Genomic DNA, 72,089 nt, shown 5'->3' with positions numbered 1-72,089 from the left:
TTCGTATGCCCGAGAGACATATTAAATTAATGTGGCTAATATGTTTTGATCCAAGTCGGGTCATACCCAATAACAAGCTTACCAACACTTTATATGTATTTATTTTAACGGTTGGATTGTTAAATAAATACGCGACACTTGAACTTTAGAAAATCGGTTTTCTAAATTACAATCACTTGAGATAAATTATTTGGATAATTTATATATGATGTGGATTTAATTATTTATAGGTTTAAATAATTATGTTATGTTATATTTTATAAAATGGTTTATAAAATTATTGCAAGTAACAAATACATATTAGTTTTATACAAGTTTTTTTTATAAAATTTGTTACAAGTTTTATAAAAACACTCTTGTTATAAAATAATAGAAAGTGGGCAGATTTTGTAGCTCCAAGAAAGTCTATCCCATGCTCATTTTGTTGCTTTCCATAACACACCTCCATATAGACATGTCCCTTGACTAGTAGCAAGTAACACATGCAATTAAATCAAGTAAACCAAGAAAAAAAACTGCATTCTGCAGCTGCATTCAGCCGTGGGCTGTTTGGGACCAAAAGGGGTTCTCAAGTTCATCTTTGAAAGCTTGATTTCAAGTGTCAAAAATCCTAACCAATGTACTAAGTGTTGGTGTCAAGTTTGGGGTATAATCTCTTGAGGTTTCATGCTTTTGGAACTCCATTCATCATCATCTTTCTTGGTACCTGCTGTCCAGAATTTTGAGTACATAAAAGTGGGTTTCAAGCTAGATTAACAAGAGTGTTGAGGTTACAAAGTCTAGCCAAGGTTGAGGGTGATATTGGAGAAGCATAAGCTTGGTGTTTTCATCTTCAAATTCATCATTCTTGGAAGTAAATAACCTCCTAACTTGGAGAAGGTATAACTCTAAACTAGCTCTCTTACTTTGTAAGCATATTATCTTGACTTGATCTATTTTGGGATTCATGTTTAAGTGGTTAAACTTGGTAAAGATTAAAATCAAAATGCTTCCGCTTTCTATGTTAACTAAATTGATTTTAGACATAAACATATATGGATATGGAAACTTGGTAATCTTTTGAATCCTTACAGTTATGAACATCATTACTACCTTAAGTTCCTTGGATAAACCTACTGGAAAAGAGAAAAATGGATCTAGCTTCAACGGATCCTTGGATGGCTCGAAGTTCTTGAAGCAGAATCATGACACGAAAACAAGTTCAAGTAAGATCATCACTTGAAATAAGATTGTTATAGTTATAGAAATTGAACCAAAGTTTGAATATGATTATTATCTTGTATTAGAATGATAACCTACTGTAAGAAACAAAGATTTCTTGAGGTTGGATGATCACCTTACAAGATTGGAAGTGAGCTAGCAAACTTGAAAGTATTCTTGATTTTATGTAACTAGAACTTGTAGAATATATGAAGAACACTTAGAACTTGAAGATAGAACTTGAGAGAGATCAATTAGATGAAGAAAATTGAAGAATGAAAGTGTTTGTAGGTGTTTTTGGTCATTGGTGTATGGATTAGATATAATGGATATGTAATTTTGTTTTCATGTAAATAAGTCATGAATGATTACTCATATTTTTGTAATTTTATGAGATATTTCATGCTAGTTGCCAAATGATGGTTCCCACATGTGTTAGGTGAATCACATGGGCTGCTAAGAGCTTATCATTGGAGTGTATATACCAATAGTACATACATCTAAAAGCTGTGTATTGTACGAGTACGAATACGGGTGCATACGAGTAGAATTGTTGATGAAACTGAACGAGGATGTAATTATAAGCATTTTTGTTAAGTAGAAGTATTTTGATAAGTGTATTGAAGTCTTTCAAAAGTATATAAATACATATTAAAACACTACATGTATATACATTTTAACTGAGTCGTTAAGTCATCGTTAGTCGTTACATGTAAGTGTTGTTTTGAAACCTTTAGGTTAACGATCTTGTTAAATGTTGTTAACCCAATGTTTATAATATCAAATGAGATTTTAAATTATTATATTATCATGATATTATCATGTATGAATATCTCTTAATATGATATATATATATACATTAAATATCTTTACAACGATAATCGTTACATATATGTCTCGTTTAAAAATAATTAAGTTAGTAGTCTTGTTTTTACATATGTAGTTCATTGTTAATATACTTAATGATATGTTTACTTATCATAATATCATGTTAACTATATATATATCCATATATATATCATCATATAGTTTTTACAAGTTTTAACGTTCGTGAATCACCGGTCAACTTGGGTGGTCAATTGTCTATATGAAACATATTTCAATTAATCAAGTCTTAACAAGTTTGATTGCTTAACATGTTGGAAACATTTAATCATGTAAATATCAATCTCAATTAATATATATAAACATGGAAAAGTTCGGGTCACTACAGTACCTACCCGTTAAATAAATTTTGTCTCGAAATTTTAAGCTGTTGAAGGTGTTGACGAATCTTCTGGAAATAGATGCGGCTATTTCTTCTTCATCTGATCTTCACGCTCCCAGGTGAACTCGGGTCCTCTACGAGCATTCCATCGAACCTTAACAATTGGTATCTTGTTTTTCTTAAGTCTTTTAACCTCACGATCCATTATTTCGACGGGTTCTTCGATGAATTGAAGTTTTTCATTGATTTGGATTTCATCTAACGGAATAGTGAGTTCTTCTTTAGCAAAACATTTATTCAAATTCGAGACATGGAAAGTGTTATGTACAGCCGCGAGTTGTTGAGGTAACTCAAGTCGGTAAGCTACTGGTCCGACACGATCAATAATCTTGAATGGTCCAATATACCTTGGATTTAATTTCCCTCGTTTACCAAATCGAACAACGCCTTTCCAAGGTGCAACTTTAAGCATGACCATCTCTCCAATTTCAAATTCTATATCTTTTCTTTTAATGTCAGCGTAGCTCTTTTGTCGACTTTGGGCGGTTTTCAATCGTTGTTGAATTTGGATGATCTTCTCGGTAGTTTCTTGTATAATCTCCGAACCCGTAATCTGTCTATCCCCCACTTCACTCCAACAAATCGGAGACCTGCACTTTCTACCATAAAGTGCTTCTAACGGCGCCATCTCAATGCTTGAATGGTAGCTGTTGTTGTAGGAAAATTCTGCTAACGGTAGATGTCGATCCCAACTGTTTCCGAAATCAATAACACATGCTCGTAGCATGTCTTCAAGCATTTGTATCGTCCTTTCGCTCTGCCCATCAGTTTGTGGATGATAGGCAGTACTCATGTCTAGACGAGTTCCTAATGCTTGCTGTAATGTCTGCCAGAATCTTGAAATAAATCTGCCATCCCTATCAGAGATAATAGAGATTGGTATTCCATGTCTGGAGACGACTTCCTTCAAATACAGTCATGTTAACTTCTCCATCTTGTCATCTTCTCTTATTGGCAGAAAGTGTGCTGATTTGGTGAGACGATCAACTATTACCCAAATAGTATCAAAACCACTTGCAGTCCTTGGCAATTTAGTAATGAAATCCATGGTAATGTTTTCCCATTTCCATTCCGGGATTTCGGGTTGTTGAAGTAGACCTGATGGTTTCTGATGCTCAGCTTTGACCTTAGAACACGTCAAACATTCTCCTACGTATTTAGCAACATCGGCTTTCATACCCGGCCACCAAAAATGTTTCTTGAGATCCTAGTACATCTTCCCCGTTCCAGGATGTATTGAGTATCTGGTTTTATGAGCTTCTCTAAGTACCATTTCTCTCATATCTCCAAATTTTGGTACCCAAATCCTTTCAGCCCTATACCGGGTTCCGTCTTCCCGAATATTAAGATGCTCTTCCGATCCTTTGGGTATTTCATCCTTTAAATTTCCCTCTTTTAAAACTCCTTGTTGCGCCTCCTTTATTTGAGTAGTAAGGTTATTATGAATCATTATATTCATAGATTTTACTCGAATGGGTTCTCTGTCCTTCCTGCTCAAGGCATCGGCTACCACATTTGCCTTCCCCGGGTGGTAACGAATCTCAAAGTCATAATCATTCAACAATTCAATACACCTACGCTGCCTCATATTCAGTTGTTTCTGATTATATATGTGTTGAAGACTTTTGTGGTCGGAATATATAATACTTTTGACCCCATATAAGTAGTGCCTCCAAGTCTTTAATGCAAAAACAACCGCGCCTAATTCCAAATCATGCATCGTATAATTTTGTTCGTGAATCTTCAATAGTCTAGACGCATAAGCAATCACCTTCGTTCGTTGCATTAATACACAACCGAGACCTTGCTTTGATGCGTCACAATAAATCACAAAATCATCATTCCCTTCAGGCAATGACAATATAGGTGCCGTAGTTAGCTTTTTCTTCAATAACTGAAACGCTTTCTCTTGTTCATCATTCCATTCAAATTTCTTCCCTTTATGCGTTAATGCAGTCAAGGGTTTTGCTATTCTGGAAAAGTCTTGGATGAACCTTATGTAGTAACCGGCTAGTCCTAAAAACTGGCGTATGTGTTTCGGAGTTTTCGGGATTTCCCACTTTTCAACAGTTTCTATCTTTGCTGGATCCACCTTAATACCTTCTTTGTTCACTATGTGACCGAGGAATTGAACTTCTTCCAACCAAAATGCACACTTTGAAAACTTAGCGTACAATTCTTCCTTCCTCAATACTTCTAACACCTTTCTCAAATGTTCACCGTGTTCTTGGTCATTCTTTGAGTAAATAAGTATGTCATCGATGAAAACAATGACAAACTTGTCAAGGTATGGTCCACACACTCGGTTCATAAGGTCCATGAACACAGCTGGTGCATTAGTTAAACCAAACGACATGACCATAAACTCGTAATGACCGTAACGTGTTCTGAAAGCAGTCTTTGGAATATCATCTTCTTTCACCCGCATTTGATGATACCCGGAACGTAAGTCAATCTTTGAATAAACAGACGAGCCTTGTAGTTGATCAAATAAGTCGTCGATTCTCGGTAGTGGGTAGCGGTTCTTGATGGTAAGTTTGTTCAACTCTCGGTAGACGATACACAACCTGAATGTACCATCTTTCTTCTTGACAAACAAAACAGGAGCTCCCCACGGTGATGTGGTTGGTCGAATGAAACCACGCTCTAAAAGTTCTTGTAATTGGCTTTGCAGTTCCTTCATCTTGCTGGGTGCGAGTCTGTAAGGAGCACGAGCTATTGGTGCAGCTCCTGGTACAAGATCTATTTGAAATTCAACGGATCGATGTGGGGGTAATCCCGGTAATTCTTTCGAAAATACATCGGGAAATTCTTTTGCAATGGGAACATCATTGATGCTCTTTTCTTCAGTTTGTACTTTCTCGATGTGTGCTAGAACAGCATAGCAACCTTTTCTTATTAGTTTTTGTGCCTTCAAATTACTAATAAGATGTAGCTTCGTGTTGCCCTTTTCTCCGTACACCATTAAGGGTTTTCCTTTTTCTCGTATAATGCGAATTGCATTTTTGTAACAAACGATCTCTGCTTTCACTTCTTTCAACCAGTCCATACCGATTATCACATCAAAACTCCCTAACTCTACTGGTATCAAATCAATCTTAAATGTTTCGCTAACCAGTTTAATTTCTCGATTTCGACATATATTATCTGCTGAAATTAATTTACCATTTGCTAATTCGAGTAAAAATTTACTATCCAAAGGAGTCAATGGACAACTTAATTTAGCACAAAAATCTCTACTCATATAGCTTCTATCCGCACCTGAATCAAATAAAACGTAAGCAGATTTATTGTTAATAAGAAACGTACCCGTAACAAGCTCCGGGTCTTCCTGTGCCTCTGCCGCATTAATATTGAAAACTCTTCCGCGGCCTTGTCCATTCGTGTTCTCCTGGTTCGGGTAATTTCTAATAATGTGGCCCAGTTTTCCACATTTATAACAAACTACATTGGCATAACTTGCTCCGACACTACTTGCTCCGCCATTACTCGTTCCGACACCATTTGTTCCTTTCGTTCTATTAACCCCTGGTCCGTAGACCTCACACTTGTTGCAAAATTTGGTGCAGAACCCCGAGTGATACTTTTCACACCTTTGGCATAGCTGCTTCTGATTGTTGTTGTTGTTGCGGTTATTATTGTTGTTGGGATGATTGTTGTAGTTGCTGTTGTTGTTGTTGTTGTTGGGCCGTTTGTTGTAGTTGCGATTAATGTTGCGATTGTTGGGATAATTGTTGCGATTATTGTTGTAATTGCTGTTGTTGTTGTATTGGTGATTCTTATCACCGTTTTCCTCCCACTTTCTTTTGACTTGCTTCACATTGGCCTCTTCAGCAGTCTGTTCTTTAATTCTTTCTTCAATCTGGTTCACTAGTTTGTGAGCCATTCTAAATGCCTGTTGTATGGAGGCGGGCTCGTGTGAACTTATATCTTCTTGGATTCTTTCCGGTAATCCTTTCACAAACACGTCGATCTTCTCTTCCTCATCTTCGAATGCTCCCGGACACAATAGGCACAATTCTGTGAATCGTCTTTCGTACGTGGTAATATCAAATCCTTGGGTTCGTAACCCTCTTAGTTCTGTCTTGAGCTTATTGACCTCGGTTCTGGGACGGTACTTCTCGTTCATCAAGTGCTTGAATGCTGACCACGGTAGTGCGTACGCATCGTCTTGTCCCACTTGCTCTAGATAGGTATTCCACCATGTTAACGCAGAACCTGTGAAGGTATGCGTAGTGTACTTTACTTTGTCCTCTTCAGTACACTTACTTATGACAAACACCGATTCGACCTTCTCGGTCCACCGTTTCAATCCGATCGGTCCTTCGATTCCATCAAATTCCAAAGGTTTGCAGGCAGTGAATTCTTTGTAGGTGCATCCTACACGATTTCCTGTACTGCTAGATCCAAGGTTATTGTTGGTATGTAGCGCAGCCTGTACTGCGGCTATGTTTGAAGCTAGAAAAGTACGGAATTCCTCTTCATTCATATTCACGGTGTGTCGAGTAGTCGGTGCCATTTCCTTCAAAATAGTCAAATGGAATAAGTTAATCATACAGAATATTAAGAGTAGTTAATAGTATTTCGTAGCATAATATGAACTCATTTATAAAAGCTTTTTCTTCATATTAGCGTTTTATAAGTTTAAATTCGGGTAGTACCTACCCGTTAAGTTCATACTTAGTAGCTAATATACAATTCAACTACTACAATTCTATATGAAAAACTGATTATAATAATATTTCGCGTTCAAACTTTTACACAATATTTTACAAACTTACAATACCGCTTATTTTACATATAGCATGAAATATAGCACACAATAAATTTGATACAAGATGGTTGTGAAGATAATTCTAGCTAGTACACAAGTCGTTCAGCAAAGGCAATAAAGACACGTAATTCATACGTCCAGAAACAAGTCATGCATTCTGGTTTACTAGGATTACTTCCCATCCTTGGTCTTGTGGAACATAACCGTTATGGCCGTTGATAAGACAGCGTGTTGTAACGTCGTCAAAGGGACGAGGGTTACGTAATGTCCAACAGTCCCGTAACAATCTAAAAACCTCATTTCTTACCCCAATTACCGACTCCGTCACTTGTGGGAACGTTTTGTTTAATAGTTGTAGCCCAATGTTCTTGTTCTCACTTTGGTGAGAAGCGAACATTACTAATCCGTAAGCATAACATGCTTCTTTATGTTGCATGTTAGCCGCTTTTTCTAAATCACGAAGTCCAATATTCGGATATATTGAGTCAAAATAATTTCTTAACCCATTGCATAAAATAGCATTTGGGTTCCTCGCAATATATGCGTCAAAGTAAACACATCGTAACTTATGGATTTCCCAATGTGATATCCCCCATCTTTCGAACGAAAGCCTTTTATAAACTAAGGCATTCTTGGAACGTTCTTCGAATATCTTACAAACTAATCTCGCCTTAAATAGTTGTGCCGAAGAATTCTGACCGACTCTAGACAAGATTTCATCAATCATGTCTCCGGGTAGGTTTCTTAAAATATTGGGTTGTCTATCCATTTTGTGTTTTTATACTGTAAAATAGACAAGAGTTAGATTCATAAAAAAAATACTTATTAATACAAGCAATTTTTACATATATCATAAAGCATAAGCACGCTATATTACATATATTACACCACACGAATACAACTATCTTATTCCGACTCGCTTGCTTCTTCTTCTTCTTCGGTTTTGGTTCGTTTTGCCAAGTTTCTAGGGATATATGATGTTCCCCTAATACGAGCCGTCGTTTTCCACATTGGTTTAGAAAAACCTGGTGGTTTAGAGGTTCCCGGGTCATTGTTACAACTTAAGGACTTCGGGGGTTGACGATATATATAAAGTTCATCGGGGTTGGAATTAGATTTCTCTATTTTTATGCCCTTTCCCTTATTATTTTCTTTTGCCTTTTTAAATTCAGTTGGGGTAATTTCTATAACATCATCGGAATTCTCGTCGGAATCCGATTCATCGGAGAATTGGTAATCCTCCCAATATTTTGCTTCCTTGGCGGAAACACCATTGACCATAATTAACCTTGGTCGGTTGGTTTAGGATTTTCTTTTACTTAACCGTTTTATTATTTCCCCCACCGGTTCTATTTCTTCATCCGGTTCCGATTCTTCTTCCGGTTCCGATTCTTCTTACGGTTTCGATTCTTCTTCCGGTTCTGACTCTTCTTCCGGTTCTGACTCTTCTTCCGGTTCCTCTTCGGGAACTTGTGAATCAGTCCACGAATCATTCCAATTTACATTTGACTCTTCATTATTATTAGGTAAGTCAATGGGACTTGTTCTAGAGGTAGACATCTATCACATAATATCAAACGCGTTAAGAGATTAATATATCACATAATATTCACATGTTAAAAAAATATAGTTTCCAACAAAATTTGTTAAGCAATCATTTTTCAAGTAAACACGGTCGAAGTCCAGACTCACTAATGCATCCTAACAAACTCGATAAGACACACTAATGCAAAATTCTGGTTCTCTAAGACCAACGCTCGGATACCAACTGAAATGTCCCGTTCTTATTGATTAAAAACGTTCCATATTAATTGATTTCGTTGCGAGGTTTTGACCTCTATATGAGACGTTTTTCAAAGACTGCATTCATTTTAAAACAAACCATAACCTTTATTTCATCAATAAAGGTTTAAAAAGCTTTACGTAGATTATCAAATAATGATAATCTAAAATATCCTGTTTACACACGACCATTACATAATGGTTTACAATACAAAAATGTTACAACAAAATAAGTTTCTTGAATGCAGTTTTTACACAATATCATACAAGCATGGACTCCAAATCTCGTCCCTATTTAAGTATGCGACAGCGGAAGCTCTTAATAATCACCTGAGAATAAACATGCTTAAAACGTCAACAAAAATGTTGGTGAGTTATAGGTTTAACCTATATATATATATATATCAAATCATAATAATAGACCACAAGATTTCATATTTCAATACACATCCCATACATAGAGATAAAAATCATTCATATGGTGAACACCTGGTAACCGACATTAACAAGATGCATATATAAGAATATCCCCATCATTCCGGGACACCCTTCGGATATGATATAAATTTCGAAGTACTAAAGCATCCGGTACTTTGGATGGGGTTTGTTAGGCCCAATAGATCTATCTTTAGGATTCGCGTCAATTAGGGTGTATGTTCCCTAATTCTTAGATTACCAGACTTAATAAAAAGGGGCATATTCGATTTCGATAATTCAACCATAGAATGTAGTTTCACGTACTTATGTCTATTTTCTAAATCATTTATAAAACCTGCATGTATTCTCATCTCAAAAATATTAGATTTTAAAAGTGGGACTATAACTCACTTTCACAGATTTTTTACTTCGTCGGGAAGTAAGACTTGGCCACTGGTTGATTCACGAACCTATAACAATATATACATATATATCAAAGTATGTTCAAAATATATTTACAACACTTTTAATATATTTTGATGTTTTAAGTTTATTAAGTCAGCTGTCCTCGTTAGTAACCTACAACTATTTGTCCACAGTTAGATGTACAGAAATAAATCGATAAATATTATCTTGAATCAATCCACGACCCAGTGTATACGTATCTCAGTATTGATCACAACTCAAACTATATATATTTTGGAATCAACCTCAACCCTGTATTGCTAACTCCAACATTCACATATAGAGTGTCTATGGTTGTTCCGAAATATATATAGATGTGTCGACATGATAGGTCGAAACATTGTATACGTGTGTATGGTATCTCAAGATTACATAATATACAATACAAGTTGATTAAGTTATGGTTGGAATAGATTTGTTACCAATTTTCACGTAGCTAAAATGAGAAAAATTATCCAATCTTGTTTTACCCATAACTTCTTCATTTTAAATCCGTTTTGAGTGAATCAAATTGCTATGGTTTCATATTGAACTCTATTTTATGAATCTAAACAGAAAAAGTATAGGTTTATCGTCGGAAAAATAAGTTACAAGTCATTTTTGTAAAGGTAGTCATTTCAGTCGAAAGAACGACGTCTAGATGACCATTTTAGAAAACATACTTCCACTTTGAGTTTAACCATAATTTTTGGATATAGTTTCATGTTCATAATAAAAATCATTTTCTCAGAATAACAACTTTTAAATCAAAGTTTATCATAGTTTTTAATTAACTAACCCAAAACAGCCCGCGGTGTTACTACGACGGCGTAAATCCGGTTTTATGGTATTTTTCGTGTTTTCAGGGTTTAAATCATTAAGTTAGCATATCACATAGATATAGAACATGTGTTTAGTTGATTTTAAAAGTCAAGTTAGAAGGATTAACTTTTGTTTGCGAACAAGTTTAGAATTAACTAAACTTTGTTCTAGTGATTACAAGTTTAAACCTTCGAATAAGATAGCTTTATATGTATGAATCGAATGATGTTATGAACATCATTACTACCTTAAGTTCCTTGGATAAACCTACTGGAAAAGAGAAAAATGGATCTAGCTTCAACGGATCCTTGGATGGCTCGAAGTTCTTGAAGCAGAATCATGACACGAAAACAAGTTCAAGTATGATCATCACTTGAAATAAGATTGTTATAGTTATAGAAATTGAACCAAAGTTTGAATATGATTATTACCTTGTATTAGAATGATAACCTACTGTAAGAAACAAAGATTTCTTGAGGTTGGATGATCACCTTACAAGATTGGAAGTGAGCTAGCAAACTTGAAAGTATTCTTGATTTTATGTAACTAGAACTTGTAGAATATATGAAGAACACTTAGAACTTGAAGATAGAACTTGAGAGAGATCAATTAGATGAAGAAAATTGAAGAATGAAAGTGTTTGTAGGTGTTTTTGGTCGTTGGTGTATGGATTAGATATAAAGGATATGTAATTTTGTTTTCATGTAAATAAGTCATGAATGATTACTCATATTTTTGTAATTTTATGAGATATTTCATGCTAGTTGCCAAATGATGGTTCCCACATGTGTTAGGTGACTCACATGGGCTGCTAAGAGCTGATCATTGGAGTGTATATACCAATAGTACATACATCTAAAAGCTGTGTATTGTACGAGTACGAATACGGGTGCATACGAGTAGAATTGTTGATGAAACTGAACGAGGATGTAATTGTAAGCATTTTTATTAAGTAGAAGTATTTTGATAAGTGTATTGAAGTCTTTCAAAAGTATATAAATACATATTAAAACACTACATGTATATACATTTTAACTGAGTCGTTAAGTCATCGTTAGTCGTTACATGTAAGTGTTGTTTTGAAACCTTTAGGTTAACGATCTTGTTAAATGTTGTTAACCCAATGTTTATAATATCAAATGAGATTTTAAATTATTATATTATCATGATATTATCATGTATGAATATCTCTTAATATGATATATATATATACATTAAATGTCTTTACAACGATAATCGTTACATATATGTCTCGTTTAAAAATCATTAAGTTAGTAGTCTTGTTTTTACATATGTAGTTCATTGTTAATATACTTAATGATATGTTTACTTATCATAATATCATGTTAACTATATATATATATATCCATATATATTATTATATCATCATATAGTTTTTACAAGTTTTAACGTTCGTGAATCACCGGTCAACTTGGGTGGTCAATTGTCTATATGAAACATATTTCAATTAATCAAGTCTTAACAAGTTTGATTGCTTAACATGTTGGAAACATTTAATCATGTAAATATCAATCTCAATTAATATATATAAACATGGAAAAGTTCGGGTCACTACATAAACCCTAAACCCTAAACCCCTAAACCCTAAACCCCAAACCCCAAACCCCAAACCCTAAACCCCAAACCCTAAAACCCCAAAACCCTAAAACCCTAAACCCTAAACCCTAACCCCTAAACCCTAACCCCTAGACCCTAGACCCTAGACCCTAGACCCTAAACCCTACACCCTAAACCCTAAACCCTAGACCCTAACCCCTAACCCCTAACTCCTAAACCCTAAACCCTAAACCCTAACCCCTAACCCCTAAACCCTAACCCCTAACCCCTAACCCCTAACCCCTAAACCCGAAACCCGAAACCCGAACCCCGAACCCCGAAACCCGAAACCCGAAACCCGAAACCCGAACCCCGAAACCCTAACCCTTAACCCCTAACCCTAAACACTAACCCCTAAACCCTAACCCCTAACCCCTAAACCCTAACCCCTAACCCCTAAACCCTAAACCTTAAACCCTAAAACCCTAAAACCCTAAACTCTAAACCCTAAAACCTAAACACTAAACCCTACACCCTAAAACCCTAACCCCTAAAACCCTTAAACCTAAACCCTAAACCCTAAACTCTAAACCCTAAATCCTAAACCTTAAACCCTAAACCCAAAACCCAAAACCCCAAACCCCAAACCTCAAACCCCAAACACTAAACCTAACCCCCAAACCCCCTAACCCCAAACCTCAAACCTAACCCCCTAACTCCAAACCCTAAACCCTAAACCCTAAACCCCTAAACCCCTAAACCCTAAACCTCTAAACCCCTAAACCCTAAACCCTAAAACCTTAAAACCCTAAACCCCTAAACCCCTAAACCCTATACCCCCAACCCCCAAACACCAAACCCTAAAACCCTAAACCCTAAACCCCCAACCCCCAAACACCAAACCCCAAACCCTAAACCCCCAACCCCCAACCCCCAACCCTAAACCCTAAACCTTAAACCCCTAACGCAAAACCCCCAACCCTAAACCCTAAACCCTAAACCCAAAACCCCAAAACCCCAAAACCCTAAACACTAAAACCTAAACCCTAAACCCTAAACCCTAAAACCCTAAGCCCCTAAACCCCTAAACCCCAAACACCAAACCCCAAACCCCTAAACCCAAACCCCCAGACCCCAAACCCCAAACCCCAAACCCCTAAACCCTCAGACCCCAACCCCTAACCCCAAACCCCAAACCCTAAACCCTAAACCCTAAACCCCAAACCCTAAACTCCAAATTCCTAAACCCTAAACCCAAAACCCTAAACCCTAAACCCAAAACCCAAAACCCCAAACTCTAAACCCCAAACCCCAAACCCCTAACCCTAAACCCCTAACCCCTAAATCCTAAACCCGAAAACCCTAAAACCCTAAAACCTAAACCCTAAACCCTAAAACCCTAAACCATAAACCCTAAACCCTAAACCCTAAACCCTAAACACTAAACCCCTAAAACCCTAAAACCCTAAAACCCTAAACCCCTAAAACCCCTAAACCCTAAACCCCTAACCCTAAACCCCTAACCCTAAACCCTAACCATAAACCCCAAACCCCTAAACCCTAACCCCTAAACCATAAAACCCTAAAATCCTAAAACCCTAAAACCCTAACCCCTAAACCGTAAACCCTAAACCCTAAACCCTAAACCCTAAAAACCCTAAACCCTAAACCTTAAACCCCTAAAACCCTAAAACCCTAAAACCCTAAACCCTAAACTCTAAACTAACGACCCGTCCTAATTCATCAGGACGAATACCTTACATTTGGTTACATCGCGAGGTACTTGACCTCTATATAATACAATTTTACAAACATTGCATTCGTTTTTAAAAGACAAACTTTCATTACATCGAAGGTTGACGATATGCATACCATTTCATAATTTATCCAACTATAATTGACTTAATAATATTCTTAATGAACTCAACGACTCGAATGCAACGTCTTTTGAAATATGTCATGAATGACTCCAAGGAATATGAAATGTCCCGTTCTTATTGATTAAAAACGTTCCATATTAATTGATTTCGTTACGAGGTTTTGACCTCTATATGAGACGTTTTTCAAAGACCGCATTCCTTTTTAAAACAAACCATAACCTTTATTTCATAAATAAAGGTTTAAAAAGCTTTACGTAGATTATCAAATAATGATAATCTAAAATATCCTGTTTACACACGACCATTACATAATGGTTTACAATACAAATATGTTACATCGAAATCAGTTTCTTGAATGCAGTTTTTACACAATATCATACAAACATGGACTCCAAATCTTGTCCTTATTTTAGTATGCAACAGCGGAAGCTCTTAATATTCACCTGAGAATAAACATGCTTTAAACGTCAACAAAAATGTTGGTGAGTTATAGGTTTAACCTATATATATCAAATCGTAAAAATAGACCACAAGATTACATATTTCAATACACATCCCATACATAGAGATAAAAATCATTCATATGGTGAACACCTGGTAACCGACAATAACAAGATGCATATATAAGAATATCCCCATCATTCCGGGACACCCTTCGGATATGATATAAATTTCGAAGTACTAAAGCATCCGGTACTTTGGATGGGGTTTGTTAGGCCCAATAGATCTATCTTTAGGATTCGCGTCAATTAGGGTGTCTGTTCCCTAATTCTTAGATTACCAGACTTAATAAAAAGGGGCATATTCGATTTCGATAATTCAACCATAAAATGTAGTTTCACGTACTTGTGTCTATTTTGTAAATCATTTATAAAACCTGCATGTATTCTCATCCCAAAAACATTAGATTTTAAAAGTGGGACTATAACTCACTTTCACAGATTTTTACTTCGTCAGGAAGTAAGACTTGGCCACTGTTGATTCACGAACCTATAACAATATATACATATATATTAAAGTATGTTCAAAATATATTTACAACACTTTTAATATATTTTGATGTTTTAAGTTTATTAAGTCAGCTGTCCTCGTTAGTAACCTATAATTAGTTGTCCACAGTTAGATGTACAGAAATAAATCGATAAATATTATCTTGAATCAATCCACGACCCAGTGTATACGTATCTCAGTATTGATCACAACTCGAACTATATATATTTTGGAATCAACCTCAACCCTGTATAGCTAACTCCAACATTCACATATAGAGTGTCTATGGTTGTTCCGAAATATATATAGATGTGTCGACATGATAGGTCGAAACATTGTATACGTGTCTATGGTATCTCAAGATTACATAATATACAATACAAGTTGATTAAGTTATGGTTGGAATAGATTTGTTACCAATTTTCACGTAGCTAAAATGAGAAAAATTATCCAATCTTGTTTTACCCATAACTTCTTCATTTTAAATCCGTTTTGAGTGAATCAAATTGCTATGGTTTCATATTGAACTCTATTTTATGAATCTAAACAGAAAAAGTATAGGTTTATAGTCGGAAAAATAAGTTACAAGTCGTTTTTGTAAAGGTAGTCATTTCAGTCGAAAGAACGACGTCTAGATGACCATTTTAGAAAACATACTTCCACTTTGAGTTTAACCGTAATTTTTGGATATAGTTTCATGTTCATAATAAAAATCATTTTCTCAGAATAACAACTTTTAAATCAAAGTTTATCATAGTTTTTAATTAACTAACCCAAAACAGCCCGCGGTGTTACTACGACGGCGTAAATCCGGTTTTACGGTGTTTTTCGTGTTTCCAGGTTTTAAATCATTAAGTTAGCATATCATATAGATATAGAACATGTGTTTAGTTGATTTTAAAAGTCAAGTTAGAAGGATTAACTTTTGTTTGCGAACAAGTTTAGAATTAACTAAACTATGTTCTAGTGATTACAAGTTTAAACCTTCGAATAAGATAGCTTTATATGTATGAATCGAATGATGTTATGAACATCATTACTACCTTAATTTTCTTGGATAAACCTACTGGAAACGAGAAAAATGGATCTAGCTTCAATGGATCCTTGGATGGCTCGAAGTTCTTGAAGCAGAATCATGACACGAAAACAAGTTCAAGTAAGATCATCACTTGAAATAAGATTGTTATAGTTATAGAAATTGAACCAAAGTTTGAATATGATTATTACCTTGTATTAGAATGATAACCTACTGTAAGAAACAAAGATTTCTTGAGGTTGGATGATCACCTTACAAGATTGGAAGTGAGCTAGCAAACTTGAAAGTATTCTTGATTTTATGAAACTAGAACTTTTGGAATTTATGAAGAACACTTAGAACTTGAAGATAGAACTTGAGAGAGATCAATTAGATGAAGAAAATTGAAGAATGAAATTGTTTGTAGGTGTTTTTGGTCGTTGGTGTATGGATTAGATATAAAGGATATGTAATTTTGTTTTCATGTAAATAAGTCATGAATGATTACTCATATTTTTGTAATTTTATGAGATATTTCATGCTAGTTGCCAAATGATGGTTCCCATATGTGTTAGGTGACTCACATGGGCTGCTAAGAGCTGATCATTGGAGTGTATATACCAATAGTACATACATCTAAAAGCTGTGTATTGTACGAGTACGAATACGGGTGCATACGAGTAGAATTGTTGATGAAACTGAACGAGGATGTAATTGTAAGCATTTTTGTTAAGTAGAAGTATTTTGATAAGTGTATTGAAGTCTTTCAAAAGTGTATAAATACATATTAAAACACTACATGTATATACATTTTAACTGAGTCGTTAAGTCATCGTTAGTCGTTACATGTAAGTGTTGTTTTGAAACCTTTAGGTTAACGATCATGTTAAATGTTGTTAACCCAATGTTTATAATATCAAATGAGATTTTAAATTATTATATTATCATGATATTATCATGTATGAATATCTCTTAATATGATATATATACATTAAATGTCTTTACAACGATAATCGTTACATATATGTCTCGTTTAAAAATCATTAAGTTAGTAGTCTTGTTTTTACATATGTAGTTCATTGTTAATATACTTTATGATATGTTTTCTTATCATAGTATCATGTTAACTATATATATATATCCATATATATGTCATCATATAGTTTTTACAAGTTTTAACGTTCGTGAATCACCGATCAACTTGGGTGGTCAATTGTCTATATGAAACATATTTCAATTAATCAATTCTTAACAAGTTTGATTGGTTAACATGTTGGAAACATTTAATCATGTAAATATCAATCTCAATTAATATATATAAACATGGAAAAGTTCGGGTCACTACAGTACCTACCCGTTAAATAAATTTCGTCCCGAAATTTTAAGCTGTTGAAGGTGTTGACGAATCTTCTGGAAATAGATGCGGGTATTTCTTCTTCATCTGATCTTCACGCTCCCAGGTGAACTCGGGTCCTCTACGAGTATTCCATCGAACCTTAACAATTGGTATCTTATTTTGCTTAAGTCTTTTAACCTCACGATCCATTATTTCGACGGGTTCTTCGATGAATTGAAGTTTTTCGTTGATTTGGATTTCATCTAACGGAATAGTGAGATCTTCTTTAGAAAAACATTTCTTTAAATTCGAGACGTGGAAAGTGTTATGTACAGCCGCGAGTTGTTGAGGTAACTCTAGTCGGTAAGCTACTGGTCCGACACGATCAATAATCTTGAATGGTCCAATATACCTTGGATTTAATTTCCCTCGTTTACCAAATCGAACAACGCCTTTCCAAGGTGCAACTTTAAGCATGACCATCTCTCCAATTTCAAATTCTATATCTTTTCTTTTAATGTCAGCGTAGCTCTTTTGTCGACTTTGGGCGGTTTTCAACCGTTGTTGAATTTGGATGATCTTCTCGGTAGTTTCTTGTATAATCTCCGGACCCGTAATCTGTCTATCCCCCACTTCACTCCAACAAATCGGAGACCTGCACTTTCTACCATAAAGTGCTTCAAACGGCGCCATCTCAATGCTTGAATGGTAGCTGTTGTTGTAGGAAAATTCTGCTAACGGTAGATGTCGATCCCAACTGTTTCCGAAATCAATAACACATGCTCGTAGCATGTCTTCAAGCGTTTGTATCGTCCTTTCGCTCTGCCCATCTGTTTGTGGATGATAGGCAGTACTCATGTCTAGACGAGTTCCTAATGCTTGCTGTAATGTCTGCCAGAATCTTGAAATAAATCTGCCATCCCTATTAGAGATAATAGAGATTGGTATTCCATGTCTGGAGACGACTTCCTTCAAATACATTCGTGCTAACTTCTCCATCTTGTCATCTTCTCTTATTGGTAGGAAGTGTGCTGATTTGGTGAGACGATCAACTATTACCCAAATAGTATCAAAACCACTTGCAGTCCTTGGCAATTTAGTGATGAAATCCATGGTAATGTTTTCCCATTTCCATTCCGGGATTTCGGGTTGTTGAAGTAGACCTGATGGTTTCTGATGCTCAGCTTTGACCTTAGAACACGTCAAACATTCTCCTACGTATTTAGCAACATCGGCTTTCATACCCGGCCACCAAAAATGTTTCTTGAGATCCTTGTACATCTTCCCCGTTCCAGGATGTATTGAGTATCTGGTTTTATGAGCTTCTCTAAGTACCATTTCTCTCATATCTCCAAATTTTGGTACCCAAATCCTTTCAGCCCTATACCGGGTTCCGTCTTCCCGAATATTAAGATGCTTCTCCGATCCTTTGGGTATTTCATCCTTTAAATTTCCCTCTTTTAAAACTCCTTGTTGCGCCTCCTTTATTTGAGTAGTAATGTTATTATGAATCATTATATTCATAGATTTTACTCGAATGGGTTCTCTGTCCTTCCTGCTCAAGGCATCGGCTACCACATTTGCCTTCCCCGGGTGGTAACGAATCTCAAAGTCGTAATCATTCAATAATTCAATCCACCTACGCTGCCTCATATTCAGTTGTTTCTGATTAAATATGTGTTGAAGACTTTTGTGGTCGGTATATATAATACTTTTGACCCCATATAAGTAGTGCCTCCAAGTCTTTAATGCAAAAACAACCGCGCCTAATTCCAAATCATGCGTCGTATAATTTTGTTCGTGAATCTTCAATTGTCTAGACGCATAAGCAATCACCTTCGTTCGTTGCATTAATACACAACCGAGACCTTGCTTTGATGCATCACAATAAATCACAAAATCATCATTCCCTTCAGGCAATGACAATATAGGTGCCGTAGTTAGCTTTTTCTTCAATAACTGAAACGCTTTCTCTTGTTCATCATTCCATTCAAATTTCTTCCCTTTATGCGTTAATGCAGTCAAGGGTTTTGCTATTCTGGAAAAGTCTTGGATGAACCTTCTGTAGTAACCAGCTAGTCCTAAAAACTGGCGTATGTGTTTCGGAGTTTTCGGGGTTTCCCACTTTTCAACAGTTTCTATCTTTGCCGGATCCACCTTAATACCTTCTTTGTTCACTATGTGACCGAGGAATTGAACTTCTTCCAACCAAAATGCACACTTTGAAAACTTAGCGTACAATTCTTCCTTCCTCAATACTTCTAACACCTTTCTCAAATGTTCACCGTGTTCTTGGTCATTCTTTGAGTAAATAAGTATGTCATCAATGAAAACAATGACAAACTTGTCAAGGTATGGTCCACACACTCGGTTCATAAGGTCCATGAACACAGCTGGTGCATTAGTTAAACCAAACGGCATGACCATAAACTCGTAATGACCGTAACGTGTTCTGAAAGCAGTCTTTGGAATATCATCTTCTTTCACCCGCATTTGATGATACCCGGAACGTAAGTCAATCTTTGAATAAACAGACGAGCCTTGTAGTTGATCAAATAAGTCATCGATTCTTGGTAGTGGGTAGCGGTTCTTGATGGTAAGTTTGTTCAACTCTCGGTAGTCGATACACAACCTGAATGTACCATCTTTCTTCTTGACAAACAAAACAGGAGCTCCCCACGGTGATATGCTTGGTCGAATGAAACCACGCTCTAAAAGTTCTTGTAATTGGCTTTGCAGTTCTTTCATCTCGCTAAGTGCGAGTCTGTAAGGAGCACGAGCTATTGGTGCAGCTCCTGGTACAAGATCTATTTGAAATTCAACGGATCGATATGGGGGTAATCCCGGTAATTCTTTCAGAAATACATCGGGAAATTCTTTTGCAATGGAAACATCATTGATGCTCTTTTCTTCAGTTTGTACTTTCTCGACGTGTGCTAGAACAGCATAGCAACCTTTTCTTATTAGTTTTTGTGCCTTCAAATTACTAATAAGATGTAGCTTCGTGTTGCCCTTTTCTCCGTACACCATTAAGGGTTTTCCTTTTTCTCGTATAATGCGAATTGCATTTTTGTAACAAACGATCTCCGCTTTCACTTCTTTCAACCAGTCCATACCGATTATCACATCAAAACTCCCTAACTCTACTGGTATCAAATCAATCTTAAATGTTTCGCTAACCAGTTTAATTTCTCGATTCCGACATATATTATCTGCTGAAATTAATTTATCATTTGCTAATTCGAGTAAAAATTTACTATCCAAAGGCGTCAATGGACAACTTAATTTAGCACAAAAATCTCTACTCATATAGCTTCTATCCGCACCCGAATCAAATAAAACGTAAGCAGATTTATTGTCAATAAGAAACGTACCCGTAACAAGCTCCGGGTCTTCCTGTGCCTCTACCGCATTAATATTGAAAACTCTTCCACGGCCTTGTCCATTCGTGTTCTCCTGGTTCGGGCAATTTCTAATAATGTGGCCTGGTTTTCCACATTTATAACAAACTACATTGGCATAACTTGCTCCGACACTACTTGCTCCGCCATTACTCGTTCCGACACCATTTGTTCCTTTCGTTCTATTAACCCCTGGTCCGTAGACCTCACACTTCGCCGTGCTATGACCATTTCTTTTACACTTGTTGCAAAATTTGGTGCAGAACCCCGAGTGATTCTTTTCACACCTTTGGCATAGCTGCTTCTGATTGTTGTTGTTGTTGCGGTTATTATTGTTGTTGGGATGATTGTTGTAGTTGCTGTTGTTGTTGTTGTTGTTGTTGTTGTTGGGCCGTTTGTTGTAGTTGCGATTGATGTTGCGATTGTTGGGATAATTGTTGCGATTATTGTTGTAATTGCTGTTGTTGTTGTATTGGTGATTCTTATCACCGTTTTCCTCCCACTTTCTTTTAACTTGCTTCACATTGGCCTCTTCAGCAGTCTGTTCTTTAATTCTTTCTTCAATCTGGTTCACTAGTTTGTGAGCCATTCTACATGCCTGTTGTATGGAGGCGGGCTCGTGTGAACTTATATCTTCTTGGATTCTTTCCGGTAATCCTTTCACAAACGCGTCGATCTTCTCTTCCTCATCTTCGAATGCTCCCGGACACAATAGGCACAATTCTGTGAATCATCTTTCGTACGTGGTAATATCAAATCCTTGGGTTCGTAACCCTCTAAGTTCTGTCTTGAGCTTATTGACCTCGGTTCTGGGACGGTACTTCTCGTTCATCAAGTGCTTGAATGCTGACCACGGTAGTGCGTACGCATCATCTTGTCCCACTTGCTCTAGATAGGTATTCCACCATGTTAACGCAGAACCTGTGAAGGTATGCGTAGCGTACTTCACTTTGTCCTCTTTAGTACACTTACTTATGGCAAACACCGATTCAACCTTCTCGGTCCACCGTTTCAATCCGATCGGTCCTTCGGTTCCATCAAATTCCAAAGGTTTGCAGGCAGTGAATTCTTTGTAGGTGCATCCTACACGATTTCCTGTACTGCTAGATCCAAGGTTATTGTTGGTATGTAGCGCAGCCTGTACTGCGGCTATGTTTGAAGCTAGAAAAGTACGGAATTTCTCTTCATTCATATTCACGGTGTGTCGAGTAGTCGGTGCCATTTCTTTCAAAATAGTTAAATGGAACAAGTTAATCATACAGAATATTAAGAGTAGTTAATAGTATTTCGTAGCATAATATGAACTCATTTATAAAAGCTTTTTCTTCATATTAGCGTTTTATAAGTTTAAATTCGGGTAGTACCTACCCGTTAAGTTCATACTTAGTAGCTAATATACAATTCAACTACTACAATTCTATATGAAAAACTGATTATAATAATATTTCGCGTTCAAACTTTTATACAATATTTTACAAACTTACAATACCGCTTATTTTACATAAAGCATGAAATATAGCACACAATAACTTTGATAAAAGATAGTTGTGAAGACAATTCTAGCTAGTACACAAGTCGTTCAGCAAAGGCAATAAAGACACGTAATTCATACGTCCAGAAACAAGTCATGCATTCTGGTTTTACTAGGACTACTTCCCATCCTTGGTCTTGTGCAACATAACCGTTATGGCCGTTGATAAGACAGCGTGTTGTAACGTCATCAAAGGGACGAGGGTTACGTAATGTCCAACAGTCCCGTAATAATCTAAAAACCTCATTTCTTACCCCAATTACCGACTCCGTCACTTGTGGAAACGTTTTGTTTAATAGTTGTAGCCCGATGTTCTTGTTCTCACTTTGGTGAGAAGCGAACATTACTAATCCGTAAGCATAACATGCTTCTTTATGTTGCATGTTAGCCGCTTTTTCTAAATCACGAAGTCCAATATTCGGATATATTGAGTCAAAATAATTTCTTAACCCGTTGCGTAAAATAGCATTTGGGTTCCCCGCAATATATGCGTCAAAGTAAACACATCGTAACTTATGGGTTTCCCAATGTGATATCCCCCATCTTTCAAACGAAAGTCTCTTATAAACCAAGACATTCTTGGAACGTTCTTCGAATGTCTTACAAACTGATCTCGCCTTAAATAGTTGTGCCGAAGAATTCTGGCCGACTCTAGACAAGATTTCATCAATCATGTCTCCGGGTAGGTCTCTTAAAATATTGGGTTGTCTATCCATTTTGTGTTTTTAAACTGTAAAATAGACAAGAGTTAGATTCATAAAAAAAAATACTTATTAATACAAGCAATTTTTACATATATCATAAAGCATAAGAACACTATATTACATATATTACACCACACGAATACAACTATCTTATTCCGACTCGCTCGTTTCTTCTTCTTCTTCGGTTTTGGTTCGTTTTGCCAAGTTTCTAGGGATATATGATGTTCCCCTAATACGAGCCGTCGTTGTCCACATTGGTTTAGAAAAACCTGGTGGTTTAGAGGTTCCCGGGTCATTGTTACAACTTAAGGACTTCGGGGGTTGACGATACATATAAAGTTCATCGGGATTGGAATTAGATTTCTCTATTTTTATGCCCTTTCCCTTATTATTTTCTTTTGCCTTTTTAAATTCAGTTGGGGTAATTTCTATAACATCATCGGAATTCTCGTCGGAATCCGATTCATCGGAGAATTGGTAATCCTCCCAATATTTTGCTTCCTTGGCGAAAACACCATTGACCATAATTAACTTTGGTCGGTTGGTTGAGGATTTTCTTTTACTTAACCGTTTTATTATTTCCCCCACCGGTTCTATTTCTTCATCCGGTTCCGATTCTTCTTCCGGTTCCGATTCTTCTTCCGGTTCCGACTCTTCTTCCGGTTCTTCTTCGGGAACTTGTGAATCAGTCCACAAATCATTCCAATTTACATTTGACTCTTCATTATTATTAGGTGAGTCAATGGAACTTGTTCTAGAGGTAGACATCTATCACATAATATCAAACACGTTAAGAGATTAATATATCACATAATATTCATATGTTAAAAATATATAGTTTCCAACAAAAATGTTAAGCAATCATTTTTAAAGAAAACACGGTCGAAGTCCAGACTCACTAATGCATCCTAACAAACTCGATAAGACACACTAATGCAAATTTTCTGGTTCTCTAAGACCAACGCTCTGATACCAACTGAAATGTCCCGTTCTTATTGATTAAAAACGTTCCATATTAATTGATTTCGTTGCGAGGTTTTGACCTCTATATGAGACGTTTTTCAAAGACCGCATTCCTTTTTAAAACAAACCATAACCTTTATTTCATAAATAAAGGTTTAAAAAGCTTTACGTAGATTATCAAATAATGATAATCTAAAATATCCTGTTTACACACGACCATTACATAATGGTTTACAATACAAATATGTTACATCGAAATCAGTTTCTTGAATGCAGTTTTTACACAATATCATACAAACATGGACTCCAAATCTTGTCCTTATTTTAGTATGCAACAGCGGAAGCTCTTAATATTCACCTGAGAATAAACATGCTTTAAACGTCAACAAAAATGTTGGTGAGTTATAGGTTTAACCTATATATATCAAATCGTAACAATAGACCACAAGATTTCATATTTCAATACACATCCCATACATAGAGATAAAAATCATTCATATGGTGAACACCTGGTAACCGACAATAACAAGATGCATATATAAGAATATCCCCATCATTCCGGGACACCCTTCGGATATGATATAAATTTCGAAGTACTAAAGCATCCGGTACTTTGGATGGGGTTTGTTAGGCCCAATAGATCTATCTTTAGGATTCGCGTCAATTAGGGTGTCTGTTCCCTAATTCTTAGATTACCAGACTTAATAAAAAGGGGCATATTCGATTTCGATAATTCAACCATAGAATGTAGTTTCACGTACTTGTGTCTATTTTGTAAATCATTTATAAAACCTGCATGTATTCTCATCCCAAAAATATTAGATTTTAAAAGTGGGACTATAACTCACTTTCACAGATTTTTACTTCGTCGGGAAGTAAGACTTGGCCACTGTTGATTCACGAACCTATAACAATATATACATATATATTAAAGTATGTTCAAAATATATTTACAACACTTTTAATATATTTTGATGTTTTAAGTTTATTAAGTCAGCTGTCCTCGTTAGTAACCTATAACTAGTTGTCCACAATTAGATGTATAGAAATAAATCGATAAATATTATCTTGAATCAATCCACGACCCAGTGTATACGTATCTCAGTATTGATCACAACTCGAACTATATATATTTTGGAATCAACCTCAACCCTGTATAGCTAACTCCAACATTCACATATAGAGTGTCTATGGTTGTTCCGAAATATATATAGATGTGTCGACATGATAGGTCGAAACATTGTATACGTGTCTATGGTATCTCAAGATTACATAATATACAATACAAGTTGATTAAGTTATGGTTGGAATAGATTTGTTACCAATTTTCACGTAGCTAAAATGAGAAAAATTATCCAATCTTGTTTTACCCATAACTTCTTCATTTTAAATCCGTTTTGAGTGAATCAAATTGCTATGGTTTCATATTGAACTCTATTTTATGAATCTAAACAGAAAAAGTATAGGTTTATTGTCAGAAAAATAAGTTACAAGTCGTTTTTGTAAAGGTAGTCATTTCAGTCGAAAGAACGACGTCTAGATGACCATTTTAGAAAACATACTTCCACTTTGAGTTTAACCATAATTTTTGGATATAGTTTCATGTTCATAATAAAAATCATTTTCTCAGAATAACAACTTTTAAATCAAAGTTTATCATAGTTTTTAATTAACTAACCCAAAACAGCCCGCGGTGTTACTACGACGGCGTAAATCCGGTTTTACGGTGTTTTTCGTGTTTCCAGGTTTTAAATCATTAAGTTAGCATATCATATAGATATAGAACATGTGTTTAGTTGATTTTAAAAGTCAAGTTAGAAGGATTAACTTTTGTTTGCGAACAAGTTTAGAATTAACTAAACTATGTTCTAGTGATTACAAGTTTAAACCTTCGAATAAGATAGCTTTATATGTATGAATCGAATGATGTTATGAACATCATTACTACCTTAATTTCCTTGGATAAACCTACTGGAAAAGAGAAAAATGGATCTAGCTTCAATGGATCCTTGGATGGCTCGAAGTTCTTGAAGCAGAATCATGACACGAAAACAAGTTCAAGTAAGATCATCACTTGAAATAAGATTGTTATAGTTATAGAAATTGAACCAAAGTTTGAATATGATTATTACCTTGTATTAGAATGATAACCTACTGTAAGAAACAAAGATTTCTTGAGGTTGGATGATCACCTTACAAGATTGGAAGTGAGCTAGCAAACTTGAAAGTATTCTTGATTTTATGAAACTAGAACTTTTGGAATTTATGAAGAACACTTAGAACTTGAAGATAGAACTTGAGAGAGATCAATTAGATGAAGAAAATTGAAGAATGAAAGTGTTTGTAGGTGTTTTTGGTCGTTGGTGTATGGATTAGATATAAAGGATATGTAATTTTGTTTTCATGTAAATAAGTCATGAATGATTACTCATATTTTTGTAATTTTATGAGATATTTCATGCTAGTTGCCAAATGATGGTTCCCACATGTGTTAGGTGACTCACATGGGCTGCTAAGAGCTGATCATTGGAGTGTATATACCAATAGTACATACATCTAAAAGCTGTGTATTGTACGAGTACGAATACGGGTGCATACGAGTAGAATTGTTGATGAAACTGAACGAGGATGTAATTGTAAGCATTTTTGTTAAGTAGAAGTATTTTGATAAGTGTATTGAAGTCTTTCAAAAGTGTATAAATACATATTAAAACACTACATGTATATACATTTTAACTGAGTCGTTAAGTCATCGTTAGTCGTTACATGTAAGTGTTGTTTTGAAACCTTTAGGTTAACGATCTTGTTAAATGTTGTTAACCCAATGTTTATAATATCAAATGAGATTTTAAATTATTATATTATCATGATATTATCATGTATGAATATCTCTTAATATGATATATATACATTAAATGTCTTTACAACGATAATCGTTACATATATGTCTCGTTTAAAAATCATTAAGTTAGTAGTCTTGTTTTTACATATGTAGTTCATTGTTAATATACTTTATGATATGTTTTCTTATCATAGTATCATGTTAACTATATATATATATATCCATATATATGTCATCATATAGTTTTTACAAGTTTTAACGTTCGTGAATCACCGATCAACTTGGGTGGTCAATTGTCTATATGAAACATATTTCAATTAATCAAATCTTAACAAGTTTGATTGCTTAACATGTTGGAAACATTTAATCATGTAAATATCAATCTCAATTAATATATATAAACATGGAAAAGTTCGGGTCACTACAGAATATCTCTAAAATGAGCAAATGCACAACAGAAGATTCTTTCATACCTGAGAATAAACATGCTTTCAAGTGTCAACCAAAAGGTTGGTGAGTTCATTAGTTTAACTTAAATAATCATTTCCTTCATTTTAATAGACCACAACAATTTCATTTCCAGTTCTCATAAATATACGTCCCATGCATAGAGACAAAAATCATTCATATGGATTGAACACCTGGTAACCGACATTAACAAGATGCATATAAGAATATCCCCTATCATTCCGGGAAATCCTTCGGACATGATAAAAATGAATTCGAAGTACTAAAGCATCCGGTACTTTGGATGGGGTTCGTTAGGCCCAATAGATCTATCTTTAGGATTCGCGTCAATTAGTAGATCGGTTTACTAATTCTTAGGTTATCAAGCAAAAGGGGCATATTCGGCTTCTATCATTCACCCATATAATGTAGTTTCAATTACTTGTGTCTATTTCCTAAAACATTTATAAAAATTGCGCATGTATTCTCAGCCCAAAAATATAAAGGGTAAAAAGGGATTCAAATGAACTCACCCAATGTATTTTGTAGTAAAAATACATATGACGACATTGAACAAGTGTAGGGTTTGACCTCAGATTCACGAACCTATATCATTTGTATATTTATTAATATTCATAGTTGTAATTTGAACACATATATATAATTGTATTAGTTATATCATTTTTATGTTAATAATATATATATATATATATATATATATATATATATATATATATATATATATATATATATATATATATATATATATATATATATATATATATATATATATATGTTTTATATGTTCATTTTGTATATTAAATTTTGTTATGTTATATGTGTTAAATATATATATTTATGTATGTATTTCATTTGTTTATCAAAATATTAGTTTTATTATACGAAGTTAATATTAGTAAAAATAATGATAATAACATTAGTAATATACATATGTTAATAACAACCCTATTAGTGATAGTAATAAAGATATTAATTATTGTAAAAATATTAATTTTACTGTTTATGATAGTTATGATATTAATGATTTACTAATAATAATAATAATAATAACTTTATTAAAAATGATAATATTAATAAAAATAAGGATATTGTTAAAAATGATACATTTATTAATAATAATCATAATAATACTAATAGTTACAAAAATGATACTAATACTAATATTAATAAGATTAATGATAAATTGTATTATTTTCATAATAATAATAAAAATAATAATAATCCTAATTATAATAATAATAAAATACAACTATTAGTGATAATAATAATAATTCTCATACTTGTATTCATAATCATAATAAATGAGAATTTTATCATAATACTTATACTAATAATAATAATGTTAATAACTATAATACTTCTAATAATGATAATGATCAAATTTATGATAATACAATTGATAATCTAATTATAACAATAATAATAATAATAATAATAATAATAATAATAATAATAATAATAATAATAATAATAATAATAATGATAGAAATACATAAGAAAGATAGAAGAGTATATACCCTTCTCTAAAAAGAATTGAACCATACGAGACTCAATATAATAAACTTTGCTTATCATGTCAAAATTATATAAAGATTAAGTTTAAAATTTGGTCGGAAATTCCCGGGTCATCACAGTACCTACCCGTTAAAGAAATTTCGTCCCGAAATTTGAGTGAGGTGGTCATGGCTAACAATAAAAATGTTTTCATGACGAATATGAGTTGATAACTTGAGTTTTATCATCATTCAGTAATATGGATAAAAATAATTTGATTATTCGAAGAGTACAAATGAAGCTATCACCAAAGAGTGAAATAGGAAGTAAAGATTCATCTTAACTTTTGACAGAGTCAGGGTTGAATTTAGAAAATAAAGTACGTCTTAACTTTTGATGTCCTCTCGGTTGAATTTTGGAATTCAAGAGATATAAAGAAATCTTTGAAATCTTAAAGATTTGATTCTTCGGCGAGTAAGGAAATTAATATCTCTATAATTAAATACGGTGATCTGCCTCGATTGCTCTGTCTGATATTCCCATTATAAATAAAACTCTTCCGTTCCATTATTCTCACCATTCCTATACTTTCTTTCTTAGTTCATACACCAAAAGATCATGAAGATGTTTAATCTAGTTCTAATCCTTGATATTTTCCTAATTATCATATCAGTCACCCTTCTTTTCAATCTTCCATCAGAATAATCTGTTTACTTCTACTATTACCATGGGGTGATACTATTCTTAATTATACCGTGTCTTTATATTGCTATTCGTATTAATATCCATGGTTTGTAATTTCTGCGTTGTTGTTGGATTTTATATTTTCTCTTATATTTCAATGTTCCTGCTTCTGTCTCCTATAATTATTGTCATCTACAGTTAATGCGCTCTCTTATTTGCTGCGATTTATACCCATTTTCTATTTCGGAGCTTCATGCTTTTGTTTTCTCTTCCCGACCTCAAGTCAAGCGAATAATGGTCCAGAATTCATATGTATGAAATGTTGAATGATCATAATATACTAAGCAGAAGAATTGTAATAGCACGATTTGATTGGTTAAATTACCAGAATTACAGAAGATAGAACTATCAAGGATATATTTTTCTTGATATGTTCGGAGGTTAAGTAGAATAACAGAGTTATGTAACATGGCACATGATGACGTTAAGATCTGTAAATCATCACGTTCCATTAGAAACTCAACATAACTTACTGTAATATAATCACGTTGATCAAGTGTCATTATATTATACTAACTCATGCTTCAGTTCCCAACACTACTTCAGAATTCATTCATAGTTTATACTTAGATTTTACAGAAATTTCCAGTATAATGTATTACAGATAGCACGAAGAGGTATATAATTTCGGACGAGAATATTTATGAAAATATCCTCAGAAATTTCGAAGATATTTATGATGATATTTTGGAATTTCTAAGTTCGAAGGTTGATGAAGAAAAAATTTTCCACAAGATTTTAACATGACCTCAGAGCAAGATATTCTCTAAGGATTTCATCGGATCAAGAATTACCTGGATCCTTTGAATATAGGGTTTGGTCCTTGTATTTGTCCTTGTTCTCCTTCATGGTTAGCTCAATCTGTTTTTCAGTACCAAATTTTCTATCGAGCGTTCCTAACACTCCTTTCTTTATCATCAAACTTTTGGCCGTTTAGACCATCTACCATTTTTCTGTTTCCTATGCATTTAATGTTACGATATCTGAATCATCGATTATCAATTCTAGGTGGTTTCAGGAGAATTGTGTTTTTAGATGATTAAATGCTGATGGTAATATGATGGAATATGAAAAGTTCTCCGGTAACAATAAAAGAGCACGCATATATACCAAAGTTATAATATGGTTGTTTCGAACGAAAAGTCGAAGTTGTCTTGCTGGAGCTGTGACAAAATTTGCTACTTTGAAAGGAATTATCAAGTTATTTTGGGTAATAATAACACTAAGGAATTAGCACAACTACGTGTTAAACGTTTTCTCAGTTTTCGAGAGTTTTTCAGGTGCATAACTATATGCATAAATCTTTCCTTCCGTAGATGAAGTGCGGTTGGTTCATCCCCTCGATTAAGGTGTTTTCAAGAATCATGAAAGGTTTGAACGTAGATTTGAATCGTCAATATACAAATGAGGTTTAAGATGAAATCAAGTGAAAAACTTGAAGAATTGTTTAGTTTCATATGTTATAATAAATATTTTAATTCATTTTAATTGTCCAATGTTGGTAGTCCATAGTTGATAGTCCACAATTAGCAGTTCAATAATTTAATATATAATATTTGAATTAATTAATATGTATCGTGACCCGTGTACATGTCTCAGACTCGATCACAACTCAAATTATATATATTATTATAGAATCAACCTCAACCCTATATAGCGAACTCGATCATTACAGCATATAGAGTGTCTATTGTAGTGACCCGAACTTTTCCATGTTTATATATATTAATTGAGATTGTTATTTACATGATTAAATGTTTCCAACATGTTAAGCAGTCAAACTTGTTAAGACTTGATTAATTGAAATATGTTTCATATAGACAATTGACCACCCAAGTTGACCGGTGATTCACGAACGTTAAAACTTGTAAAAACTATATGATGACATATATATGGATATATATATATAGTTAACATGATACTATGATAAGTAAACATATCATAAAGTATATTAACAATGAACTACATATGTAAAAACAAGACTACTAACTTAATGATTTTTAAACGAGACATATATGTAACGATTATCGTTGTAAAGACATTTAATGTATATATATCATATTAAGAGATATTCATACATGATAATATCATGATAATATAATAATTTAAAATCTCATTTGATATTATAAACATTGGGTTAACAACATTTAACAATAGCGTTAACCTAAAGGTTTCAAAACAACACTTACATGTAACGAATAACGATGGCTTAACGACTCAGTTAAAATGTATATACATGTAGTGTTTTAATATATATTTATACACTTTTGAAAGACTTCAATACACTTATAAAAATACTTCTACTTAACAAAAATGCTTACAATTACATCCTCGTTCAGTTTCATCAACAATTCTACTCGTATGCACCCGTATTCGTACTCGTACAATACACAGCTTTTAGATGTAAGTACTATTGGTATATATACTCCAATGATCAGCTCTTAGCAGCCCATGTGAGTCACCTAACACATGTGGGAACCATCATTTGGCAACTAGCATGAAATATCTCATAAAATTACAAAAATATGAGTAATCATTCATGACTTATTTACATGAAAACATAATTACATATCCTTTATATCTAATGCATACACCAACGACCAAAAACACTTTCATTCTTCAATTTTCTTCATCTAATTGATCTCTCTCAAGTTCTATCTTCAAGTTCTAAGTGTTCTTCATATATTCTACAAGTTCTAGTTACATAAAATCAAGAATACTTTCAAGTTTGCTAGCTCACTTCCAATCTTGTAAGGTGATCATCCAACCTCAAGAAATCTTTGTTTCTTATAGTAGGTTATCATTCTAATACAAGATAATAATCATATTCAAACTTTGGTTCAATTTCTATAACTATAATAATCTTATTTCAAGTGATGATCTTACTTGAACTTGTTTTCGTGTCATGATTCTGCTTCAAGAACTTCGAGCCATCCAAGGATCCGTTGAAGCTAGATCCATTTTTCGTTTTTCCAGTAAGGTTATCCAAGGAACTTAAGCTAGTAATGATGTTCATAACATCATTCGATTCATATATATAAAGCTATCTTATTCGAAGGTTTAAACTTGTAATCACTAGAACATAGTTTAGTTAATTCTAAACTTGTTCGCAAAAAAAAGTTAATCCTTCTAACTTGACTTTTAAAATCAACTAAACACATGTTCTATATATATATGATATGCTAACTTAATGATTTAAAACCTGGAAACACGAAAAACACCGTAAAACCGGATTTACGCCGTCGTAGTAACACCGCGGGCTGTTTTGGGTTAGTTAATTAAAAACTATGATAAACTTTGATTTAAAAGTTGTTATTCTGAGAAAATGATTTTTATTATGAACATGAAACTATATCCAAAAATTATGGTTAAACTCAAAGTGGAAGTATGTTTTCTAAAATGGTCATCTAGACGTCGTTCTTTCGACTGAAATGACTACGTTTACAAAAACGACTTGTAACTTATTTTTCCGACAATAAACCTATACTTTTTCTGTTTAGATTCATAAAATAGAGTTCAATATGAAACCATAGCAATTTGATTCACTCAAAACGGATTTAAAATGAAGAAGTTATGGGTAAAACAAGATTGGATAATTCTTCTCATTTTAGCTACGTGAAAATTGGTAACAAATCTATTCCAACCATAAATTAATCAACTTGTATTGTATATTATGTAATCTTGAGATACCATAGACACGTATACAATGTTTCGACCTATCATGTCGACACATCTATATATATTTCGGAACAACCATAGACACTCTATATGTGAATGTTGGAGTTAGCTATACAGGGTTGAGGTTGATTCCAAAATATATATAGTTTGAGTTGTGATCAATACTGAGATACGTATACACTGGGTCGTGGATTGATTCAAGATAATATTTATCGATTTATTTCTGTACATCTATGTGACGACCCGGAAATTTCCGACCAAATTAAAACTTAATCTTTATATGTTCCAACACAATAAGCAAAGCCTGTAATGTTGATTCTCGAAATGTTTGAACTATTTATATAGATTCATTTAACCTGTGACTATTTCTGACGATTCACGAACAATTGTGTGTAAATAAATATGTAAATATATATACATATATAAATATAAAAGTGCATGTTAAGTTGTATTAATAAAATACAAAATAATCATTTGAATTGAAAATGTAAAATAATGTACAAGATAATTAAGATTAAAATATATTTATGATTTAAACGAATTCTTATTTTTATTTATTATCATTTTTATGATATTATTTAGTTATTTTATTAGAATTATTATTAATATTATTAGGGTATTTACTATTAATATTTATTAAAAATAAAAATAGGGAATCCCATTCTGTTAGAAGTAACTATCAATTTTTTTTCTTTTTCTTCACATGAAAATAATTTACGTACTTCATGTCTCGAGTTTGTTACAAGTCTACTTCACAAATCAATTGGAAATCAATTTAACTGTTAAATCATGTACCTAATCACTCTATATAAGTTACAAACTGCAATTTGAGTTGAAAACAAAGAAAACCCAGTAAATAAGCTCGACACTCTGTACATTCATCTTTTTCACCATATTTTGATTTAGAACAAATTTTCAAAATGTAATAATGCAGTCATGTTAGAAATCGTCTATCTAAACTATCTGTAAGTTTTCAATCCTCAATTCTTTCTATTAATTTCTAATTTGAGAGTCAAAGTTTTGGTTTTTCAAAGTCAACTAAGTGTTCTTGAATCAAATTCGAGTTTGTTTTGATATCTCCAGTTAATTTGTTGATCCATAAAGATTATAGGAATGATTTGCAACACAATTCATGTTGTAATCATAACCTATAACACTCTTAATCTAAAAAATAATTTTTGAGTTCTTGAGTTCTTCACAGTGATATACACTAACGTGAATTCGAAACAAATTTCAAAAACTAAAAATGTAGAGTTGTTAGGAATCATTTACTTAAACTTACTGCAAAATCTCAAGTTCCAATTCTTGATAACGAATTCGAATTTGCGAGTCAAAGTTAAATTGTCAAAAGTCAACTGTTTTGTTCTTGGAGAAATTAGAGCTTGTTTTGATGTTTTAAGTTCAATTGACGATTTCAATAGTTTTTAGGAATGATTTGAAACATGTTTCATGTTGTAAAGATTGTCCAAAACGAACTTAAAATTGAAAACAAAATTTTTTTTTCTTGGCTACCAGCAAGCAGTAGGATTTTTTTGTTTTTTTTTCTCATTTTTTTTATATCATGAACACATTTTTATTTTTGTTTCATGTTTGTTTAGAAGTCCTAAAACCATTTTGATGATTGACTATTAAGAATGAAGTTGTTTGATTGTTTAGATTTTGGTGCAGAAGATGAAGTGGGTTGAAACATGTAATAGATAAGTATTTGAGTTTGTATTATAAATCAGAAAAACTGAAATGGAGGAATGGTTAAGGGTGTTGATGAGTGAGCGAGAGGTCTCGGGTTCGAGCCCGGCTTGGTGCAATTTTTTTAAAACTGACTCCTAAGGTAGTTTTATACTTTTAAAAATTATTATTATTATTAATATTATTATTATTATTCTTAGGTATTTCTACAATTATTAATTTTACAAAACAAAAGATATATATGTAAATATATTATTACATAAAATATACTAATATTACATAAAATTATGTTTCAACTATATTATTACATAAAATATACTAATATTACATAAAATTATGTTTCAACTAATATTATTGATATAACATTAATTAAATATCAAATAAGTATCATAATATATTATAAGAATAATTAATACATAACAAATATATAAACTTAATTGATTTATACTATAATGTGTTAATACTTGATATAGGTTCGTGAATCCGAGGCCAACCCTGCATTGTTCAATGTCGTCATATGTATTTTTACTACAAAATACAGTATTGTGAGTTTCATTTGCTCCCTTTTACTCATTACAGTTTTGAGCTGAGAATACATGCAAATGCTTTATTAACTGTTTTACAATATTTATATTGCGTGAGTTTCATTAATCCCCTTTTAAATGCTTTTGCAATATATATTTTTGGGACTGAGAATACATGCGCTATTTTTATAACTGTTTTACGAAATAGACACAATTAATCGAAACTACATTATATGGTTGAATGATCGAAACTGAATATGCCCCTTTTTAGTCCGGTAATCTAAGAATTAGGGAACAGACACCTTAATTGATGCGAATTCTAAAGATAGATCTATTGGGCCCAACATGAAATGTCCCGTTCTTATTGATTAAAAACGTTCCATATTAATTGATTTCGTTGCGAGGTTTTGACCTCTATATGAGACGTTTTTCAAAGACTGCATTCATTTTAAAACAAACCATAACCTTTATTTCATCAATAAAGGTTTAAAAAGCTTTACGTAGATTATCAAATAATGATAATCTAAAATATCCTGTTTACACACGACCATTACATAATGGTTTACAATACAAATATGTTACAACGAAATAAGTTTCTTGAATGCAGTTTTTACACAATATCATACAAGCATGGACTCCAAATCTCGTCCTTATTTAAGTATGCGACAGCGGAAGCTCTTAATAATCACCTGAGAATAAACATGCTTAAAACGTCAACAAAAATGTTGGTGAGTTATAGGTTTAACCTATATATATCAAATCGTAACAATAGACCACAAGATTTCATATTTCAATACACATCCCATACATAGAGAAAAAAATCATTCATATGGTGAACACCTGGTAACCGACATTAACAAGATGCATATATAAGAATATCCCCATCATTCCGGGACACCCTTCGGATATGATATAAATTTCGAAGTACTAAAGCATCCGGTACTTTGGATGGGGTTTGTTAAGCCCAATAGATCTATCTTTAGGATTCGCGTCAATTAAGGTGTCTGTTCCCTAATTCTTAGATTACCAGACTTAATAAAAAGGGGCATATTCGATTTCAATAATTCAACCATAGAATATAGTTTCACGTACTTGTGTCTATTTTGTAAATCATTTATAAAACCTGCATGTATTCTCATCCCAAAAATATTAGATTTTAAAAGTGGGACTATAACTCACTTTCACAGATTTTTACTTCGTCGGGAAGTAAGACTTGGCCACTAGTTGATTCACGAACCTATAACAATATATACATATATATCAAAGTATGTTCAAAATATATTTACAACACTTTTAATATATTTTGATGTTTTAAGTTTATTAAGTCAGCTGTCCTCGTTAGTAACCTACAACTAGTTGTCCACAGTTAGATGTACAGAAATAAATCGATAAATATTTTCTTGAATCAATCCACGACCCAGTGTATACGTATCTCAGTATTGATCACAACTCAAACTATATATATTTTGGAATCAACCTCAACCCTGTATAGCTAATTCCAACATTCACATATAGAGTGTCTATGGTTGTTCCGAAATATATATAGATGTGTCAACATGATATGAAATGTCCCGTTCTTATTGATTAAAAACGTTCCATATTAATTGATTTCGTTGCGAGGTTTTGACCTCTATATGAGACGTTTTTCAAAGACTGCATTCATTTTTAAAACAAACCATAACCTTTATTTCATAGATAAAGGTTTTAAAAAGCTTTACGTAGATTATCAAATAATGATAATCTAAAATATCCTGTTTACACACGACCATTACATAATGGTTTATGAAATGTCCCGTTCTTATTGATTAAAAACGTTCCATATTAATTGATTTCGTTGCGAGGTTTTGACCTCTATATGAGACGTTTTTCAAAGACTGCATTCCTTTTTAAAACAAACCATAACCTTTATTTCATAAATAAAGGTTTAAAAAGCTTTACGTAGATTATCAAATAATGATAATCTAAAATATCCTGTTTACACATGACCATTACATAATGGTTTACAATACAAATATGTTACATCGAAATCAGTTTCTTGAATGCAGTTTTTACACAATATCATACAAACATGGACTCCAAATCTTGTCCTTATTTTAGTATGCAACAGCGGAAGCTCTTAATATTCACCTGAGAATAAACATGCTTTAAACGTCAACAAAAATGTTGGTGAGTTATAGGTTTAACCTATATATATCAAATCGTAACAATAGACCACAAGATTTCATATTTCAATACACATCCCATACATAGAGATAAAAATCATTCATATGGTGAACACCTGGTAACCGACATTAACAAGATGCATATATAAGAATATCCCCATCATTCCGGGACACCCTTCGGATATGATATAAATTTCGAAGTACTAAAGCATCCGGTACTTTGGATGGGGTTTGTTAGGCCCAATAGATCTATCTTTAGGATTCGCGTCAATTAGGGTGTCTGTTCCCTAATTCTTAGATTACCAGACTTAATAAAAAGGGGCATATTCGATTTCGATAATTCAACCATAGAATGTAGTTTCACGTACTTGTGTCTATTTTGTAAATCATTTATAAAACCTGCATGTATTCTCATCCCAAAAATATTAGATTTTAAAAGTGGGACTATAACTCACTTTCACAGATTTTTACTTCGTCGGGAAGTAAGACTTGGCCACTGGTTGATTCACGAACCTTAAGTTCCTTGGATAAACCTACTGGAAAAGAGAAAAATGGATCTAGCTTCAATGGATCCTTGGATGGCTCGAAGTTCTTGAAGCAGAATCATGACACGAAAACAAGTTCAAGTAAGATCATCACTTGAAATAAGATTGTTATAGTTATAGAAATTGAACCAAAGTTTGAATATGATTATTACCTTGTATTAGAATGATAACCTACTGTAAGAAACAAAGATTTCTTGAGGTTGGATGATCACCTTACAAGATTGGAAGTGAGCTAGCAAACTTGAAAGTATTCTTGATTTTATGTAACTAGAACTTGTAGAATATATGAAGAACACTTAGAACTTGAAGATAGAACTTGAGAGAGATCAATTAGATGAAGAAAATTGAAGAATGAAAGTGTTTGTAGGTGTTTTTGGTCGTTGGTGTATGGATTAGATATAAAGGATATGTAATTTTGTTTTCATGTAAATAAGTCATGAATGATTACTCATATTTTTGTAATTTTATGAGATATTTCATGCTAGTTGCCAAATGATGGTTCCCACATGTGTTAGGTGACTCACATGGGCTGCTAAGAGCTGATCATTGGAGTGTATATACCAATAGTACATACATCTAAAAGCTGTGTATTGTACGAGTACGAATACGGGTGCATACGAGTAGAATTGTTGATGAAACTGAACGAGGATGTAATTGTAAGAATTTTTGTTAAGTAGAAGTATTTTGATAAGTGTATTGAAGTCTTTCAAAAGTGTATAAATACATATTAAAACACTACATGTATATACATTTTAACTGAGTCGTTAAGTCATCGTTAGTCGTTACATGTAAGTGTTGTTTTTAAACCTTTAGGTTAACGGTCTTGTTAAATGTTGTTAACCCAATGTTTATAATATCAAATAAGATTTTAAATTATTATATTATCATGATATTATCATGTATGAATATCTCTTAATATGATATATATACATTAAATGTCTTTACAACGATAATCGTTACATATATGTCTCGTTTAAAAATCATTAAGTTAGTAGTCTTGTTTTTACATATGTAGTTCATTGTTAATATACTTAATGATATGTTTACTTATCATAGTATCATGTTAACTATATATATATCCATATATATGTCATCATATAGTTTTTACAAGTTTTAACGTTCGTGAATCACCGGTCAACTTGGGTGGTCAATTGTCTATATGAAACATATTTCAATTAATCAAGTCTTAACAAGTTTGATTGCTTAACATGTTGGAAACATTTAATCATGTAAATATCAATCTCAATTAATATATATAAACATGGAAAAGTTCGGGTCACTACAGTACCTACCCGTTAAATAAATTTCGTCCCGAAATTTTAAGCTGTTGAAGGTGTTGACGAATCTTCTGGAAATAGATGTGGGTATTTCTTCTTCATCTGATCTTCACGCTCCCAGGTGAACTCGGGTCCTCTACGAGCATTCCATCGAACCTTAACAATTGGTATCTTGTTTTGCTTAAGTCTTTTAACCTCACGATCCATTATTTCGACGGGTTCTTCGATGAATTGAAGTTTTTCGTTGATTTGGATTTCATCTAACGGAATAGTGAGATCTTCTTTAGCAAAACATTTCTTCAAATTCGAGACGTGGAAAGTGTTATGTACAGCCGCGAGTTGTTGAGGTAACTCTAGTCGGTAAGCTACTGGTCCGACACGATCAATAATCTTGAATGGTCCAATATACCTTGGATTTAATTTCCCTCGTTTACCAAATCGAACAACGCCTTTCCAAGGTGCAACTTTAAGCATGACCATCTCTCCAATTTCAAATTCTATATCTTTTCTTTTAATGTCAGCGTAGCTCTTTTGTCGACTTTGGGCGGTTTTCAACCGTTGTTGAATTTGGATGATCTTCTCGGTAGTTTCTTGTATAATCTCCGGACCCGTAATCTGTCTATCCCCCACTTCACTCCAACAAATCGGAGACCTGCACTTTCTACCATAAAGTGCTTCAAACGGCGCCATCTCAATGCTTGAATGGTAGCTGTTGTTGTAGGAAAATTCTGCTAACGTTAGATGTCGATCCCAACTGTTTCCGAAATCAATAACACATGCTCGTAGCATATCTTCAAGCGTTTGTATCGTCCTTTCGCTCTGCCCATCAGTTTGTGGATGATAGGCAGTACTCATGTCTAGACGAGTTCCTAATGCTTGCTGTAATGTCTGCCAGAATCTTGAAATAAATCTGCCATCCCTATCAGAGATAATAGAGATTGGTATTCCATGTCTGGAGACGACTTCCTTCAAATACAGTCGTGCTAACTTCTCCATCTTGTCATCTTCTCTTATTGGCAGGAAGTGTGCCGATTTGGTGAGACGATCAACTATTACCCAAATAGTATCAAAACCACTTGCAGTCCTTGGCAATTTAGTGATGAAATCCATGGTAATGTTTTCCCATTTCCATTCTGGGATTTCGGGTTGTTGAAGTAGACCTGATGGTTTTTGATGCTCAGCTTTGACCTTAGAACACGTCAAACATTCTCCTACGTATTTAGCAACATCGGCTTTCATACCCGGCCACCAAAAATGTTTCTTGAGATCCTTGTACATCTTCCCCGTTCCAGGATGTATTGAGTATCTGGTTTTATGAGCTTCTCTAAGTACCATTTCTCTCATATCTCCAAATTTTGGTACCCAAATCCTTTCAGCCCTATACCGGGTTCCGTCTTCCCGAATATTAAGATGCTTCTCCGATCCTTTGGGTATTTCATCCTTTAAATTTCCCTCTTTTAAAACTCCTTGTTGCGCCTCCTTTATTTGAGTAGTAAGGTTATTATGAATCATTATATTCATAGATTTTACTCGAATGGGTTCTCTGTCCTTCCTGCTCAAGGCATCGGCTACCACATTTGCCTTCCCCGGGTGGTAACGAATCTCAAAGTCGTAATCATTCAACAATTCAATCCACCTACGCTGCCTCATATTCAGTTGTTTCTGATTAAATATGTGTTGAAGACTTTTATGGTCGGTATATATAATACTTTTGACCCCATATAAGTAGTGCCTCCAAGTCTTTAATGCAAAAACAACCGCGCCTAATTCCAAATCATGCGTCGTATAATTTTGTTCGTGAATCTTCAATTGTCTAGACGCATAAGCAATCACCTTCGTTCGTTGCATTAATACACAACCGAGACCTTGCTTTGATGCATCACAATAAATCACAAAATCATCATTCCCTTCAGGCAATGACAATATAGGTGCCGTAGTTAGCTTTTTCTTCAATAACTGAAACGCTTTCTCTTGTTCATCATTCCATTCAAATTTCTTCCCTTTATGCGTTAATGCAGTCAAGGGTTTTGCTATTCTGGAAAAGTCTTGGATGAACCTTCTGTAGTAACCAGCTAGTCCTAAAAACTGGCGTATGTGTTTCGGAGTTTTCGGGGTTTCCCACTTTTCAACAGTTTCTATCTTTGCCGGATCCACCTTAATACCTTCTTTGTTCACTATGTGACCGAGGAATTGAACTTCTTCCAACCAAAATGCACACTTTGAAAACTTAGCGTACAATTCTTCCTTCCTCAATACTTCTAACACCTTTCTCAAATGTTCACCGTGTTCTTGGTCATTCTTTGAGTAAATAAGTATGTCATCAATGAAAACAATGACAAACTTGTCAAGGTATGGTCCACATACTCGGTTCATAAGGTCCATGAACACAGCTGGTGCATTAGTTAAACCAAACGGCATGACCATAAACTCGTAATGACCGTAACGTGTTCTGAAAGCAGTCTTTGGAATATCATCTTCTTTCACCCGCATTTGATGATACCCGGAACGTAAGTCAATCTTTGAATAAACAGACGAGCCTTGTAGTTGATCAAATAAGTCGTCGATTCTCGGTAGTGGGTAGCGGTTCTTGATGGTAAGTTTGTTCAACTCTCGGTAGTCGATACACAACCTGAATGTACCATCTTTCTTCTTGACAAACAAAACAGGAGCTCCCCACGGTGATGTGCTTGGTCGAATGAAACCACGCTCTAAAAGTTCTTGTAATTGGCTTTGCAGTTCTTTCATCTCGCTGGGTGCGAGTCTGTAAGGAGCACGAGCTATTGGTGCAGCTCCTGGTACAAGATCTATTTGAAATTCAACGGATCGATGTGGGGGTAATCCCGGTAATTCTTTCGGAAATACATCGGGAAATTCTTTTGCGATGGGAACATCATTGATGCTCTTTTCTTCAGTTTGTACTTTCTCGACGTGTGCTAGAACAGCATAGCAACCTTTTCTTATTAGTTTTTGTGCCTTCAAATTACTAATAAGATGTAGCTTCGTGTTGCCCTTTTCTCCATACACCATTAAGGGTTTTCCTTTTTCTCGTATAATGCGAATTGCATTTTTGTAACAAACGATCTCTGCTTTCACTTCTTTCAACCAGTCCATACCGATTATCACATCAAAACTCCCTAACTCTACTGGTATCAAATCAATCTTAAATGTTTCGCTAACCAGTTTAATTTCTCGATTCCGACATATATTATCTGCTGAAATTAATTTACCATTTGCTAATTCGAGTAAAAATTTACTATCCAAAGGCGTCAATGGACAACTTAATTTAGCACAAAAATCTCTACTCATATAGCTTCTATCCGCACCCGAATCAAATAAAACGTAAGCAGATTTATTGTCAATAAGAAACGTACCCGTAACAAGCTCCGGGTCTTCCTGTGCCTCTGCCACATTAATATTGAAAACTCTTCCGCGGCCTTGTCCATTCGTGTTCTCCTGGTTCGGGCAATTTCTAATAATGTGGCCCGGTTTTCCACATTTATAACAAACTACATTGGCATAACTTGCTCCAACACTACTTGCTCCGCCATTACTCGTTCCGACACCATTTGTTCCTTTCGTTCTGTTAACCCCTGGTCCGTAGACATCACACTTCGCCGCGCTATGACCATTTCTTTTACACTTGTTGCAAAATTTGGTGCAGAACCCCGAGTGATACTTTTCACACCTTTGGCATAGCGGCTTCTGATTGTTGTTGTTGTTGCGGTTATTATTGTTGTTAAGATGATTGTTGTGGTTGCTGTTGTTGTTGTTGTTGTTGTTTGGCCGTTTGTTGTAGTTGCGATTGATGTTGCGATTGTTAGGATAGTTGTTGCGATTATTGTTATAATTGCTGTTGTTGTTGTATTGGTGATTCTTATCACCGTTTTCCTCCCACTTTCTTTTGACTTGCTTCACATTGGCCTCTTCAGCAGTCTGTTCTTTAATTCTTTCTTCAATCTGGTTCACTAGTTTGTGAGCCATTCTACATGCCTGTTGTATGGAGGCGGGCTCGTGTGAACTTATATCTTCTTGGATTCTTTCTGGTAATCCTTTCACAAACGCGTCGATCTTCTCTTCCTCATCTTCGAATGCTCCCGGACACAATAGGCACAATTCTGTGAATCGTCTTTCGTACGTGGTAATATCAAATCCTTGGGTTCGTAACCCTCTAAGTTCTGTCTTGAGCTTATTGACCTCGGTTCTGGGACGGTACTTCTCGTTCATCAAGTGCTTGAATGCTGACCACGGTAGTGCGTACGCATCGTCTTGTCCCACTTGCTCTAGATAGGTATTCCACCATGTTAACGCAGAACCTGTGAAGGTATGCGTAGCGTACTTCACTTTGTCCTCTTCAGTACACTTACTTATGGCAAACACCGATTCAACCTTCTCGGTCCACCGTTTCAATCCGATCGGTCCTTCGGTTCCATCAAATTCCAAAGGTTTGCAGGCAGTGAATTCTTTGTAGGTGCATCCTACACGATTTCCTGTACTGCTAGATCCAAGGTTATTGTTGGTATGTAGCGCAGCCTGTACTGCGGCTATGTTTGAAGCTAGAAAAGTACGGAATTCCTCTTCATTCATATTCACGGTGTGTCGAGTAGTCGGTGCCATTTCCTTCAAAATAGTTAAATGGAACAAGTTAATCATACAGAATATTAAGAGTAGTTAATAGTATTTCGTAGCATAATATGAACTCATTTATAAAAGCTTTTTCTTCATATTAGCGTTTTATAAGTTTAAATTCGGGTAGTACCTACCCGTTAAGTTCATACTTAGTAGCTAATATACAATTCAACTATTACAATTCTATATGAAAAACTGATTATAATAATATTTCGCGTTCAAACTTTTATACAATATTTTACAAACTTACAATACCGCTTATTTTACATAAAGCATGAAATATAGCACACAATAACTTTGATACAAGATAGTTGTGAAGATAATTCTAGCTAGTACACAAGTCGTTCAGCAAAGGCAATAAAGACACGTAATTCATACGTCCAGAAACAAGTCATGCATTCTGGTTTTACTAGGACTACTTCCCATCCTTGGTCTTGTGCAACATAACCGTTATGGCCGTTGATAAGACAGCGTGTTGTAACGTCGTCAAAGGGACGAGGGTTACGTAATGTCCAACAGTCCCGTAATAATCTAAAAACCTCATTTCTTACCCCAATTACCGACTCCGTCACTTGTGGAAACGTTTTGTTTAATAGTTGTAGCCCGATGTTCTTGTTCTCACTTTGGTGAGAAGCGAACATTACTAATCCGTAAGCATAACATGCTTCTTTATGTTGCATGTTAGCCGCTTTTTCTAAATCACGAAGTCCAATATTCGGATATATTGAGTCAAAATAATTTCTTAACCCGTTGCGTAAAATAGCATTTGGGTTCCCCGCAATATATGCGTCAAAGTAAACACATCGTAACTTATGGGTTTCCCAATGTGATATCCCCCATCTTTCAAACGAAAGTCTCTTATAAACCAAGACATTCTTGGAACGTTCTTCGAATGTCTTACAAACTGATCTCGCCTTAAATAGTTGTGCCGAGGAATTCTGGCCGACTCTAGACAAGATTTCATCAATCATGTCTCCAGGTAGGTCTCTTAAAATATTGGGTTGTCTATCCATTTTGTGATTTTAAACTGTAAAATAGACAAGAGTTAGATTCAGAAAAAATACTTATTAATACAAGCAATTTTTACATATATCATAAAGCATACGAACACTATATTACATATATTACACCACACGAATACAACTATCTTATTCCGACTCGCTCGTTTCTTCTTCTTCGGTTTTGGTTCGTTTTGCCAAGTTTCTAGGGATATATGATGTTCCCCTAATACGAGCCGTCGTTGTCCACATTGGTTTAGAAAAACCTGGTGGTTTAGAGGTTCCCGGGTCATTGTTACAACTTAAGGACTTCGGGCGTTGACGATACATATAAAGTTCATCGGGGTTGGAATTAGATTTCTCTATTTTTATGCCCTTTCCCTTATTATTTTCTTTTGCCTTTTTAAATTCAGTTGGGGTAATTTCTATAACATCATCGGAATTCTCGTCGGAATCCGATTCATCGGAGAATTGGTAATCCTCCCAATATTTTGCTTCCTTGGCGGAAACACCATTGACCATAATTAACCTTGGTCGGTTGGTTGAGGATTTTCTTTTACTTAACCGTTTTATTATTTCCCCCACCGGTTCTATTTCTTCATCCGGTTCCGATTCTTCTTCCGGTTCCGACTCTTCTTCCGGTTCCTCTTCGGGAACTTGTGAATCAGTCCACGAATCATTCCAATTTACATTTGACTCTTCATTATTATTAGGTGAGTCAATGGGACTTGTTCTAGAGGTAGACATCTATCACATAATATCAAACGCGTTAAGAGATTAATATATCACATAATATTCACATGTTAAAAATATATAGTTTCCAACAAAATTTGTTAAGCAATCATTTTTCAAGTAAACACGGTCGAAGTCCAGACTCACTAATGCATCCTAACAAACTCGATAAGACACACTAATGAAAAATTCTGGTTCTCTAAGACCAACGCTCGGATACCAACTGAAATGTCCCGTTCTTATTGATTAAAAACGTTCCATATTAATTGATTTCGTTGCGAGGTTTTGACCTCTATATGAGACGTTTTTCAAAGACTGCATTCCTTTTTAAAACAAACCATAACCTTTATTTCATAAATAAAGGTTTAAAAAGCTTTACGTAGATTATCAAATAATGATAATCTAAAATATCCTGTTTACACATGACCATTACATAATGGTTTACAATACAAATATGTTACATCGAAATCAGTTTCTTGAATGCAGTTTTTACACAATATCATACAAACATGGACTCCAAATCTTGTCCTTATTTTAGTATGCAACAGCGGAAGCTCTTAATATTCACCTGAGAATAAACATGCTTTAAACGTCAACAAAAATGTTGGTGAGTTATAGGTTTAACCTATATATATCAAATCGTAACAATAGACCACAAGATTTCATATTTCAATACACATCCCATACATAGAGATAAAAATCATTCATATGGTGAACACCTGGTAACCGACATTAACAAGATGCATATATAAGAATATCCCCATCATTCCGGGACACCCTTCGGATATGATATAAATTTCGAAGTACTAAAGCATCCGGTACTTTGGATGGGGTTTGTTAGGCCCAATAGATCTATCTTTAGGATTCGCGTCAATTAGGGTGTCTGTTCCCTAATTCTTAGATTACCAGACTTAATAAAAAGGGGCATATTCGATTTCGATAATTCAACCATAGAATGTAGTTTCACGTACTTGTGTCTATTTTGTAAATCATTTATAAAACCTGCATGTATTCTCATCCCAAAAATATTAGATTTTAAAAGTGGGACTATAACTCACTTTCACAGATTTTTACTTCGTCGGGAAGTAAGACTTGGCCACTGGTTGATTCACGAACCTTAAGTTCCTTGGATAAACCTACTGGAAAAGAGAAAAATGGATCTAGCTTCAATGGATCCTTGGATGGCTCGAAGTTCTTGAAGCAGAATCATGACACGAAAACAAGTTCAAGTAAGATCATCACTTGAAATAAGATTGTTATAGTTATAGAAATTGAACCAAAGTTTGAATATGATTATTACCTTGTATTAGAATGATAACCTACTGTAAGAAACAAAGATTTCTTGAGGTTGGATGATCACCTTACAAGATTGGAAGTGAGCTAGCAAACTTGAAAGTATTCTTGATTTTATGTAACTAGAACTTGTAGAATATATGAAGAACACTTAGAACTTGAAGATAGAACTTGAGAGAGATCAATTAGATGAAGAAAATTGAAGAATGAAAGTGTTTGTAGGTGTTTTTGGTCGTTGGTGTATGGATTAGATATAAAGGATATGTAATTTTGTTTTCATGTAAATAAGTCATGAATGATTACTCATATTTTTGTAATTTTATGAGATATTTCATGCTAGTTGCCAAATGATGGTTCCCACATGTGTTAGGTGACTCACATGGGCTGCTAAGAGCTGATCATTGGAGTGTATATACCAATAGTACATACATCTAAAAGCTGTGTATTGTACGAGTACGAATACGGGTGCATACGAGTAGAATTGTTGATGAAACTGAACGAGGATGTAATTGTAAGAATTTTTGTTAAGTAGAAGTATTTTGATAAGTGTATTGAAGTCTTTCAAAAGTGTATAAATACATATTAAAACACTACATGTATATACATTTTAACTGAGTCGTTAAGTCATCGTTAGTCGTTACATGTAAGTGTTGTTTTTAAACCTTTAGGTTAACGGTCTTGTTAAATGTTGTTAACCCAATGTTTATAATATCAAATAAGATTTTAAATTATTATATTATCATGATATTATCATGTATGAATATCTCTTAATATGATATATATACATTAAATGTCTTTACAACGATAATCGTTACATATATGTCTCGTTTAAAAATCATTAAGTTAGTAGTCTTGTTTTTACATATGTAGTTCATTGTTAATATACTTAATGATATGTTTACTTATCATAGTATCATGTTAACTATATATATATCCATATATATGTCATCATATAGTTTTTACAAGTTTTAACGTTCGTGAATCACCGGTCAACTTGGGTGGTCAATTGTCTATATGAAACATATTTCAATTAATCAAGTCTTAACAAGTTTGATTGCTTAACATGTTGGAAACATTTAATCATGTAAATATCAATCTCAATTAATATATATAAACATGGAAAAGTTCGGGTCACTACAGTTTACAATACAAATATGTTACAACAAAATAAGTTTCTTGAATGCAGTTTTTACACAATATCATACAAGTATGGACTCCAAATCTCGTCCTTATTTAAGTATGCGACAGCGGAAGCTCTTAATAATCACCTGAGAATAAACATGCTTAAAACGTCAACAAAAATGTTGGTGAGTTATAGGTTTAACCTATATATATCAAATCATAATAATAGACCACAAGATTTCATATTTCAATACACATCCCATACATAGAGATAAAGATCATTCATATGGTGAACACCTGGTAATCGACATTAACAAGATGCATATATAAGAATATCCCCATCATTCCGGGACACCCTTCGGATATGATATAAATTTCAAAGTACTAAAGCATCCGGTACTTTGGATGGGGTTTGTTAGGCCCAATAGATCTATCTTTAGGATTCGCGTCAATTAGGGTGTCTGTTCCCTAATTCTTAGATTACCAGACTTAATAAAAAGGGGCATATTCGATTTCGATAATTCAACCATAGAATGTAGTTTCACGTACTTGTGTCTATTTTGTAAATCATTTATAAAACCTGCATGTATTCTCATCCCAAAAATATTAGATTTTAAAAGTGGGACTATAACTCACTTTCACAGATTTTTACTTTGTTGGGAAGTAAGACTTGGCCACTGTTGATTCACGAACCTATAACAATATATACATATACATATATATTAAAGTATGTTCAAAATATATTTACAACACTTTTAATATATTTTGATGTTTTAAGTTTATTAAGTCAACTGTCCTCGTTAGTAACCTACAACTAGTTGTCCACAGTTAAATGTACAGAAATAAATCGATAAATATTATCTTGAATCAATCCACGACCCAGTGTATACGTATCTCAGTATTGATCACAACTCAAACTATATATATTTTGGAATCAACCTCAACCCTGTATAGCTAACTCCAACATTCACATATAGAGTGTCTATGGTTGTTCCGAAATATATATAGATGTGTCGACATGATAGGTCGAAACATTGTATACGTGTCTATGGTATCTCAAGATTACATAATATACAATACAAGTTGATTAAGTTATGGTTGGAATAGATTTGTTACCAATTTTCACGTAGCTAAAATGAGAAAAATTATCCAATCTTGTTTTACCCATAACTTCTTCATTTTAAATCCGTTTTGAGTGAATCAAATTGCTATGGTTTCATATTGAACTCTATTTTATGAATATAAACAGAAAAGTATAGGTTTATAGTCGGAAAAATAAGTTACAAGTCGTTTTTGTAAAGGTAGTCATTTCAGTCGAAAGAACGACGTCTAGATGACCATTTTAGAAAACATACTTCCACTTTGAGTTTAACCATAATTTTTGGATATAGTTTCATGTTCATAATAAAAATCATTTTCTCAGAATAACAACTTTTAAATCAAATTTTATCATAGTTTTTAATTAACTAACCCAAAACAGCCCGCGGTGTTACTACGACGGCGTAAATCCGGTTTTACGGTGTTTTTCGTGTTTCCAGGTTTTAAATCATTAAGTTAGCATATCATATAGATATAGAACATGTGTTTAGTTGATTTTAAAATTCAAGTTAGAAGGATTAACTTTTATTTGCGAACAAGTTTAGAATTAACTAAACTATGTTCTAGTGATTACAAGTTTAAACCTTCGAATAAGATAGCTTTATATGTATGAATCGAATGATGTTATGAACATCATTACTACCTTAAGTTCCTTGGATAAACCTACTGGAAAAGAGAAAAAGTGGATCTAGCTTCAATGGATCCTTGGATGGCTCGAAGTTCTTGAAGCAGAATCATGACACGAAAACAAGTTCAAGTAAGATCATCACTTGAAATAAGATTGTTATAGTTATAGAAATTGAACCAAAGTTTGAATATGATTATTACCTTGTATTAGAATGATAACCTACTGTAAGAAACAAAGATTTCTTGAGGTTGGATGATCACCTTACAAGATTGGAAGTGAGCTAGCAAACTTGAAAGTATTCTTGATTTTATGAAACTAGAACTTTTGGAATTTATGAAGAACACTTAGAACTTGAAGATAGAAATTGAGAGAGATCAATTAGATGAATAAAATTGAAGAATGAAAGTGTTTGTAGGTGTTTTTGGTCGTTGGTGTATGGATTAGATATAAAGGATATGTAATTTTGTTTTCATGTAAATAAGTCATGAATGATTACTCATATTTTTGTAATTTTATGAGATATTTCATGCTAGTTGCCAAATGATGGTTCCCACATGTGTTAGGTGACTCACATGGGCTGCTAAGAGCTGATCATTGGAGTGTATATACCAATAGTACATACATCTAAAAGCTGTGTATTGTACGAGTACGAATACGGGTGCATACGAGTAGAATTGTTGATGAAACTGAACGAGGATGTAATTGTAAGCATTTTTGTTAAGTAGAAGTATTTTGATAAGTGTATTGAAGTCTTTCAAAAGTGTATAAATACATATTAAGACACTACATGTATATACATTTTAACTGAGTCGTTAAGTCATCGTTAGTCGTTACATGTAAGTGTTGTTTTGAAACCTTTAGGTTAACGATCTTGTTAAATGTTGTTAACCCAATGTTTATAATATCAAATGAGATTTTAAATTATTATATTATCATGATATTATCATGTATGAATATTTCTTAATATGATATATATATACATTAAATGTCTTTACAACGATAATCGTTACATATATGTCTCGTTTAAAAATCATTAAGTTAGTAGTCTTGTTTTTACATATGTAGTTCATTGTTAATATACTTAATGATATGTTTACTTATCATAGTATCATGTTAACTATATATATATCCATATATATGTCATCATATAGTTTTTACAAGTTTTAACGTTCGTGAATCACCGGTCAACTTGGGTGGTCAATTGTCTATATGAAACATATTTCAATTAATCAAGTCTTAACAAGTTTGATTGCTTAACATGTTGGAAACATTTAATCATATAAATATCAATCTCAATTAATATATATAAACATGGAAAAGTTCGGGTCACTACATGATAAGTCGAAACATTGTATACGTGTCTATGGTATCTCAAGATTACATAATATACAATACAAGTTGATTAAGTTATGGTTGGAATAGATTTGTTACCAATTTTCACGTAGCTAAAATGAGAAAAATTATCCAATCTTGTTTTACCCATAACTTCTTCATTTTAAATCCGTTTTGAGTGAATCAAATTGCTATGGTTTCATATTGAACTCTATTTTATGAATCTAAACAGAAAAAGTATAGGTTTATAGTCGGAAAAATAAGTTACAAGTCGTTTTTGTAAAGGTAGTCATTTCAGTCGAAAGAACGACGTCTAGATGACCATTTTAGAAAACATACTTCCACTTTGAGTTTAACCATAATTTTTGGATATAGTTTCATGTTCATAATAAAAATCATTTTCTCAGAATAACAACTTTTAAATCAAAGTTTATCATAGTTTTTAATTAACTAACCCAAAACAGCCCGCGGTGTTACTACGACGGCGTAAATCCGGTTTTACGGTGTTTTTCGTGTTTCCAGGTTTTAAATCATTAAGTTAGCATATCATATAGATATAGAACATGTGTTTAGTTGATTTTAAAAGTCAAGTTAGAAGGATTAACTTTTGTTTGCGAACAAGTTTAGAATTAACTAAACTATGTTCTAGTGATTACAAGTTTAAACCTTCGAATAAGATAGCTTTATATGTATGAATCGAATGATGTTATGAACATCATTACTACCTTAATTTCCTTGGATAAACCTACTGGAAAAGTGAAAAATGGATCTAGCTTCAATGGATCCTTGGATGGCTCGAAGTTCTTGAAGCAGAATCATGACACGAAAACAAGTTCAAGTAAGATCATCACTTGAAATAAGATTGTTATAGTTATAGAAATTGAACCAAAGTTTGAATATGATTATTACCTTGTATTAGAATGATAACCTACTGTAAGAAACAAAGATTTCTTAAGGTTGGATGATCACCTTACAAGATTGGAAGTGAGCTAGCAAACTTGAAAGTATTCTTGATTTTATGAAACTAGAACTTTTGGAATTTATGAAGAACACTTAGAACTTGAAGATAGAACTTGAGAGAGATCAATTAGATGAAGAAAATTGAAGAATGAAAGTGTTTGTAGGTGTTTTTGGTCGTTGGTGTATGGATTAGATATAAAGGATATGTAATTTTGTTTTCATGTAAATAAGTCATGAATGATTACTCATATTTTTGTAATTTTATGAGATATTTCATGCTAGTTGCCAAATGATGGTTCCCACATGTGTTAGGTGACTCACATGGGCTGCTAAGAGCTGATCATTGGAGTGTATATACCAATAGTACATACATCTAAAAGCTGTGTATTGTACGAGTACGAATACGGGTGCATACGAGTAGAATTGTTGATGAAACTGAACGAGGATGTAATTGTAAGCATTTTTGTTAAGTAGAAGTATTTTGATAAGTGTATTGAAGTCTTTCAAAAGTGTATAAATACATATTAAAACACTACATGTATATACATTTTAACTGAGTCGTTAAGTCATCGTTAGTCGTTACATGTAAGTGTTGTTTTGAAACCTTTAGGTTAACGATCTTGTTAAATGTTGTTAACCCAATGTTTATAATATCAAATGAGATTTTAAATTATTATATTATCATGATATTATCATGTATGAATATCTCTTAATATGATATATATACATTAAATGTCTTTACAACGATAATCGTTACATATATGTCTCGTTTAAAAATCATTAAGTTAGTAGTCTTGTTTTTACATATGTAGTTCATTGTTAATATACTTTATGATATGTTTTCTTATCATAGTATCATGTTAACTATATATATATATCCATATATATGTCATCATATAGTTTTTACAAGTTTTAACGTTCGTGAATCACCGATCAACTTGGGTGGTCAATTGTCTATATGAAACATATTTCAATTAATCAAGTCTTAACAAGTTTGATTGCTTAACATGTTGGAAACATTTAATCATGTAAATATCAATCTCAATTAATATATATAAACATGGAAAAGTTCGGGTCACTACAGAATATCTCTAAAATGTGCAAATGCACAACGGAAGATTCTTTCATACCTGAGAATAAACATGCTTTCAAGTGTCAACCAAAAGGTTGGTGAGTTCATTAGTTTAACTTAAATAATCATTTCCTTCATTTTAATAGACCACAACAATTTCATTTCCAGTTCTCATAAATATACGTCCCATGCATAGAGACAAAAATCATTCATATGGATTGAACACCTGGTAACCGACATTAACAAGATGCATATAAGAATATCCCCTATCATTCCGGGAAATCCTTCGGACATGATAAAAATGAATTCGAAGTACTAAAGCATCCGGTACTTTGGATGGGGTTCGTTAGGCCCAATAGATCTATCTTTAGGATTCGCGTCAATTAGTAGATCGGTTTACTAATTCTTAGGTTATCAAGCAAAAGGGGCATATTCGGCTTCGATCATTCACCCATATAATGTAGTTTCAATTACTTGTGTCTATTTCGTAAAACATTTATAAAAATTGCGCATGTATTCTCAGCCCAAAAATATAAAGGGTAAAAAGGGATTCAAATGAACTCACCCAATGTATTTTGTAGTAAAAATACATATGACGACATTGAACAAGTGTAGGGTTTGACCTCAGATTCACGAACCTATATCATTTGTATATTTATTAATATTCATAGTTGTAATTTGAACACATATATATAATTGTATTAGTTATATCATTTTTATGTTAATAATAATATATATATATATATATATATATATATATATATATATATATATATATATATATATATATATATATATATATATATATATATATATATATGTTTTATATGTTCATTTTGTATATTAAATTTTGTTATGTTATATGTGTTAAATATATATATTTATGTATGTATTTCATTTGTTTATCAAAATATTAGTTTTATTATACGAAGTTAATATTAGTAAAAATAATGATAATAACATTAGTAATATACATATGTTAATAACAACCCTATTAGTGATAGTAATAAAGATATTAATTATTGTAAAAATATTAATTTTACTGTTTATGATAGTTATGATATTAATGATTTACTAATAATAATAATAATAATAACTTTATTAAAAATGATAATATTAATAAAAATAAGGATATTGTTAAAAATGATACATTTATTAATAATAATCATAATAATACTAATAGTTACAAAAATGATACTAATACTAATATTAATAAGATTAATGATAAATTGTATTATTTTCATAATAATAATAAAAATAATAATAATCCTAATTATAATAATAATAAAATACAACTATTAGTGATAATAATAATAATTCTCATACTTGTATTCATAATCATAATAAATGAGAATTTTATCATAATACTTATACTAATAATAATAATGTTAATAACTATAATACTTCTAATAATGATAATGATCAAATTTATGATAATACAATTGATAATCTAATTATAACAATAATAATAATAATAATAATAATAATAATAATAATAATAATAATAATAATAATAATAATAATAATAATAATAATAATAATAATGATAGAAATACATAAGGAAGATAGAAGAGTATATACCCTTCTCTAAAAAGAATTGAACCATACGAGACTCAATATAACAGACTTTGCTTATCATGTCAAAATTATATAAAGATTAAGTTTAAAATTTGGTCGGAAATTCCCGGGTCATCACAGTACCTACCCGTTAAAGAAATTTCGTCCCGAAATTTGAGTGAGGTGGTCATGGCTAACAATAAAAATGTTTTCATGACGAATATGAGTTGATAACTTGAGTTTTATCATCATTCAGTAATATGGATAAAAATAATTTGATTATTCGAAGAGTACAAATGAAGCTATCACCAAAGAGTGAAATAGGAAGTAAAGATTCATCTTAACTTTTGACAGAGTCAGGGTTGAATTTAGAAAATAAAGTACGTCTTAACTTTTGATGTCCTCTCGGTTGAATTTTGGAATTCAAGAGATATAAAGAAATCTTTGAAATCTTAAAGATTTGATTCTTCGGCGAGTAAGGAAATTAATATCTCTATAATTAAATACGGTGATCTGCCTCGATTGCTCTGTCTGATATTCCCATTATAAATAAAACTCTTCCGTTCCATTATTCTCACCATTCCTATACTTTCTTTCTTAGTTCATACACCAAAAGATCATGAAGATGTTTAATCTAGTTCTAATCCTTGATATTTTCCTAATTATCATATCAGTCACCCTTCTTTTCAATCTTCCATCAGAATAATCTGTTTACTTCTACTATTACCATGGGGTGATACTATTCTTAATTATACCGTGTCTTTATATTGCTATTCGTATTAATATCCATGGTTTGTAATTTCTGCGTTGTTGTTGGATTTTATATTTTCTCTTATATTTCAATGTTCCTGCTTCTGTCTCCTATAATTATTGTCATCTACAGTTAATGCGCTCTCTTATTTGCTGCGATTTATACCCATTTTCTATTTCGGAGCTTCATGCTTTTGTTTTCTCTTCCCGACCTCAAGTCAAGCGAATAATGGTCCAGAATTCATATGTATGAAATGTTGAATGATCATAATATACTAAGCAGAAGAATTGTAATAGCACGATTTGATTGGTTAAATTACCAGAATTACAGAAGATAGAACTATCAAGGATATATTTTTCTTGATATGTTCGGAGGTTAAGTAGAATAACAGAGTTATGTAACATGGCACATGATGACGTTAAGATCTGTAAATCATCACGTTCCATTAGAAACTCAACATGACTTACTGTAATATAATCACGTTGATCAAGTGTCATTATATTATACTAACTCATGCTTCAGTTCCCAACACTACTTCAGAATTCATTCATAGTTTATACTTAGATTTTACAGAAATTTCCAGTATAATGTATTACAGATAGCACGAAGAGGTATATAATTTCGGACGAGAATATTTATGAAAATATCCTCAGAAATTTCGAAGATATTTATGATGATATTTTGGAATTTCTAAGTTCGAAGGTTGATGAAGAAAAAATTTTCCACAAGATTTTAACATGACCTCGGAGCAAGATATTCTCTAAGGATTTCATCGGATCAATAATTACCTGGATCCTTTGAATATAGGGTTTGGTCCTTGTATTTGTCCTTGTTCTCCTTCATGGTTAGCTCAATCTGTTTTTCAGTACCAAATTTTCTATCGAGCGTTCCTAACACTCCTTTCTTTATCATCAAACTTTTGGCCGTTTAGACCATCTACCATTTTTCTGTTTCCTATGCATTTAATGTTACGATATCTGAATCATCGATTATCAATTCGAGGTGGTTTCAGGAGAATTGTGTTTTTAGATGATTAAATGCTGATGGTAATATGATGGAATATGAAAAGTTCTCCGGTAACAATAAAAGAGCACGCATATATACCAAAGTTATAATATGGTTGTTTCGAACGAAAAGTCGAAGTTGTCTTGCTGGAGCTGTGACAAAATTTGCTACTTTGAAAGGAATTATCAAGTTATTTTGGGTAATAATAACACTAAGGAATTAGCACAACTACGTGTTAAACGTTTTCTCAGTTTTCGAGAGTTTTTCAGGTGCATAACTATATCCATAAATCTTTCCTTCCATAGATGAAGTGCGGTTGGTTCATCCCCTCGATTAAGGTGTTTTCATGAATCATGAAAGGTTTGAACGTAGATTTGAATCGTCAATATACAAATGAGGTTTAAGATGAAATCAAGTGAAAAACTTGAAGAATTGTTTAGTTTCATATGTTATAATAAATATTTTAATTCATTTTAATTGTCCAATGTTGGTAGTCCATAGTTGATAGTCCACAATTAGCAGTTCAATAATTTAATATATAATATTTGAATTAATTAATATGTATCGTGACCCGTGTACATGTCTCAGACTCGATCACAACTCAAATTATATATATTATTATAGAATCAACCTCAACCCTGTATAGCGAACTCGATCATTACAGCATATAGAGTGTCTATTGTAGTGACCCGAACTTTTCCATGTTTACATATATTAATTGAGATTGATATTTACATGATTAAATATTTCCAACATGTTAAGCAGTCAAACTTGTTAAGACTTGATTAATTGAAATATGTTTCATATAGACAATTGACCACCCAAGTTGACCGGTGATTCACGAACGTTAAAACTTGTAAAAACTATATGATGACATATATATGGATATATATATAGTTAACATGATACTATGATAAGTAAACATATCATTAAGTATATTAACAATGAACTACATATGTAAAAACAAGACTACTAACTTAATGATTTTTAAACGAGACATATATGTAACGATTATCGTTGTAAAGACATTTAATGTATATATATCATATTAAGAGATATTCATACATGATAATATCATGATAATATAATAATTTAAAATCTCATTTGATATTATAAACATTGGGTTAACAACATTTAACAATATCGTTAACCTAAAGGTTTCAAAACAACACTTACATGTAACGAATAACGATGGCTTAACGACTCAGTTAAAATGTATATACATGTAGTGTTTTAATATATATTTATACACTTTTGAAAGACTTCAATACACTTATTAAAATACTTCTACTTAACAAAAATGCTTACAATTACATCCTCGTTCAGTTTCATCAACAATTCTACTCGTATGCACCCGTATTCGTACTCGTACAATACACAGCTTTTAGATGTAAGTACTATTGGTATATATACTCCAATGATCAGCTCTTAGCAGCCCATGTGAGTCACCTAACACATGTGGGAACCATCATTTGGCAACTAGCATGAAATATCTCATAAAATTACAAAAATATGAGTAATCATTCATGACTTATTTACATGAAAACATAATTACATATCCTTTATATCTAATGCATACACCAACGACCTACAAACACTTTAATTCTTCAATTTTATTCATCTAATTGATCTCTCTCAAGTTCTATCTTCAAGTTCTAAGTGTTCTTCATAAATTCCAAAAGTTCTAGTTTCATAAAATCAAGAATACTTTCAAGTTTGCTAGCTCACTTCCAATCTTGTAAGGTGATCATCCAACCTCAAGAAATCTTTGTTTCTTACAGTAGGTTATCATTCTAATACAAGATAATAATCATATTCAAACTTTGGTTCAATTTCTATAACTATAATAATCTTATTTCAAGTGATGATCTTACTTGAACTTGTTTTCGTGTCATGATTCTGCTTCAAGAACTTCGAGCCATCCAAGGATCCGTTGAAGCTAGATCCATTTTTCACTTTTCCAGTAGGTTTATCCAAGGAACTTAAGGTATTAATGATGTTCATAACATCATTCGATTCATACATATAAAGCTATCTTATTCGAAGGTTTAAACTTGTAATCACTAGAACATAGTTTAGTTAATTCTAAACTTGTTCGCAAACAAAAGTTAATCCTTCTAACTTGACTTTTAAAATCAACTAAACACATGTTCTATATATATATGATATGCTAACTTAATGATTTAAAACCTGGAAACACGAAAAACACCGTAAAACCGGATTTACGCCGTCGTAGTAACACCGCGGGCTGTTTTGGGTTAGTTAATTAAAAACTATGATAAACTTTGATTTAAAAGTTGTTATTCTGAGAAAATGATTTTTATTATGAACATGAAACTATATCCAAAAATTATGGTTAAACTCAAAGTGGAAGTATGTTTTCTAAAATGGTCATCTAGACGTCGTTCTTTCGACTGAAATGACTACGTTTACAAAAACGACTTGTAACTTATTTTTCTGACTATAAACCTATACTTTTTCTGTTTAGATTCATAAAATAGAGTTCAATATGAAACCATAGCAATTTGATTCACTCAAAACGGATTTAAAATGAAGAAGTTATGGGTAAAACAAGATTGGATAATTTTTCTCATTTTAGCTACGTGAAAATTGGTAACAAATCTATTCCAACCATAAATTAATCAACTTGTATTGTATATTATGTAATCTTGAGATACCATAGACACGTATACAATGTTTCGACCTATCATGTCGACACATCTATATATATTTCGGAACAACCATAGACACTCTATATGTGAATGTTGGAGTTAGCTATACAGGGTTGAGGTTGATTCCAAAATATATATAGTTTGAGTTGTGATCAATACTGAGATACGTATACACTGGGTCGTGGATTGATTCAAGATAATATTTATCGATTTATTTCTGTACATCTATCTTTCGTAAAACAGTTAATTGATGCGAATTCTAAAGTTAGATGTACAGAAATAAATCGATAAATATTTTCTTGAATCAATCCACGACCCAGTGTATACGTATCTCAGTATTGATCACAACTCAAACTATATATATTTTGGAATCAACCTCAACCCTGTATAGCTAACTCCAACATTCACATATAGAGTGTCTATGGTTGTTCCGAAATATATATAGATGTGTCGACATGATAGGTCGAAACATTGTATACGTGTCTATGGTATCTCAAGATTACATAATATACAATACAAGTTGATTAAGTTATGGTTGGAATAGATTTGTTACCAATTTTCACGTAGCTAAAATGAGAAAAATTATCCAATCTTGTTTTACCCATAACTTCTTCATTTTAAATCCGTTTTGAGTGAATCAAATTGCTATGGTTTCATATTGAACTCTATTTTATGAATCTAAACATAAAAAGTATAGGTTTATAGTCGGAAAAATAAGTTACAAGTCGTTTTTGTAAAGGTAGTCATTTCAGTCGAAAGAACGACGTCTAGATGACCATTTTAGAAAACATACTTCCACTTTGAGTTTAACCATAATTTTTGGATATAGTTTCATGTTCATAATAAAAATCATTTTCTCATAAAAACAACTTTTAAATCAAAGTTTATCATAGTTTTTAATTAACTAACCCAAAACAGCCCGCGGTGTTACTACGACGGCGTAAATCCGGTTTTACGGTATTTTTCGTGTTTCCAGGTTTTAAATCATTAAGTTAGCATATCATATAGATATAGAACATGTGTTTAGTTGATTTTAAAAGTCAAGTTAGAAGGATTAAGTTTTGTTTGCGAACAAGTTTAGAATTAACTAAACTATGTTCTAGTGATTACAAGTTTAAACCTTCGAATAAGATAGCTTTATATGTATGAATCGAATGATGTTATGAACATCATTAATACCTTAAGTTCCTTGGATAAACCTACTGGAAAAGTGAAAAATGGATCTAGCTTCAACGGATCCTTGGATGGCTCGAAGTTCTTGAAGCAGAATCATGACACGAAAACAAGTTCAAGTAAGATCATCACTTGAAATAAGATTGTTATAGTTATAGAAATTGAACCAAAGTTTGAATATGATTATTACCTTGTATTAGAATGATAACCTACTGTAAGAAACAAAGATTTCTTGAGGTTGGATGATCACCTTACAAGATTGGAAGTGAGCTAGCAAACTTGAAAGTATTCTTGATTTTATGAAACTAGAACTTTTGGAATTTATGAAGAACACTTAGAACTTGAAGATAGAACTTGAGAGAGATCAATTAGATGAATAAAATTGAAGAATTAAAGTGTTTGTAGGTGTTTTTGGTCGTTGGTGTATGCATTAGATATAAAGGATATGTAATTATGTTTTCATGTAAATAAGTCATGAATGATTACTCATATTTTTGTAATTTTATGAGATATTTCATGCTAGTTGCCAAATGATGGTTCCCACATGTTTTAGGTGACTCAAATGGGCTGCTAAGAGCTGATCATTGGAGTGTATATACCAATAGTACATACATCTAAAAGCTGTGTATTGTACGAGTACGAATACGGGTGCATACGAGTAGAATTGTTGATGAAACTGAACGAGGATGTAATTGTAAGCATTTTTGTTAAGTAGAAGTATTTTGATAAGTGTATTGAAGTCTTTCAAAAGTGTATAAATACATATTAAAACACTACATGTATATACATTTTAACTGAGTCGTTAAGTCATCGTTAGTCGTTACATGTAAGTGTTGTTTTGAAACCTTTAGGTTAACGATCTTGTTAAATGTTGTTAACCCAATGTTTATAATATCAAATGAGATTTTAAATTATTATATTATCATGATATTATCATGTATGAATATCTCTTAATATGATATATATACATTAAATGTCTTTACAACGATAATCATTACATATATGTCTCGTTTAAAAATCATTAAGTTAGTAGTCTTGTTTTTACATATGTAGTTCATTGTTAATATACTTAATGATATGTTTACTTATCATAGTATCATGTTAACTATATATATATATCCATATATATGTCATCATATAGTTTTTACAAGTTTTAACGTTCGTGAATCACCGGTCAACTTGGGTGGTCAATTGTCTATATGAAACATATTTCAATTAATCAAGTCTTAACAAGTTTGATTGCTTAACATGTTGGAAACATTTAATCATGTAAATATTAATCTCAATTAATATATATAAACATGGAAAAGTTCGGGTCACTACAGTACCTACCTGTTAAATAAATTTCGTCCCGAAATTTTAAGCTGTTGAAGGTGTTGACGAATCTTCTGGAAATAGATGCGGGTATTTCTTCTTCATCTGATCTTCACGCTCCTAGGTGAACTCGGGTCCCCTACGAGCATTCCATCGAACCTTAACAATTGGTATCTTGTTTTGCTTAAGTCTTTTAACCTCACGATCCATTATTTCGACGGGTTCTTCGATGAATTGAAGTTTTTCGTTGATTTGGATTTCATCTAACGGAATAGTGAGATCTTCTTTAGCAAAACATTTCTTCAAATTCGATACGTGGAAAGTGTTATGTACAGCCGCGAGTTGTTGAGGTAACTCAAGTCGGTAAGCTACTGGTCCGACACGATCAATAATCTTGAATGGTCCAATATACCTTGGATTTAATTTCCCTCGTTTACCAAATCGAACAACGCCTTTCCAAGGTGCAACTTTAAGCATGACCATCTCTCCAATTTCAAATTCTATATCTTTTCTTTTAATGTCAGCGTAGCTCTTTTGTCGACTTTGGGCGGTTTTCAACCGTTGTTGAATTTGGATGATCTTCTCGGTAGTTTCTTGTATAATCTCCGGACCCGTAATCTGTCTATCCCCCACTTCACTCCAACAAATCGGAGACCTGCACTTTCTACCATAAAGTGCTTCAAACGGCGCCATCTCAATGCTTGAATGGTAGCTGTTGTTGTAGGAAAATTCTGCTAACGGTAGATGTCGATCCCAACTGTTTCCGAAATAAATAACACATGCTCGTAGCATGTCTTCAAGCGTTTGTATCGTCCTTTCGCTCTGCCCATCAGTTTGTGGATGATAGGCAGTACTCATGTCTAGACGAGTTCCTAATGCTTGCTGTAATGTCTGCCAGAATCTTGAAATAAATCTGCCATCCCTATCAGAGATAATAGAGATTGGTATTCCATGTCTGGAGACGACTTCCTTTAAATACAGTCGTGCTAACTTCTCCATCTTGTCATCTTCTCTTATTGGCAGGAAGTGTGCTGATTTGGTGAGACGATCAACTATTACCCAAATAGTATCAAAACCACTTGCAGTCCTTGGCAATTTAGTGATGAAATCCATGGTAATGTTTTCCCATTTCCATTCCGGGATTTCGGGTTGTTGAAGTAGACCTGATGGTTTCTGATGCTCAGCTTTGACCTTAGAACACGTCAAACATTCTCCTACGTATTTAGCAACATCGGCTTTCATACCCGGCCACCAAAAATGTTTCTTGAGATCCTTGTACATCTTCCCCGTTCCAGGATGTATTGAGTATCTGGTTTTATGAGCTTCTCTAAGTACCATTTCTCTCATATCTCCAAATTTTGGTACCCAAATCCTTTCAGCCCTATACCGGGTTCCGTCTTCCCGAATATTAAGATGCTTCTCCGATCCTTTGGGTATTTCATCCTTTAAATTTCCCTCTTTTAAAACTCCTTGTTGCGCCTCCTTTATTTGAGTAGTAATGTTATTATGAATCATTATATTCATAGATTTTACTCGAATGGGTTCTCTGTCCTTCCTGCTCAAGGCATCGGCTACCACATTTGCCTTCCCCGGGTGGTAACGAATCTCAAAGTCGTAATCATTCAATAATTCAATCCACCTACGCTGCCTCATATTCAGTTGTTTCTGATTAAATATGTGTTGAAGACTTTTGTGGTCGGTATATATAATACTTTTGACCCCATATAAGTAGTGCCTCCAAGTCTTTAATGCAAAAACAACCGCACCTAATTCCAAATCATGGGTCGTATAATTTTGTTCGTGAATCTTCAATTGTCTAGACGCATAAGCAATCACCTTCGTTCGTTGCATTAATACACAACCGAGACCTTGCTTTGATGCATCACAATAAATCACAAAATCATCATTCCCTTCAGGCAATGACAATATAGGTGCCGTAGTTAGCTTTTTCTTCAATAACTGAAACGCTTTCTCTTGTTCATCATTCCATTCAAATTTCTTCCCTTTATGCGTTAATGCAGTCAAGGGTTTTGCTATTCTGGAAAAGTCTTGGATGAACCTTCTGTAGTAACCAGCTAGTCCTAAAAACTGGCGTATGTGTTTCGGAGTTTTCGGGGTTTCCCACTTTTCAACAGTTTCTATCTTTGCCGGATCCACCTTAATACCTTCTTTGTTCACTATGTGGCCGAGGAATTGAACTTCTTCCAACCAAAATGCACACTTTGAAAACTTAGCGTACAATTCTTCCTTCCTCAATACTTCTAACACCTTTCTCAAATGTTCACCGTGTTCTTGGTCATTCTTTGAGTAAATAAGTATGTCATCAATGAAAACAATGACAAACTTGTCAAGGTATGGTCCACACACTCGGTTCATAAGGTCCATGAACACAGCTGGTGCATTAGTTAAACCAAATGGCATGACCATAAACTCATAATGACCGTAACGTGTTCTGAAAGCAGTCTTTGGAATATCATCTTCTTTCACCCGCATTTGATGATACCCGGAACGTAAGTCAATCTTTGAATAAACAGACGAGCCTTGTAGTTGATCAAATAAGTCATCGATTCTCGGTAGTGGGTAGCGGTTCTTGATGGTAAGTTTGTTCAACTCTCGGTAGTCGATACACAACCTGAATGTACCATCTTTCTTCTTGACAAACAAAACAGGAGCTCCCCACGGTGATGTGCTTGGTCGAATGAAACCACGCTCTAAAAGTTCTTGTAATTGGCTTTGCAGTTCTTTCATCTCGCTGGGTGCGAGTCTGTAAGGAGCACGAGCTATTGGTGCAGCTCCTGGTACAAGATCTATTTGAAATTCAACGGATCGATGTGGGGGTAATCCCGGTAATTCTTTCGGAAATACATCGGGAAATTCTTTTGCAATGGGAACATCATTGATGCTCTTTTCTTCAGTTTGTACTTTCTCGACGTGTGCTAGAACAGCATAGCAACCTTTTCTTATTAGTTTTTGTGCCTTCAAATTACTAATAAGATGTAGCTTCGTGTTGCCCTTTTCTCCGTACACCATTAAGGGTTTTCCTTTTTCTTGTATAATGCGAATTGCATTTTTGTAACAAACGATCTCTGCTTTCACTTCTTTCAACCAGTCCATACCGATTATCACATCAAAACTCCCTAACTCTACTGGTATCAAATCAATCTTAAAAGAATCGCTAACCAGTTTAATTTCTCGATTCCGACATATATTATCTGCTGAAATTAATTTACCATTTGCTAATTCGAGTAAAAATTTACTATCCAAAGGCGTCAATGGACAACTTAATTTAGCACAAAAATCTCTACTCATATAGCTTCTATCCGCACCCGAATCAAATAAAACGTAAGCAGATTTATTGTCAATAAGAAACGTACCCGTAACAAGCTCCGGGTCTTCCTGTGCCTCTGCCGCATTAATATTGAAAACTCTTCCACGGCCTTGTCCATTCGTGTTCTCCTGGTTCGGACAATTTCTAATAATGTGGCCCGGTTTTCCACATTTATAACAAACTACATTGGCATAACTTGCTCCGACACTACTTGCTCCGCCATTACTCGTTCCGACACCATTTGTTCCTTTCGTTCTATTAACCCCTGGTCCGTAGACCTCACACTTCGTCGCGCTATGACCATTTCTTTTACACTTGTTGCAAAATTTGGTGCAGAACCCCGAGTGATTCTTTTCACACCTTTGGCATAGCTGCTTCTGATTGTTGTTGTTGTTGCGGTTATTATTGTTGTTGGGATGATTGTTGTAGTTGCTGTTGTTGTTGTTGTTGTTGTTGGGCCGTTTGTTGTAGTTGCGATTGATGTTGCGATTGTTGGGATAATTGTTGCGATTATTGTTGTAATTGCTGTTGTTGTTGTATTGGTGATTCTTATCACCGTTTTCCTCCCACTTTCTTTTGACTTGCTTCACATTGGCCTCTTCAGCAGTCTGTTCTTTAATTCTTTCTTCAATTTGGTTCACGAGTTTGTGAGCCATTCTACATGCCTGTTGTATGGAGGCGGGCTCGTGTGAACTTATATCTTCTTGGATTCTTTCCGGTAATCCTTTCACAAACGCGTCGATCTTCTCTTCCTCATCTTCGAATGCTCCCGGACACAATAGGCACAATTCTGTGAATCGTCTTTCGTACGTGGTAATATCAAATCCTTGGGTTCGTAACCCTCTAAGTTCTGTCTTGAGCTTATTGACCTCGGTTCTGGGACAGTACTTCTCGTTCATCAAGTGCTTGAATGCTGACCACGGTAGTGCGTACGCATCGTCTTGTCCCACTTGCTCTAGATAGGTATTCCACCATGTTAACGCAGAACCTGTGAAGGTATGCGTAGCGTACTTTACTTTGTCCTCTTCAGTACACTTACTTATGGCAAACACCGATTCGACCTTCTCGGTCCACCGTTTCAATCCGATCGGTCCTTCGGTTCCATCAAATTCCAAAGGTTTGCAGGCAGTGAATTCTTTGTAGGTGCATCCTACACGATTTTCTGTACTGCTAGATCCAAGGTTATTGTTGGTATGTAGCGCAGCCTGTACTGCGGCTATGTTTGAAGCTAGAAAAGTACGGAATTCCTCTTCATTCATATTCACGGTGTGTCGAGTAGTCGGTGCCATTTCCTTCAAAATAGTTAAATGGAACAAGTTAATCATACAGAATATTAAGAGTAGTTAATAGTATTTCGTAGCATAATATGAACTCATTTATAAAAGCTTTTTCTTCATATTAGCGTTTTATAAGTTTAAATTCGGGTAGTACCTACCCGTTAAGTTCATACTTAGTAGCTAATATACAATTCAACTACTACAATTCTATATGAAAAACTGATTATAATAATATTTCGCGTTCAAACTTTTATACAATATTTTACAAACTTACAATACCGCTTATTTTACATAAAGCATGAAATATAGCACACAATAACTTTGATACAAGATAGTTGTGAAGATAATTCTAGCTAGTACACAAGTCGTTCAGCAAAGGCAATAAAGACACGTAATTCATACGTCCAGAAACAAGTCATGCATTCTGGTTTTACTAGGACTACTTTCCATCCTTGGTCTTATGCAACATAACCGTTATGGCCGTTGATAAGACAGCGTGTTGTAACATCGTCAAAGGGACGAGGGTTACGTAATGTCCAACAGTCCCGTAATAATCTAAAAACCTCATTTCTTACCCCAATTACCGACTCCGTCACTTGTGGAAACGTTTTGTTTAATAGTTGCAGCCCGATGTTCTTGTTCTCACTTTGGTGAGAAGCGAACATTACTAATCCGTAAGCATAACATGCTTCTTTATGTTGCATGTAAGCAGCTTTTTCTAAATCACGAAGTCCAATATTCGGATATATTGAGTCAAAATAATTTCTTAACCCGTTGCGTAAAATAGCATTTGGGTTCCCCGCAATATATGCGTCAAAGTAAACACATCGTAACTTATGGGTTTCCCAATGTGATATCCCCCATCTTTCAAACGAAAGTCTCTTATAAACCAAGACATTCTTGGAACGTTCTTCGAATGTCTTACAAACTGATTTTTCCTTAAATAGTTGTGCCGAGGAATTCTGGCCGACTCTAGACAAGATTTCATCAATCATGTCTCCGGGTAGGTCTCTTAAAATATTGGGTTGTCTATTCATTTTGTGTTTTTATACTGTAAAATAGACAAGAGTTAGATTCATAAAAAAAATACTTATTAATACAAGCAATTTTTACATATATCATAAAGCATAAGCACACTATATTACATATATTACACCACACGAATACAACTATCTTATTCCGACTCGCTTGTTTCTTCTTCTTCGGTTTTGGTTTGTTTTGCCAAGTTTCTAGGGATATATGATGTTCCCCTAATACGAGCCGTCGTTATCCACATTGGTTTAGAAAAACCTGGTGGTTTAGAGTTTCCCGGGTCATTGTTACAACTTAAGGACTTCGGGGGTTGACGATACATATAAAGTTCATCGGGGTTGGAATTAGATTTCTCTATTTTTATGCCCTTTCCCTTATTATTTTCTTTTGCCTTTTTAAATTCAGTTGGGGTAATTTCTATAACATCATCGGAATTCTCGTCGGAATCCGATTCATCGGAGAATTGGTAATCCTCCCAATATTTTGCTTCCTTGGCGGAAACACCATTGACCATAATTAACCTTGGTCGGTTGGTTGAGGATTTTCTTTTACTTAACCGTTTTATTATTTCCCCCACCGGTTCTATTTCTTCATCTGGTTCCGATTCTTCTTCCGGTTCCGATTCTTCTTCCGGTTCCGACTCTTCTTCCGGTTCTTCTTCGGGAACTTGTGAATCAGTCCTCGAATCATTCCAATTTACATTTGACTCTTCATTATTATTAGGTGAGTCAATGGGACTTGTTCTAGAGGTAGACATCTATCACATAATATCAAACGCGTTAAGAGATTAATATATCACATAATATTCACATGTTAAAAATATATAGTTTCCAACAAAATTTGTTAAGCAATCATTTTTCAAGTAAACACAGTCGAAGTCTAGACTCACTAATGCATCCTAACAAACTCGATAAGACACACTAATGCAAAATTCTGGTTCTCTAAGACCAACGCTCGGATACCAACTGAAATGTCCCGTTCTTATTGATTAAAAACGTTCCATATTAATTGATTTCGTTGCGAGGTTTTGACCTCTATATGAGACGTTTTTCAAAGACTGCATTCATTTTAAAACAAACCATAACCTTTATTTCATCAATAAAGGTTTAAAAAGCTTTACGTAGATTATCAAATAATGATAATCTAAAATATCCTGTTTGTACACGACCATTACATAATGGTTTACAATACAAATATGTTACAACAAAATAAGTTTCTTGAATGCAGTTTTTACACAATATCATACAAGCATGGACTCCAAATCTCGTCCTTATTTAAGTATGCGACAGCGGAAGCTCTTAATAATCACCTGAGAATAAACATGCTTAAAACGTCAACAAAAATGTTGGTGAGTTATAGGTTTAACCTATATATATCAAATCGTAACAATAGACCACAAGATTTCATATTTCAATACACATCCCATACATAGAGAAAAAAAAATCATTCATATGGTGAACACCTGGTAACCGACATTAACAAGATGCATATATAAGAATATCCCCATCATTCCGGGACACCCTTCGGATATGATATAAATTTCGAAGTACTAAAGCATCCGGTACTTTGGATGGGGTTTGTTAAGCCCAATAGATCTATCTTTAGGATTCGCGTCAATTAAGGTGTCTGTTCCCTAATTCTTAGATTACCAAACTTAATAAAAAGGGGCATATTCGATTTCGATAATTCAACCATAGAATGTAGTTTCACGTACTTGTGTCTATTTTGTAAATCATTTATAAAACCTGCATGTATTCTCATCCCAAAAATATTAGATTTTAAAAGTGGGACTATAACTCACTTTCACAGATTTTTACTTCGTCGGGAAGTAAGACTTGGCCACTGGTTGATTCACGAACCTATAACAATATATACATATATATCAAAGTATGTTCAAAATATATTTACAACACTTTTAATATATTTTGATGTTTTAAGTTTATTAAGTCAGCTGTCCTCGTTAGTAACCTACAACTAGTTGTCCACAGTTAGATGTACAGAAATAAATCGATAAATATTTTCTTGAATCAATCCACGACCCAGTGTATACGTATCTCAGTATTGATCACAACTCAAACTATATATATTTTGGAATCAACCTCAACCCTGTATAGCTAACTCCAACATTCACATATAGAGTGTCTATGGTTGTTCCGAAATATATATAGATGTGTCGACATGATAGGTCGAAACATTGTATACATGTCTATGGTATCTCAAGATTACATAATATACAATACAAGTTGATTAAGTTATGGTTGGAATAGATTTGTTACCAATTTTCACGTAGCTAAAATGAGAAAAATTATCCAATCTTGTTTTACCCATAACTTCTTCATTTTAAATCCGTTTTGAGTGAATCAAATTGCTATGGTTTCATATTGAACTCTATTTTATGAATATAAACAGAAAAAGTATAGGTTTATAGTCGGAAAAATAAGTTATAAGTCGTTTTTGTAAAGGTAGTCATTTCAGTCGAAAGAACGACGTCTAGATGACCATTTTAGAAAACATACTTCCACTTTGAGTTTAACCATAATTTTTGGATATAGTTTCATGTTCATAATAAAAATCATTTTCTCAGAATAACAACTTTTAAATCAAAGTTTATCATAGTTTTTAATTAACTAACCCAAAACAGCCCGCGGTGTTACTACGACGGCGTAAATCCGGTTTTACGGTGTTTTTCGTGTTTCCAGGTTTTAAATCATTAAGTTAGCATATCATATAGATATAGAACATGTGTTTAGTTGATTTTAAAAGTCAAGTTAGAAGGATTAACTTTTGTTTGCGAACAAGTTTAGAATTAACTAAACTATGTTCTAGTGATTACAAGTTTAAACCTTCGAATAAGATAGCTTGATATGTATGAATCGAATGATGTTATGAACATCATTACTACCTTAAGTTCCTTGGATAAACCTACTGGAAAAATGAAAAATGGATCTAGCTTCAACGGATCCTTGGATGGCTCGAAGTTCTTGAAGCAGAATCATGACACGAAAACAAGTTAAAGTAAGATCATCACTTGAAATAAGATTGTTATAGTTATAGAAATTGAACCAAAGTTTGAATATGATTATTACCTTGTATTAGAATGATAACCTACTGTAAGAAACAAAGATTTCTTGAGGTTGGATGATCACCTTACAAGATTGGAAGTGAGCTAGCAAACTTGAAAGTATTCTTGATTTTATGAAACTAGAACTTTTGGAATTTATGAAGAACACTTAGAATTTGAAGATAGAACTTGAGAGAGATCAATTAGATGAAGAAAATTGAAGAATGAAAGTGTTTGTAGGTGTTTTTGGTCGTTGGTGTATGGATTAGATATAAAGGATATCTAATTTTGTTTTCATGTAAATAAGTCATGAATGATTACTCATATTTTTGTAATTTTATGAGATATTTCATGCTAGTTGCCAAATGATGGTTCCCACATGTGTTAGGTGACTCACATGGGCTGCTAAGAGCTGATCATTGGAGTGTATATACCAATAGTACATACATCTAAAAGCTGTGTATTGTACGAGTACGAATACGGGTGCATACGAGTAGAATTGTTGATGAAACTGAACGAGGATGTAATTGTAAGCATTTTTGTTAAGTAGAAGTATTTTGATAAGTGTATTGAAGTCTTTCAAAAGTGTATAAATACATATTAAAACACTACATGTATATACATTTTAACTGAGTCGTTAAGTCATCGTTAGTCGTTACATGTAAGTGTTGTTTTGAAACCTTTAGGTTAACGATCTTGTTAAATGTTGTTAACCCAATGTTTATAATATCAAATGAGATTTTAAATTATTATATTATCATGATATTATCATGTATGAATATCTCTTAATATGATATATATACATTAAATGTCTTTACAACGATAATCGTTACATATATGTCTCGTTTAAAAATCATTAAGTTAGTAGTCTTGTTTTTACATATGTAGTTCATTGTTAATATACTTAATGATATGTTTACTTATCATAGTATCATGTTAACTATATATATATCCATATATATGTCATCATATAGTTTTTACAAGTTTTAACGTTCGTGAATCACCGGTCAACTTGGGTGTTCAATTGTCTATATGAAACATATTTCAATTAATCAAGTCTTAACAAGTTTGATTGCTTAACATGTTGGAAACATTTAATCATGTAAATATTAATCTCAATTAATATATATAAACATGGAAAAGTTCTGGTCACTACACAACAAGCCCCATCCAAAGTACCGGATGCTTTAGTACTTCGAAATTTATATCATGTCCGAAGGAGGATCCCGGAATGATGGGGATATTCTTATATGCATATTGTGAATGTCGGTTACCAGGTGTTCAATCCATATGAATGATATTTTTGTCTCTATGCATGGGACGTATGATTATGAGAAATGGAAGTATGAAATCTTGTGGTCTATTAAAATTATGAAATGATTCTTTATGATAAACTAATGAACTCACCAACCTTTTGGTTGACACTTTAAAGCATGTTTATTCTCAGGTATGAAAGAAATCTTCCGCTGTGTATTTGCTCATATTAGAGATATTACTTGGAGTCATTCATGACATATTTCAAAAGATGTTGCATTCGAGTCGTTGAGTTCATCAA

This window comes from Rutidosis leptorrhynchoides, chromosome 7 (assembly GCF_046630445.1).
Source record: "Rutidosis leptorrhynchoides isolate AG116_Rl617_1_P2 chromosome 7, CSIRO_AGI_Rlap_v1, whole genome shotgun sequence".
Lineage (NCBI taxonomy): Eukaryota > Viridiplantae > Streptophyta > Magnoliopsida > Asterales > Asteraceae > Rutidosis > Rutidosis leptorrhynchoides.
The sequence above is the reverse complement of the archived record's forward strand: the minus strand, read 5'-3'. Positions refer to the sequence as shown.